The sequence below is a fragment of the Staurois parvus genome, unplaced genomic scaffold (assembly GCF_062004578.1).
Source record: "Staurois parvus isolate SC_StPar_1 unplaced genomic scaffold, SC_StPar_1.0 ptg000324l, whole genome shotgun sequence".
NCBI lineage: Eukaryota > Metazoa > Chordata > Amphibia > Anura > Ranidae > Staurois > Staurois parvus.
In genome coordinates, this window is record NW_028318120.1 from 2105667 (window position 1) to 2177755 (window position 72089).

The window sequence follows — 72089 nt, forward strand, 5'->3', positions numbered from 1 at the left end:
ATTCTTCTTTACCTCATGCAGCATTCTGCGCTGTGCTCTTGCAGTCATTTTTACAGGACGACCACGCCTAGGGAGAGTAGCAACAGTGCTAAACTTCCTCCATTTGTAGACAGTCTGTCTTACTGTGGACACATGAACATCAAGGCTTTTGGAGATACTTTTGTAACCCTTTCCAGCTTCATGCAAGTCAACAATTCTTGATCGTAGGTCTTCTGAGAGCTCTTTTCTGCGAGGCATGGTTCACATCAGACAGTGCTTCTTGAAACCAGTAAACCAAAAACAGATGTGTGTTTTTTAAGGGCAGTACAGCTGTCAGCAACACATCCAATATCATCACACTGATTGGAGTCAAGGTTGGCTCACTCCTGGCTCCAATTAGCTCATTAAGCTAAGTCATTAAGCTAGGGCCTCACATACTTTTTCCTCCCTGCACTGTGAATGTTTACATGTTATGTGCAATTAAACCATGGCAACATCTAATGTTTGTGTAGTATTATGTTCAGCAGGCTGTGTTCTTCTATTGTTGTGACTTAGATGACGTTCAGAGCACATTTTATGCCCAATTCATGCAAAACTCCACGTAATCCCAAGGGGTTCACATACTTTTTCTTGCAACTGTAGGTACAAGGCAGGCAAGGTTCAGAATAGTCAGGGTCAATCCATAGTCAAAAGGCAGGCAGGCTATCACAGGCATGAGACTGCAGGCTTGGCTGGCCACATCAATCACCTTGCAGGTGGACAGACAGAGAGAGAGAGAGAGTACATCATAGCCAAAATCAGGATGCTGGAATGAGACCAGCACCTATGATGGATCAGGAGCGCTAGACGCTCTTGACAAAAACTTGTTGAAAATGATTCATGCTGATAGCAGAATAACGAAGGCGCAAACAGAGATGACACCTAATGCTCTTAATTGAGACAAGTACACACTATAGAGGGATATGCTTTTTTCATATTTCATATCTAAGGTTTACAACCACATTAGTACTCTATAACACGCTTTGTTAGTTGTAGTTTTGTTATAAGTAGTAGTTGTTTGTTTCTTACTACTGTGCTTGTTTTCTGCAGATCACTTTCCAGGTCTACAAATATGGTAAATCTCTTAAATGCAGCCTTATGTGAACATGGTACACTATTACTTCTCTTCCACAATATTTTCTCCCTGAAAGGGTTATCGCACTGCAGAATTAAGTGCTGTGTCACTAGCTGACAGAATTAAGTGCTGTGTTGCATGCACCCCTGCACTCTCTTCCTGCCTTTTCAGCTTGAGAGAGTTTTCCCATCACTGCTCTACTCACAAAGGTCACACAGTTTCTTTCTTGGTTCATACTTGCTGTTGCCTACAGTGACTCAATAACTATTTTTGCCTGCTTTCAGCAGCTGGTTTATGAGTACCCGAGCTTCTCCAAGGTGTGTTTATTTATGTGCCCAAACACAAAGGGAGTGATCCTGTGGGCCTCTCTAGAGCAAGATCCTATAACAGCCCTGGGGCAGCCAGCAGTGTCCTTCCTCAAGAACCTGATGCACTCTTCAGAGTCTTCCTTGGCTCCCTCTGGAAGAGCTACATCCTCTGCATTTTGTAGGGAGGAACTTTCTACAGATATGCTAGGTTTATTGAACCATGTCACTGCCATGACAGTTGACTCAAAATGCAGGGCCCATAAGTGTACTTCTACAACTTCTCCTCCTTAGTCTGTATCAGACATTCATGCAGCTGTAGCAGCCTCTGAGTACTCATTTGATAATGTTTTGCTTGTTGAGGAGTCTCATACTCCTCCCTTGTGCCTCAGAAGCCTCAGTCTGCAGATACAGCTACCAAGCTTAGAGATACTACACTGCTCAAAAAAATTAAAGGAACACTTTGAAAATGCATCAGATCTAAATGGGGAAAAATATCATGCTGCCCATCTATATGCTGGATATGGATTGGGTAATGTGTTAGGAAGGTAAGGATGCCCCATCATTTGATGGAAATGAAAATTATCAACCTACAGAGGACTGAATTCAAAGACACCCCAAAATCAAAGTGAAAAAAATTATGCAACAGGCTAGTCCATTTTGCTGAAATTTCATTGCAGCAACTAAAAATGGTACTCAGTCGTTTGTATGGTCCCCCACGTGCTTGTATGCATGCCTAACAATGTTGGGGCATGCTCCTAATGAGATGATGGATGATGTCCTGGAGTATTTCCTCCCAGATCTGGACCAGGGCATCACTGAGCTCCTGGACATACTGAGGTTCAACCTGACATCGTCGGATGGACCAAATCATGATATCCCAGAAGTGTTTTTGTTGTATTTAGGTCAGGCGAGTGTAGGGGCCATTCAATAGTATCAATTCCTTTATCCTCCAGGAACTGCCTGTATACTCTCACCACATGAGGCCGGGTATTGTTGTGCACCAGGAGGAACCCAGGACCCACTGCACCAGCGCAGGGTCTGACAATGGGTCCAAGGATTTCATCCCGATACCTAATGGCAGTCAGGATGCCATTGTTTAGCTTGTACAGGTCTGTACGCTCCATGGATATGCCTCCCCAGATCATCACTGACTCACCACCAAAATGGTCATGCTGAACGATGTTACAGGTAGCATAACATTCTCCACAGCTTCTCCAGACCCTTTCACGTCTGTCACATGTGCTCAGGGGGAACCTGCTCTCGCCTGTGAAAAGCACAAGGCACAAGTGGTGGACCTGCCAATTCTGGTGTTCAATGGCAAATGCCAGTTGAGCTCTATGGTTCTGGGCAGTGACCACAGGGCCCACTAGAGGATGTCGGGCCCTCGGGCCACCCTCATGAAGTCTGTTTAGGATTGTTTGGTTAGAGACATTCACACTAGTGACCTGCTGGAGATCATTTTGTAGGGCTCTGGCAGTGCTCATCCTGTTCCTCCTTGCACAAAGGGACAGATACTGGTCCTGCTGATGGGTTAAGGACCTTCTACAGCCCTGTACAGCTCTCCTAGAGTAACTGCCTGTCTCCTGGAATCTCCTCCATGCTCTTGAGAATGTGCTGGGAGACACAGCAAACCTTCTGCCAATGGCATGTATTGATGTGCCATCCTGGAGGAGTTTGACTGCCTGTGCAACCTCTGTACGGTCCAGGTATCGCCTCATGCTACCAGTAGTGACACTGATTCTAGCCAAATGCAAAACTAGTGAAAAACTGTCAGAAAAGAGGAGTAGGGAAAAAAATGTCATTGGCCTCCACCTGTAAAACCATTCCTGTTTTGGGGTTTGTCTCATTATTGCCCATCTAGTGCACCTATGGTTAACTTCATTAACACCAAAGCAGCTGAAACTGATTAACAACCCCTTCTGCTACTTAACTGACTAGATCAATATCCCAGGAGTTTAATTGACTTGATGCTATACTCTGATTAAATAGTGTCTCTTTAATTTTTTTGAGCAGTGTATATTGGTCATTATTTATGCAGTATGCATATGTTTAACTACTTGCCCTCCGGAAGATACACCACTATTAATGACCAGGCTGTTTTTTGCTATTTGGTACTGCACTATTTCAACTTGCCATATAATACTGTACCCAAACATATTTTAGTCTTTTTCTCACACAAATAGAGTATAACACAGACACAAGTAAATCATAAATTTAGGCCAAAATGTATTCTGCTACATCTTTGGTAAAAAAATATATATATATATATATATATATATATATATATATATATATATATATTTACACAGCTTTTACTTTCTGACTGCCTATCACATTTCTTGAGGTGCTAAAATGCCAGGGCAGTACAAAAAAATCCCCAAATTACACCTTTTTTGGAAAGTAGATACCCCAAAGAAGGATTAAGTTTTCACTTGATAATACACATTCTGCTACTTCTCCCAAGTATGGGGATAGCACTTTTAGGCAACCGAGGTACATACAGGCCCCCAAAATCCAATGACCACCTCTAGGCTTTCAAAGGGCATATTCCCTCATGTCACTTCCTCACTACCTATCAGTTTTTTTGGAGGCCCTAAATGCCAGGATAGTACAAACACCCCCAAAAATGACCCCTTTTTGGAAAGTAGACACCCCAAGGAACTGGATAAGAGGCATGGTGAGTCTTTTGCAAATATAATTGTTGGCACATTATTTTGAAAGTGAATAAAAATTTTCATTCACTTTCTTCGTTTTCCAAAAACCTGTTCATTCAAGTGTTCATTTGGGGGTGGGGGGGTTGCTTCTACTATCCTGGCATTTCAGGGCCAACCTTACAAGCTTATGACACACTATACCTTCTCTTCTAGCCACTTGAAGACCAAGCCTTTTCTGACACTTTTTATTTACTTGAAAAAAACTGTTTTTTTGCTAGAAAATTTCTTTGAACCCCCAAAAAATTATATATTTTTTAAAGCAGAGGCCCTAGAAAATAAAACGGTGGGTGTTGCCATTTTCTTTGTCACACAGTATTTGCGCAGCGATTTTTCAAACATAAATTTTTTTGAAAAAATACATTTTTGAGAATTTTAATGCACAAAACACAATATATTGCCCAATTGTTTGATAACATAAACAATTATGTTACACCAAGTAAATTTATACCAAAAATGACATGGTTTAAAATTGTGCACTCTCGTGCAAAGGCGCCAAATTACGTACATTTTTAATCTCCATAGGCGACGCTTTAAAAGCCTTTATAGGTCACCACTTTAGCTTTACATTGGGGGTCTAATGCTAAAATTACTGCCCCTGATCTGACGTTCGCGGTGATAGCTCACTTGCCTTGTGCAATCTCTGTTTATAAACTGCCACGGGACTGCTGTGGGGATGAAGCACAGGGATGGGGGTGGGTGGGAATTTTTTTTTCTTTGAATGATTTATTTTGCTTTTTTTAATTGTTTTTACACTGTCCCTTTCATTTTTTTTTATGATCACTTTTATTGTTATCACAGGGAATGTAAATATCCCCTGCGATAGCAATAGGCAGTGTCAGGTACTCTTTCCTGAGAAATCTGGGGTCTTTTAGACTCTAAATCTCTCCTCTGCCCTTAAATTATCTGATTACACCAATACCGATGTGATCAGATGCTTTCCCAATTTTAAAATGACGCTGTTTATATCTGGCAAAACGGAAATGATGAAATGCTCATAGCTTCTGGTCTCTTAGACCATAGAGATGATTGGAGGCATTCCAGTCTCCAGTCTGCTCTATTGTCAGCCAGCGGAACAGCCAGACTTGAGGGGAAGGGTTGCGCCTCCGTGTTTGGTAAAACATCAGTTCGTATGGGTACGTCACTGGACCTGTAGCTGCCGCCCCTCTACAGTAAATTGCAGGTGGGTGGCCTGAAAGTAGTTAAAACTGGAGCAGCCTGTGTACGAAATTGCTCCTGTTACTAGTCTAGGCTTCTAAAACTCAAAAACTTTCCATTATACTCCTTACTCTTCATCTTTCATTTTAAATCTTGAAATTAAAATTAAATGGATGGATTAATGTTTAGTAGCATTCCTATATTGCGATATTGGATTATATTACAATAAATATACTGTAAATATTAATATAATATACATTTTTTTGTAGTGCAATATTTGACACTGTTTTAATAAACTAGTGCATCAATAGCTAGTTCTCGTGTCATCTCCTCCCATGCTCGCCTTCAGGACTTTTCCCGAGCTTCTCCCATCCTATGGAACTGCCTACCCCAATCTGCCACACTATCTCCTAATTTATCCACCTTTAGACTGTCCGTGAAAACCCTTCTCTTTAAAGAAGCCTATCCTGCTTCTAACTAGTAAACTGCCTTTTATTTCCTCCATCAGCTCATCCCCCACAGCTATTACCTTTTGTATCACTCAACTCTTCCTCTTAGATTGTAAGCTCTAACGAGCAGGAACGTCTGTTTCTTCTTGTACCAAATTGTATTGTAACTGTAATGTCTACCTTCATTTTGAAGAGCTGTGAAAACTGTTGGCGCTATATAAATCATGTACAATAATAATAAATGGATGTAGGAGCAATTCTCAATGAATCCTCAAGGTGCTCATCAGATATTTTTGGTTGTAATGTTGTCCTTTGTGTGCTTCATCCTTGAAAATAGTTGCTCACAAATATGGGTGCTGCCAAAAACTGATGACATGAATAAAGCATGATTGGGAAGAGTGGTATATTTTTCTTTGGGAAGATAAAACTTATAAAAGTCCAGTAAAGAGACACGGTCAATTTTTTCTTCGGCCGCATGTGTTCACACATTTTTATGAAAAAAATTAACATTTAAAAAAAATAAAAAAAATAAAAAAAAATCAACATTTTTAAGATAGTTTACGGTTTTGCATTGGGCCGCATTCATAGCTATCTTGGGCCGTAGGTTGGTCACCCTTGCTCTACAGGGCGTCACTGAGCTCACCTTACCCAATAGAAAGAACTATAAAGAGGGGTGGGAGGTAGGGGGGGCTGTATTATTTATGACTTTTCACCAGATTCTCTCTAAGCAAGATTTCTAAAAGCATTCATAATTTCATATGACTGTATTTTACAATCCAAAAACCACCATATTATTACATAGCTTGAAATCAGTATTTTCTCATAGACATAGGAAAAAAAAAAAAAATTAATAGATTTCATGTGTAAACTCTTCAGGAGATTTGATGGGGCTAACTCTTCTGCTGTGTATTATGGCATAGGCCTGAGTGGTATCAAACAGATTGTAATTCACTTATACATTTGTGTAAATGGCTGTTATTAAAGTAGCTTTATCAAAGCAGGAATGAATATTAAGATTTTGGCCCTTGGCAGTTCGACCTCAAGTTGAAAAAAAACAGACTAGGAATGTGTATTGTTTAAAGGCTAGGTTTACTTAAAAAAAATAAATGCACATTTTTTTTGCAGGTAAATAATGAGCATTTATTTTATTTTTTTTAGAAGACTGCAGAGCATTGTAGATCAGCAGATCAGCCCACATGGAAGAAAAATATATTTTAAATATATTTTTAAAATATTCTTCCCAAATATATTGACATTTTTGAAATACTACAATTTTGGCCGTATTCAATATATATTTCAATAAATAAATACATATATATATATATATTGTATGTTGAAATGTGTTTTTATTACAAAATATATGAAACATATTTTTAAAAATACATTTTCAAATATGCTGTATGTCTTTAAAAGTACATTTAATCTACATTTTTGGAATGCATTTACAAATATATGTAAAAATATATGTTGAAATGCCTTTTTATATGTAAAATAATCTGAAGAATATATTTTAAAAAAATATTTTTCATATATTTTGTAATATATAAAGAACGCATTTCAACATGCAGTATACCTATATATATTGAAATATATTTTGAAATATATTGAATACGGCTAAAATTGTAGTATTTCAAATATATGTCAATATATTTGGGAAGAATATTTTTAAAATATATTTCAAATATATTTTTCTTCCATGTGGGAGGCTACTTCAGACTGTCAGGATAGCGGTCTGCCCGTACTTTGTATGGGCAGGCAGTTACTTGGAAACGGGTAGGTCAATGAACTAAGAGTGCTCACCAGTGCCCATGTAGTTCATTGAGAACTACAAGGTGTCAGCTGCAATGGCTCACAGTAGTTGTAGTCTATGTATTCACAGGAAACTGTGAATGAGTGATGCAGCTGTTTGGGCAGAGCCCTGCACGGCTGCACTGTTTTCAAATTGTGACAACAGGTGTGGGGAGAACATTCCTCGCCCACTGTAGCCAGGAGGCAGGACTGGGGGAAGAAGGTGCAGAACTGGTTTTCTAGACTATTTATGGGAGTTAATAGTAGGCCCTAGCTTAATGGAGGTTTACGGTCTGCATTACAACCAGAAGTACTTAGAAGTCATCAAGGATTTTCAGACCTTACTAAATTGTATTTATTAGACCCGATCTGCCTAAGCAGTAGTTGAGGTCATATGAAATGTGTCAGTTATCCGCCCAGCCACTACAGACAAAAAGGTTTCAAATGGATTGTATGATTGTATTGTCGCTGACTTGCTCAGTTTGGAAAAAAGAGGGTGGCACTGGATTCAATACCTTACAATATTCTCTTCACTCAATATGGGGCGTATTAGACATCATTATCATCAACTCGTTCATCTTGACTAAATTCAAATGCTTATGTTATTACTTCCCATTATCTATTAAAATCTTCATAAACCATTTTTTTAGATAGCAATGCACAGCACGTTACCTTTATTTCTAAAGATTGATAAGGTACCTTATAGTAGGAAATAGAATGAGGACGGGAAATGACTTGATATCTGCATGAAAGCATTCCTTTATGAAGCTCAGTTTTACAGACAATGAGTTAAATCACGTCCTGCCCTATTCTCCCTGCTCCTCCTCTCAGCATCCTGCTCTCACAAATCTTCTGCCTTTACTAAATCTGACTTCCACTAAGAACAATGTAATTTTGGAGAACTTTACAATTTACTACCTGTCCTTTCTCAATACAAAGAAAACTTCAAAAGAGGTAAGTCGGTTCTAAACATTTCATTCTCTACATTTTTTTTCTAATGAACATATTGTGGATAGTAGTGACATTCCCTGAACAGCGGATAGACAGAGGCAGCATGTAACACTGATTCAGGAAGTTAGTACCAATGTAGCTGGAAAATATAACAAGTGTTCACATGCATTTATATAGAGGTCAGCACTGCCACTAAAAACATATACATGATTTATCCGTTTTTTTTTAAAATTTAAATAACATATCTATGTGTATGGATATCAAATGTAATATATTGAAATGTATATTTCTATATGCACATACATAGTAATGCCAATTAATTTCATATATACAATTTGTTATTGTAGTTACTGTACTGTTTAAAAAAAAACACAAGGGTTTACCATATAGATGGATATAAAATGCTTGCCATCTCAATGCCCTCCAATGTTTCAACACAGTATTGGGTTGAAAATACTTGTGCTGTCCAAAAGCTGTACACCTCTCTTAAGCATGAACTCAATGAAAATCTATAATATATAAAAGATTCAAATTTAATTATGCTGCTTAGTATTATTATTTAAAAATGCTTACTGATTGCTATGTTTGATGTCTAGTGGTGCAGTTTTATTTATAGTATATGTGAACCCTCACTATGTAAAACAACACATTCAGTTTAAAATAGAAATTAAATGCAAAACATTTGTGTATAGATATAAAAACATTATAAACACCTCTTTTCCCCTTTTTATAAGTGATCACATTTCCTCTGTTCTTAGCTGCATAAAGAGCTCAGGGAGGAGAAACAGCAGCACATTGATCTTCAAAGTAAAAGGCCATGCCAAGGGCAGGGGGGGGGGGTAGCAGAAATCTGAACATTGGAGGACAGCAGCACAGCTAGCAACCTGATCACATTGTGCTTTCATGCTTAGTGTGGTCAGTTTTCAATAGGAATGCAGAGGGAGTGACATGAACACCAGGGATTTACCACAAAGGAAGCAATACAAAGAGAACAGGATCATTTTTCATACAAGTACATTGTAGAGCAGGCACATATCAGGAAGATGGAATTTTCGGTTTACATACTCTTTAATTTCAGTTCAGTTTTCATATGACGAAACACCACTGTTTTCAATGGAAAGACTAACATATTTAGCTTTTTGCAATCACATAATGATGTTATGAGATCATACTGTGCAGTTGGTTCTTATGATCTCATTGACTACTGCCCAAAGCATATAAATAAACCAATATTATTTTGTGTATGAGCACCTTAAAGTAATATTAAATCTAAAAACAATTGAATATATTGCAGCTTACCAATCATTAAATGTGGAAATTGCATTAATTTTCTTTTTTAGACTTTTTTTCAGTGTTTTGACCTGGTGATTCAGCTAGCAGCACACTTCGTATCTTAGGGTGTCTCCATGCTGGATGGAGGAGCATTGGAAACATCTTTGGACAGTAGAATTGTCAGTCTGTCGAGAGGGTAATCTTGGATGTACTAGCAAATTTAGATGGATATAGCTACTGATTTATAGCCAAACGTCCGCTAACTTTTTAAGCAGCTAAAACAAGTTTTTTCTTTTTGGGTAAAGGTTTTACAAGTTAACAAAAAGTAACTATGGTAAACACCCCTGTAAGTGGTGATTTGTCACAACACTATAACAGCCACTTTTGGTGGACAGCTTTGTCTGTTAAAGTAAGTTGAAAAATAATAGACTTACTGTGATGAGAGTCACTTTGGCTGGGGGGCCCATGGAACCCAGCTCACTTTGGAGAGGTGGGGAGACCCGTCTCAGCTTCCCATATCCCTCTTATGTGTAAATCACCCTGTGCCTGTTAGGGGTACAGGGTGATCTGTCCTAATATTGGGTTAGGGGGTTGTTGATTGTTTTATGTTATGTGGATGCATCCCATTGTTCTATTGTGTGTCTGGCTTTGAAGCAAACTATTATGGGATGTATGTGTTTATGTGTATTGGCTTGGTGGGGGGGGGGGGGGGGTGTCTCCAGCAACCCTCCCTCCCGATGGGACTGTCTCTTGTTACTAAATGTAGATTGCCCCGCCCTGTGTCATTATGCAGAGAGGGGGGATTGTCCCCTTGAGTGTATATATCTTGTATCTGTGTTAAAATAAACTAGTCTACCTCCTGGTTTACTTCAAGACTGGTGTCGTCTATTCTTGTTTGGTCGGCTGTGGTGCCTGTTGTCGGTGTTCAGACGGGGAAGCGGTATTCTAACGGAAGTACCCAAGCGCAGTCTGGGGTCGGTGCCGTTACATTGGTGGCAGGTGGTGAGATTGTGTTTCCTGGCTGTGAACACGTCCAAACCACCACTGGGATTCAAGATCAGGAAAGTAGACATCGGTCACCCCAGTGAAGATATGGACCTGGCATCAGAGTTCCCGGGGCTGCTGTGGATTGTTCTTACAACATACCCCAGGACTGTGTCTGTGGATGAGTACCTAGAGCTCAGGCAGCAGATTCGGTGGTGCTTTGGAGTGGAGCCCTCCAGGTTAATGGTATGGACAAGGGCAAGTGCTATCCAACCCCAGGGGAACAGGCCCAGGACCAACGGAAGTTACGGATGCCATTCCTGGGAAAATGACCCTAGGGGCAATGGGTGACTGAGTTGGACAGGCTGGTCCAGCAGGAGATAGAGCTGGACAACCGATATCGGACTCTGCAATGGCACGCGGAGCAGAAATATTTAGGGGTGACAACAGAATGCTCTCTGGAGGGATATGACTTTTGTGGCCCTGGATTGCTGTGGGAGAGCCTTACAGATCATTTTGTGTTTGGCGATGAAGGAGAACCTACCCTTGAGGACCTGCAAGAAGACAGAGAGGCTATGTTCGGTCTCACAGGGGTCTCAGAGCTTGAACCAGACCTGGAATACCTGCTGATAAAAGAACAGCATCTGAAAAGGGCATACGGACAACTGCTAAAACATGTTCAGCAGCATGCCTAAGAATCGGCAGTGGACATTCCAGAGACTGATGTCCCCAAACCTGAAGTGCTGACAAAAAGGGCCGAGCTCTGCTAGCCTCTACCCAGCACTGGTAACATCTTCTGGGTTCCACGGTCAGGAGATGGTGAACCCCTATCCCCAGACGCCAGTTCCAGACACTGGGGATTTGATTGACTTTTCTGCTGAGGAGGAACCAGTCAGTGTGCCTCCAGCAGAAGAGCTGGCATCAGGGCATGGCATTGTTAACCTCTGCCCACAACAATCAGCACCACAGGAGCTACAGGAAGAGGATGCAATCAGCACTTCACAACTTCAGCTTGAGCTGATGTCCGTGGCTGAGACTTCGGTCTCCACTGAAACAACCCCAGAAAAGGGTCTGGCATTGGGACAGGAGGATGTCAACCTTGCTTTGAGAACACTGAGGGATGTCCATCAAGTCAAAGTGGATGAGACTACAGTCACCACCTGGATACCCCAGGGATGCTGGGCAGTCGGCCCAGATCCCCAACAGCATGTTGGAGTCAGCCCAGCCACCCTATCTTCTCTCCAGCGGATGACAGGACTTCAGGGAGAAAGACCAGTCCGTACCTCTCCCCAGTGGCAGGTATGTTCTACGAGAGAGGCAGAGGTTGGCTGGGTTAGTAATGCTCTGTGTGGGACCATTTGCTTGGGGTACTGTGTGGGTGCTGACATTGGGGGACTGGAAGTACAGATTAACTTCGGAGACAACCCATCTGGGGTCTCCTCCTGTGTTAGTCCCCTGCCGAAAGGGAAGATATGTGATGAGAGTCATATTGGGTTGGGAGCCCATGGAACCCTGCTCACTTTGGAGAGTTGGGGAGACCCATGTCTCAGCTCTCCGTATCCCTCTTATGTGTAAATCATCCTGTGCCTGTTAGGGTACAGGGTGATCTGTCCTAATAATGGGGTGGGGGGTTGTTGATTGTTTGATGTTATGTGGTTGCATCCCATTGTTCTATTGTGTGTCTGGCTTGGGAGCAAACTATTATGGGATGTATGTGTTTATGTGTATTGACTTGGAGGGGGGTGTCTCCAGCAGCCCCACCTCTCCATGGGACTGACTCTTGTTACTAAATGTAGATTGCCCCACCCTGTGTCATTATGCAGGGAGGGGGGATTGTTCCCTTGAGTGTATATATCTTGTATCTGTGTTAAAATAAACTAGTCTACCTCCTGGTTTACTTCAAGACTGGTGTTGTCTAGTCTTGTATGGTCGGCTGTGGTGCCTGTTGTCGGTAATCAGACAGGGAAGCGGTATTCTAAATGGAAGTACCCAAGTGCAGTCTGGGGTCGGTGCCATTATACTTACTAGCCGGATCACCAGTGTAAAATAAATGGAAAAAAAAACAAAAAAGAAAACTAATGCAGCCACCACATCTAAGAATTGGTAAGCTGCTATATAATAATTTTTGTTTTGGGGTATATTCTGCTTTAAGGCATATCTAAAGTCAAAGAATTAAAATGTAATATATTGCAGCTTACCAGTTTCTAGAGATAGGTAACCTAAATAAATTCCCTTTATTTTCACCTTGTGATTCTAATAATAACAGTACTTATTGTATTGTATCTATGGCAAAGCCAGGTTGTCACTCAAGGCTGCTCTCCCAGTATGGACTACAAAACACCTCCTCCTCATCTCCATTACATAGAGGGCTAGTGCTCTGTTGTTCACAGAATGTAGCTGAGGAAGCTGATAATATTGTTGAGATTTCAGTTCGGTACACAGGAAGTTATAAGTACATAATAGGGGCGGACTGACAACTCATGGGGCCCCCGGGCAATAGGGGATCATGGGGCCACTGTGTCCTTGCCCAAACTCAAAAAAGCCTATGAAAAAAAAGGTACCAGGGGCATCTCATGGGGCACCCTACTGACCCCAGGGGATCATGGGGTCCGTGTCTTTGCCCAAACTCAAAAAAGCCAATGAAAAAAAAAAGTACCAGGGGCATCTCATGGGGCCCCCAACTGCTGACTCCAGGCCCTCGGGCAGTGCCCGAGTTTCCAAATGGTCAGTCCGCCCCTGGTACATAAGGTTTCTGACAGGGTCAACATGTTTATTTTCTGTACTTGCAGAAAATGTACCTAGTCTTAATAAAAAGAGATAACGAATACAGCTGTCATATCTAAGGACCAGTAAACTGTGGTACATTAGATTTGTGTTTCTAAAGTGGTTGTAAAGGCTGAAGGTTTTTTACCTTCATGTATTCTATGCATGAAGGTAAAAGCCCTTCTGTGTGCAGCAGTGCCCCCAGCCCCCTCAATACTTACCTGAGCCTCATCGCGATCCAGCCATGCAAATGACAGCCTCGGCTGTTCCAGGTCTCCACCTCCTCATTGGCTGAGACAGCTACTGTCAATCACAGCCAGTCAGCCAATGAGGGGAGAGAGGGGGGTGGGGCCAAGCCATGGCTCCATGTGAATGTACACACAGAGCATCGGGTGCCCCCATAGCAAGCTACTTGCTGTGGGGGCACACGACAGGAGGGAGGGGCCAGGACAGCCTGCGGGGGACCCGAGAATAGGAGGATCCAGGCTGCTCTATGCAAAACCACTGTACACAGCAGGTAAGTATAGACATGTTTTTTATTGTTCAAAAATAAAAAAAATTAACGTTTAGAAACACTTTAACGGTCACTAAAATATAGCAGTGGCAGATGCTACTTTTAGGTGGTTGTAAACTTCTGACATAAAATATGAACAAAGTATATCCTACTATAGTGTGTACTGATCTCAATAAAGAGCACTAAGGGGTTGATTTACTAAAACTGGAGAGTGTAAAATCTGGTGCAGTTCTGCATATAAACCAATCAGTTCCAGGTTTTATTGTCAAAGCTTAATTGAAGAAGCTGAAGTTAGAAGCTGATTGGCTCCCATGCACAGCTGCACCAGATTTTGCACACTCCCGTTTTAGTAAATCAACCCCATAGTGCCATTTCTATCTGCTGCTTCGTTCCTCTGCTATCAGCATAAATTGCTTCTGACAAGTTTTCCTAACACTAAGAGAAAAAAGATTGACAGACTCAGATCTGTTCTTGTGTGCAGTGTGAAGGAGAGTATGTCTCTTCCTTCCAATCAGTTCTTAGAGCTCTTTTGACTTAGCTCTGCAGTGTGTAACTTCAGCTCCCCTGTTTTCTGACAGCTCAAACAAGCTGTATAAATTCAGGACTTTGAATGGATGTAAAGAAGAGAAGACGGCAGATAAACAGGTAAGATGATTTGTTTCATCTCGGTATATCTTAGATAGTAAGCTCCAAGGAGCAGGCCCCTCCTAACTTCCTTGTATAGAACTGTATTGTCTCCCGTTATATTGTGAAGCGCTCTGCAAACTGTTGGCGCTATATAATTCCTGTATAATAATAATATCACTTGGGGCCAGTCACTTCACTGGATATATATAAGGGCTTACGACCACTTTAATTCATTGAGGCTAATTTAAAAGAGCAGTATCCTGGTAATTATGGCTGTAATTTGTGTCTGAAATACAAAACGAATATAGATAACAAAGGGCTTGTTGTACTTATTTTAGTTATGATACGGTACTATGTGTTATGATACGGTACTATGTGTTATGATATGGTACTATGTGTTATGATATGGTACTTACAGTAGTGTCAAGATAACAATACAATAGCTGCTAATTTATTAAGATCCCTTATCAGCTTCACTAGTAAGCATTAAAAAGCCTTTAGCGTGATCTAACACTGACAGTATTCCTTGCGGCACAATTTGTTCAGTCAGTTTAGGTTAAGATGCTTGAAGGTTTGGCTGCCTCATTGCATTGTTCCAGGACATCTCTGGATAATGTCTCCTCCACAGAAGCAGGGAAACTGCTGCCAAGTTCAAAGCCTGATAGAGACATATAGGGTACCTAGTCACCCATTTTCCATTTGTTTATTCACCAAAGTATCTGCTAAGAATGAAGAGATGATATTAGTTCCAAGAGCAGAAAATATGCAGAAAAAAAAACAAAACACGAGTTAAAACAAAATTCATTTTTATAGAACAAGTGAATGCAATTCATTTGTGATCTGTCACAGCAAAAGTTGGATCCTGTGTAGGATTATTAAGCCCTTCACGCTGGATCGTCCCGGCATGAAGAGGAGTTCCTGTGCCGGGAGGTGGGTGGGACGGGGCGTGGCTTAGTGTCATGTGGCCGCCGTGATGTCACGGCTGGTCACATGATCAGGAAAGGTCCCGATCGAAAGAGCGGACCGGAACCTTTCTGTGAGTACCTCACATGTGTGATGGGAGCGTGCAGGGCGCACACTCTCAGCACTTATGTTTTTCGTTACATGAACGCAAATGTGCGGCCGCTTGGCATCTAGGCCCAGACGCTGGGAGGCTGCACATTTGCGTGCGGCCAGCATGAAGGGGTTAAGCCTAGGTTCACACTTGTGCGGTGCGGTATATCGCATGTGATTCGCACAGGAACCGCACCGCATTCCTGTGCAAATCACATGCAAATTGTGTGCGGTGCGATTGGAGCCATACATTTTGTATGACTCCAATTGCACCAAAAAGGTGCAGGACCCTTTTTTTGGTCCGCACTGGAATCGGATCACATGGTTATTCACACACATGCAATCCGATTCTGCACATCGCACCATGTTTTGCAGACCAATTTCGAAGAGTTGTTAACTTAGCATACACACCTGCAGCGGTTCGCATGAACGGGGTATGATTGTGATGTGGTACGGCATTCACACAGAAAACCCTGTGAAATCTGCACCGCATCAAGTGTGAACCCAGGCTCAAGGTTTCCCAGACACCAGCAGTGTAATATCACTATCCTTTGTTATGCCAAAAATCCTGGTTATAGATCTTAATAGTAGTGGTTAGAAATGTCAGTAGGTCAGATCTGTCTGTGAATGGCTTGGTTTGAGGAGATTACAACAGAAACATCTTAAAGCGTTATTAAAGTCCACAAAAAAAAAGTATGCCATAATGTGTTAGTGTGCACCGCATACTAGCCCCTAATGACAGACTTACCTGCCAAACAAAGCCCTCCAGCGCTGCACCTGTCATCAATCCTGCAGGTCCCGGTGCTTCCATCATTACCCGGTCTTCCTTTTGGGTTCTGTCTTTGTGGCCACTTGAATGGCCGGGCCATGATGACTTCACTTCTATGCATGCTCATGGAAGTCACATTAAAGTGTTTCAAAAGGCTTAAAAAAAAAAAAAAAAAAAAAAAAAAAAAAAAAACACACAACAAAATGTCTATACTTAGCTGTTGTGTGCACTGGTTTTGCACAAAGCAGCCTGGATGCTCCTCTTCTCCAGTCCCCTGCCGGCGCTCCTGGTCTCACCCTCCTATCAGGTGCCACCACAGCAAGCAGCTTGCTATGGGAGCACCCAAGCATGCGCACTCCGCAGCTGCTGCTCCGTGTGTCCATTTACACCCTCTCTCTTCTCATTGACTCACTGGCTGTGATTGATAGCAGCAGGAGCCAATCGCTCATGCTGCTTTCTCAGTCAATGTGGAGAGGGAGTCCCTGGATAGCCGAGACACCAGTGACCATTGCTGGATTGACAGGGGGCTTAGGTGAGTATTAGCGGGGCCTGGGGGGGATGCTGCAGAGAGAAGGTTTTTTATCTTCTTGCATAGAATGCAGGAAGGTAAAAATTCTTCAGCCTTACCAACCACTTTAATAACACAAATCTAATGTATGGACCAGGTGCCATAAACATGGTCTGAGCTGCACGTTTGTGGCTTAGATCACATTACTGCTGACAGCCAGCAGGAGACATATATGACAGAAGAGATCGCTAAGGTTATAAAAACCCTGCCTATCTGTTTTTTTTTTAAAAAATGGCTTAAATACCACTTTAAATCCTGCTAAACTTTATTAAATGCAGAAGTGACAACATATGAGTATAAAGAATGGCAACATAGGAGTTTGAGGGATATGATTCAAGGAAAATGTTGATATCAATTTAAAATTGGTGGAGGTGGTTTAATAATGATCAAAAAGGAAGAGGCAGGAAATCAAGGTGATAGCTCAGGTTTGTCCAAAGCTTGCCAAAATGACTTAAGCCTGCTATAGATGGATCGAAATTCAGATGGTTCCGCAGGGACCAGACAAATTTTAATCCATCTATGGGCAGGCTGGTTGTACAGAAGTCAATCTCTTGATCGACTTCTGTACAACCAGCTTGTTGGAAAATTTTAGCTCAATCAGTTCCATTGGATTTAGCCGAAGGTGCTGATGAGTGTATTCTAACAGCGGGGAAGTCTCCTTCAATAGCTCTGCGGGAGGGATTCCCCCAACCACCTCAAATGTGTGGATAAGGGAATTGATTAATTTTCCTTTGTTCGATCTGCTGGTTGAATGAATGAAAGAAAATGAATCATTTATGGCCTGCCATAGTATCAGTTGCCTCCTCTATATTTATCCCATTATCCAACTAATACAATTCAAAACATTAACAATAACATATAAAGCCATTTATAACTCTGCCCCGAATTACATCACCAATCCTGTCTCCACATATCACCCAAACCGTCCTCTCTGCTCCTCCCACAACCTCCTGCTCTCTAGCTCTCTTGTCTCCTCCTCCAATGCTCATCTTCAGGACTTCTCTAGAGCCTCCCCCATCCTCTGGAACTCTCTACCCCAACCTATTCGACTATCGCCTACTCTGCTCACTTTTAGGTGATCTCTGAAACTCTGTCTCTTCAGGGAAGCCTATCCTGCCTTCAGCTAATAACCAAATCTTCTATTCCTCCTCCTATCAGTTCATCCCCCACAGTTATTACCTTTTGTACCACCAGCCCCTCCCTCTTAGATTATTATTATTATTATTATACAGGATTTATATAGCGCCAACAGTTTGCGCAGCGCTTTACAAATAAAGGAAGACAATACAGCAACAATACAGTTCAATATAAGAGGGTTAGGAGGGCCCTGCTCCTTGGAGCTTACACTCTTAGATTGTAAGCTCCAAGGAGCAGGGCCCTCCTAACCCTCTTGTATTGAACTGTATTGTTGCTGTATTGTCTCCCATTATATTGTAAAGCGCTGAGCAAACTGTTGGCGCTATATAAATCCTGTATTATAATAATAATAATAATAATATTTACTCCTAGATTGTAAGCTCCAAGGAGCAGGGCCCTCCTAACCCTCTTATATTGAACTTTATTGTTAATGTATTGTCTCCCGTTATATTGTAAAGTGCTGAGCAAACTATTGGCGCTATATAAATCCTGTATAATAATTAAATAGACACAATCCACTTTAATAAGGTGTCAGTCTTCAATACCTTTTAATCCTGACCTGAAACAAACATACAGATAAGGGGTTCTAAATTTCCAGACCTGCATGTATGTTCCAAGTCAAAAGAGTTGAAAAGGAAATGACATTTTTTGCACATTACAAAGGAAATATCCCCAGAGCTTAGTGAATATAGTGAAATTTCACTTTGCAAAGAATACACAATCATGTGCAATAAAAAAAACAAAAAGGAAATGACATTTTTTTGCTTGCACATGATTGGATAATGGACATCAGCAGATCTTCATCTTATTCATTAAGCTTTGGGGAAATTTTTCTTACAAAGTGCAACTTCCATTGCAATGCAAACACCCTTTTTGCCTTTATTAAATCAATGCCTAAGAGCATTAAAACTAATGAGTCAGCATAACAGCCAATCAAATGACATTTTTAGAAAGAGATCAGAACGAACATCCCTTATATTTTTTTTGCATGGCAAGTTTCAGTTTAAAGCTTCTGCACATGCACAGACGATGATTTGCAAAGCAATTACAGCCAAATAAAATTGTATATGAAATATCTTTTGACTGTGTTTGGTCTAGACCAGTGGTCGGCAAGCCGCGGCTCGCGAGCCACATGCGGCTCTTTACACGCTTTAATGCGGCTCTTGTGTGCCGGGCGCCTGCTCCCCTTCCTCCTCTCGGGCGGCAGGGACTCTGCAGCGTGATCCAAAAAAAAAACAGCCAGGGCAGCGCGCTCAAATGCAATGATTGGCCAGTCTCACTGCCACTCACATCCTGATAGCCAGTGACTGGCTGTCAGGATGTGTGTAGGTGGGGCAGCGTGACGAACGTGAGAGGAGCTAGGCTCTTCTCACAGTCCGCCCTGAAGACCGGAACGGCGCGGGAACACGGCGAGAGGAACGCGCGGAGCAAAGGTAAGTGAATTGACACAGGGGGGACTTGGCTTACTACTTGCTATTTACTTACTACTACTATATGAGGGATGAATTAATATGGGGGATGAATTACTATAGGGGGGATGAATTACTATATGGGGGATGAATTACTATATGGGGGATGAATTACTATAAAAACTTATTGAAACTAAAAACAGTGTACCAGCCTATGTATTTTCAGTTTTAAAAATGTGGCTCTCAAAATAAATTTCAATCGTGGTTTTGGCAAGATTTGGCTCAGTTGAAAAAAAAGGTTGCCCACCACTGGTCTAGACTAATGAAAAGAAAGCTTATCCTGACAGCAAAACTGTAACAAAACTTGTTGCTGAACAGAACACGATAAGAACTGAGATTTGTCTTTCCTTTCCATGCTTACAAAGTTCTCGTTCAGGAAGGATATGATGTATTTATACAGGTTTTGGAGCTGACTCGCTAAAAAACAAAAGCGCCATAAATAATAAAGAGGAACTGGCACTTAGCAATACCACAAAGGTGCTTGTTCTTTGCCTTTCCCAAAACAATATCCCATGGCTTCTTAAAGGAAACAGAATCAACAAGACAAATGTATGGATAGTATAGCGATTTAAAATAGATAAAATCTTAAGCTAGTTCTTCAATTTTATTATTGGAAAAGTTCACACTGTTCAATATGATTTTGATGAAACTTTCAGTGCGATTTTGTTGTGCTACTTGGATGCAACTTCGATGCTGACTTGCATTGATGTGAACAGACACCATTGATATGGAATTTTGTGTAATTCAAATTGCATCTGAAATCGCACTAGTATGAACCAGGCCTTAATGAACTTTAGACATCTGCCCAACAGGACACTCTGGGCTCCATTCACAAAGCGGTGCCTACCACGTTAAGCAATACAGTAAAATACTGCTTAGCATTTTTCAAAAGCATTCACAAAAAAAACTTCTAAAATACGGCATGCGGTATTTTTCCAAAATATGCGGTATTTATTTCATGAAACCATGCAGTATTTTATCTTATGCAATATGCAGTGGGATGGATACAGTGGAGAAGAATTAGAACTGTCAGTTTATATTGCTAGTAAAGAGGTAAAATGGATAAAAATATGCCAACTCATGATGTCAGTCGATGTCAGTGCGGTCCCTGGGGCATATGTATTAACACAAAAGAAAAAAGGTGACTGGAATACCAGTTAAAGGGAAGCTGCTGTCACAGGACATGGTATATCCAAAACAACTAAATTAAACTAGGTGAATACAAAGTATCTTTCTAAATGTCAAATATTGAATGAAAATAGTATCAAAAATCACACACATATACATATCCTTCTACAACGTTGTCTTTTTTATTGGTGGAAGAAGGGTATTTATATATGTGTGTGATTTTTTTATATTATTTTCATTCAATATTTGACATTTAGAAAGATATTTCGTATTTACCTAACCACATGCCCTCTGGAAGATTTATACCCCTTCATGACCAGCCCATTTTTTGTGATATGGCACTGTGTTACTTTAACTGACAATTGTACGATCATGCAACGCTGTACATACTGTAAATGAAATGTATGCCATTTTTTCCCACAAATAGAACCTACTTTTGGTGGTATTTGACCACCTCTGCATTTTTTATTATTTGCGCTATAAACAAAAAAAAGTGACAATTTTGGAAAAAAAACAAAACTATATTTTTGCTATAAAACATTTCCATTAAAAAATTAAATTTCTTCATAAATTTAGGCCAAAATGTATTCTGCTACATGTCTTTGGTAAAAAAAAATCCCAATAAGTGTATATTAATTGGTTTACATGAAAGTTATAGCATCTACCAATGGCGGTATATATTCTGGAATTTGTAATTATTTTTTCTTATATACTAGTAGTAGTGGCGATCAGCGACTTATAGTGGGACTGTGGTGGGCATTCTGACACTAACTGACACTGAGTGGAAACTGACTAACTGTCACTGACATCTCCAGTGACACTAATACAGTGATCAGTGCTAATAAATAGCACTGACACTGTGTAATGACACTGAGCAGGAAGGAGTTAACATCTGGGGCAATCAAAGGTTTACAAAAGGCAATCAAGGGGCTAATATGTATCTTACTGTTGTGCAGGTGCAAATGTGCTGCTTTTACTCATGTATGTTGTGTCTTTCTTCTCCTCCCTGGAATTAAAAGGCTCCAGGGAGAGAAGATTCAGCTAGATCCTGTGTGTGTATTTACAAATACAGGCACAGCTCTGCTTCTCCATTCATTGAAGGAGATCACAAGAATCGTGGCCAAAAATCATTTGCCAGAACCTGCTGACAAATGTCCTGCAGAGAATGACAGCGGGCAGACAGTTTTTAAGTGGTTAAAGTATAACTAAAGGAAAAACATTTTTTTTAGCTTTGGATAGGGCAGGGGTGGGCAACTGTGGCCCTCCAGCTGTTGGTGAACTACAAGTCCCATCATGCCTCTGCCTTTGGGAGTCATGCTTGTAACTGTCAGTTTTGCAATGCCTCATGGGACTTGTAGTTCTACAGCAGCTGGAGGGACACAGTTGCCCACCCCTGGGATAGGGCGAAGAGGTATTAGAGCACCTATTAGGTGTCTGTCCCCTTTAGGGAGATTCACTCTCTCTCTATTTGTCCTGTTTACATTTGTTATTGAAAGTGAAATTAAAAGAAAATCCCAAATTTTAGGTTGTCCCCAGAAAAATATTAGAAGGAAATCTTCCAATGGGGACACTAGTTCTGGTGACCTTGCGGGGGATGGGCAAGGGATTCCCTTACTTTGCAGGGATTTCCTCTCACTTCCTGTTTTGGCTACGGGACAGGAAATTAAGGTAAATCTCCCCAATGGGACACAGATGGGAAAAAAAACCTATAGGGGTTATAACCCTCCCTAAGGGCCAGTTCACGCCACAAAAACACACTCTGGATGCATTTTTGCTTACAGTTCACACCACGCTCCGGTGCAGTTTTTATGCAGTTTTCTATGTTCCAGTTCAGTTCTGTGCAGAAAAAACGCAGTATATTCTACTTTTTTTCTGCACCAGAAACTGACTGGAGCTGACAGCACTGGTGTGAACTAGGGCCATTGGAATACATGGAAAACACTGTGCATGCATTTTTGATGCAGACAAAATATGCACTGGACTACATCTGGTGTGAACCAGCCCTTACTCTATACAAAATGAAAAAGAAAGTTTTGCCTTTGGTTACACTTTCATGTAGCCTCTCTCAACCTTTTCAACACAATATTTTTCAAGTGTCAAGAAACCCCTGCTGAAAATGACTATATCTACAAGTCTTGATACATTAGTGTGATGGTAAGTGGAAAGAATGATCATTACATTTGTGGTCACTGGGCAGAATTGCCCCCTTATAGATAGCTAAAAAGATCAATGGTGTCAACGGGAACTTGTCAGTGGGAAGATATCTCTAAAAATAATTGTGAAAAAGTAAAGTATCCCCACTACATATGACATATATTTTCTAACAAGGGGTCAGACCATTATGATATACATGTACGTCGTATTATGTTTGGAGTGATTGGGAGTTTTTTTGCAACAAATGATGTATATGTTTGTATAATACACAAAAAAGGTCTATAAAAATCTGGCAAATATACAGGAGAAAATAGATTTTACTACATGTAATGCAGTGGATTTACTAAAAGTAATGGAGGTGATTCACTAAAGACACAGACTGAGCATTGTGCAAGAGAAGTTGCTCCAGAGCTTAGTAAATGAGGGAGAGCTCTGCTGACTTCCATCATCCAATCATGTGCAAGCAAAAATGCGTTTTTTTCTTCCTTGCATGTGATTGGGTATTCTTTGTAATGTAAAGCTTTAACTCATTTGCTAAGCTCTTTTAAACTAGGTTTTATTGTATTTATTTATCATTATTTTTTTGCCATATGTGTCCCGGGGAGATTTACCTTCATTTCCTGTCCCATGGCCAAAACAGGAATTGAAAGGAAATCTCTACAAATTAAAGGAATCACTTGGGGACCCCCAGGTCACCAGAACTAATGTCCACATTGGAAAATGTCCCCTCTATTACTGTTCTGGGGACAACCCAAAATTTGGGATTTTCTTTTACTTTCAATGATAATGGAAAACAGGACAAATAGAAAGGATGTATCTCCCCAACGAGGGCACAGAAAACAATAAAGACCTTATATGTTTTCTATCCCACCTCCACTGTCTCCAAAACAAAAAAAGAAAGCTATTCCTTTAGTTATACGTTAAGCAAATCAATCCCAATGATTTCCATATGTAGGTTTCTATGCATTAATGTTGAGAGAACTAATACAAACAAGGCAGAGACTACTCAAAACTGGCTATTATATTTTTACATTTCTTAAATACAGCATGCCTGGACCACTACTTAATTACTGCATGTACCGTATTTAATTATTTATTTCCATCTGTGAATTGACTTTAACACCTTTTTATGCAGTATTTACAGAGTGCTCTGCTTAGTGATCACAGTGGTGTTTTGGGAACTCTGGCTGATCTTAAGTGCTGCCTGCTAGCCTGATCTGGAGTCAGTGGAAGATTTCACAAAGAGTGTTGTAGACATCCTTTACAATTCCATCCAGCCTCCACACTGAAATCATCAGTGCCAATGTCAAATTGATGTACCTGTCAGAAAAAGTTACATAAATCTGTTGGAGGCCAGCACCAAAGACCCCCAGGGCTCTCCCCCCCAGACACTAAGCTCTTCACACTGATATGTGCATTGGCTGAGAAATTTTTGTGCGCGGTTTGGGCAGGGCTTGATGGGTGACTGAGATGTTGGTCCACCTTGCGTTTGATTGATAGCGCATGACAATGGGCGGATTCCATTGCCATGTCTACTATTATTGATACTTCCTTAATCATTATCTAGCTGGACAGCGCCACTGAGCCATGTACAGAAGCAGACAAAGGCAGACAGAAGGCCCCTATGCAGAAATAATATTCTGCCCAATTGTTACGATCATAATGGCAAGTAAAATGTACAATATAGCTCATTAACTTATGAGATAAAATAATGATGAGAAATTGCTCATATTGTGCAAACATTCCACAAAAAAATTAATTTCTGTTTCTGATTTGAACATTTTTAGGAGAAAATTTTTATAAGATAAAATGGCAAATGGAGTTAAAGTAACTCGTCCTTCTTAGTGCCCTTCCGCAACTCAAAGCACACCTTTTCAACCATGAAGGAGCATTGTGGCACACACTGCATTTGGCAGCCCATTCAAAATGAATAAGCTGAATTACATGAAAAAAATATTGTAAGCCTCGCAATGCACCAATGCACATACAGTGATGTGAATAGACCCTTGGTAAACCTTGACCCTAATATGTCACTGTCACATAGCCATTCCACACTGAACAGTATAATGGATCATGCTATTACAGAAAATGATGTACATTTGCCCTGTAATAGCAAAGTCTATAAATCAGCAACTGCACCTTATATCATACTGCAATAATATAGACTACCATAGCACATTATTTCACTCTGCAATAACAGAGTGCAATAATACATTATATTGTACAAAAAATCAAATTATGCTGCAAAATTGATTTAAATTAACCAGCCCCTGGCTTTAATAATATTCATCCATCATCACCAGCCCCTGAAATGTAAGGCTCCCTCATATTCAGTCACCATCAGACCCTTTTCCCCCATGGGAAGCTCCCCACAAATGTATCTAGAAAATGTAAGCCCCTTAGCACAATAAAGGCATCTGGCACACTGATGTCAGCTTAGACTCCTTAATAACAGGGGGTATTTATGCAGACCACCAATCTAAAAGGGCATTTAGATCAACCACCAATGTAACAGGGACATTTACACTGTCTACCAAAACCCTCAGCAGGGGCGTATTTGCCGCAAGGCAAACAAGGCAATTGCCTAGGGCGGTACTTTTCAGGGGGGCGGCATGGTGGCAGCGCCACGCCCCCCCCCCCCTCTTTCCCACAGAAGGGACAGGGGCTGCTGTGTCTTACCTGTGTCCGCTACTCCGTGTCCCACGTCGATCCGGTCCACAAGCCGCTGCTGAAGGAGGGGTGCAGAGGGTGTCCGTCCGGTGTCTTCATCTTCCTGGATCTTGATGTGGGCGGGATGACAAGCCGCCCCTCGAATCTGACCACACCCCTGGGTTCACTGGGCAGCCTATCCCTCCCTCTGCAAGCTCTGCCTTCTCGCCAGTGATTGGCTGCCAGATCTGTAGCTCAGAAAAAGCACACAGGCGGCCAATCACAGGCGAGGAGGCAGAGCTTTCAGCTAAGCGGCAGCGCGAAGATTGAAGATCGAGTAAGGGAGCAGCTGGAGCCGGTGAAGAGGAGAGCGGCTGGAGAAGGAAGACAGCTGATGGGTAAGTGTCTGTGCCTGAAAGAGGGAGCCCGGGCTGCAGCAGGGGTCAGCACAGCGAAGTATGTATAATTGGTGTCAGTGGGAGTAATAGTGCCCCCTCATTGGTGTCACTGACACCAATGATGGGGCACTCTTCCTCCCACTGACACCAATGATGGGGCACTTCCTCCCACTGACACCAATGATGGGGCACCATTCCTCCCCCTGACACCAATGATGGGGCACCATCATTGGTATCAGTGGGAGGAATAGTGCCCCATCATTGGTGTCAGTGGGAGGAATAGTGCCCCATCATTAGTGGGAAAGAGGAAGGGGTGGAGTTTGCAGATGAAAGGATGGGACAAATTTAGATGCGTGGGGTGCCCGATTTTAGTCTTGCCTAGGGAAGCACAAAACCAAAATACACCACTGACCCTCAGTGTAATGATGGTAAGGGTAAATACCTCTATTACATTGGTAGTCAGTGAAAATGCATCTATTGTATTGGAGGTAAGTGTAAATGCCCCTAAAATATTGGTGGTCAATGTAATTCCTCCCTTTACATTGGCAACCAGTGTAAATTCCACTATTACATTTGTGGTCAGTGTAAATCCCCCCTTTACTTTGGTGCTCAGCGTAAATTCCCTTATTATATTGGTGGTCAGTATAAATTGACCAGTTACACTTGAGGTCAGCATTAATTCCCCTGTCTCATTGGTGGTTGGCATAAATTACTTACATTTTTTACAATTTCTTACATTAATTACATTTATGTTTAGAGGTAAAAGGGTGCTGGTACATTGGTGTTGAGTGAAAAACCCCCAGTCATTGGTGTTCAGTGGGGAAAAAAGGGGTCCTTACTCATTGGTGGTCAGAAGGTATTTGTTCTAAAACAGGGGCTCCTTTGGACATGTGACTTTCCGCTCCTTTTTCACCAGAACTATGAGATACCATCAAGTACCACCCACAGACCTAGAACCCGGGCAGGATACTTTTATACATGTGTCGCAGATCTGTAAAGCTGATCTGTTACCTTATAGTTCTACATATATTTGGGCTGCTACAATCTTGCTATGGCTGTGTCATGGTCTGGGTCAGGTTCAGAGACCAGTTGCTACAGCAGTGTAAGGCTTACCTGAAACCAGCAGGATAGGTACACCAGCGGGTCCCCCTGGGAATGACACAGGCTCACCTGAGGTGCAGGGTCTAATATTAACCGTTTTTCACCAGAGCTCCTAATGGTGGAGATGGATTTGGCTGCGTGTTACTACCAGGTTGCAGACCTCAGGATCACCCCACCAGGGAATGAGCAAGCTGGACACCAATAGCGGATCAAACAGTTTAGGGATCAAACGGAAGCAGAGTCAGTCACAAGCCAAGGGTCGGTCACAAATGGTAGTAGATTAGGATGAGGCAAAATTATAGTCAGACAGCAGCAGGAACGATAAGCGGGATATTGGCTGGGAAGGCACAATAATCTGGCAAGGAGGAAGTGCATGGACATGGCTTTTATAGGAAGTTCATGGGAGGAGCGAGGAGTTCAAGGTTCAAGACAAACAGGGACAAGGCAGGATCATCCAAAGAATTGTCAAGGGAGCTGTTCAGCATTCCAGGTGGCTCAGTGAGAAGAAACATTGCCTCTTACTGCAGAAGGCCCAGGTTCAATCCCTGGCCCTGACAGGCTTTGAAGATGCTACCTGTGGTCCCATTGACTGATGGTCTGTTCTCACCTGATTCTTGTAGTCTTCTGGCAGACTTAGACAAGCCTTAGATGAATCAATTTGTTGATGGGGTAATTCCACCCTTGATGGAAGGCAAGTAAATCACTTGATTCTCCTATCAACACAGTAAGTGTAGGGAGCAGGGACCAGGAGAATACAATGGCTATAGCTGCGAACAGTAGTCTCATCCTAAAAATTCAACAGGCTGGTTGCACACAAGTTGATCAATGAATTGACTTGGGCACAGTCAGACTGCCCGTTGATGGAACGAATCTCAGCTGGTCCCTTCTGAACCAGCAGATTGGATCCATCTATGCCCAACTTTTGGCATTGCCCTATTCCACCTGCTATCTGATAAAGAACCAGTCTCCACCCAGTCTGGCAATCAGTGACGCTATTTAAGCTGTGCCAAGATCAGCCATCCTTGCCTAAGCAATGTTTGTCCACATTTGCCAAGCTCTGATTCCTTGTCTCTGGAAGTTCCACAGTTCAATATGGTTACCTGTCCCTTGTAAACCTACATGTTAAATAGTACCCTGTCCCAGGAAGGTCCACTTTGCACTCTGCTCTACTGTTCCTAGAAATATTTCATGCTGAGTGGTACCCTGGCCTTGGAAGGTCAGCTGTGCACTCTGCACACCTGCCCCTAGAAATCATGCATACTGAGCAGTACCCTGTCCTTGAAAGTTCTGCTATGCACTCTGCTTACCTGTCTCTGGAAATTGTGTACATTGAGCCATAACATGTTCCTGCAAATCCTGCATGCTGTACAGTCCCCTGGGACCCCTGTATGGTGTGCTGTACTCAGTCCCTCGTAGACTGTGTGTGGTACTGATCCACCACTCATCATTCCAGTGGCTGCCACCCTGCTGAAGTCTTTGGCTCACCTTTCCTTGGCTAATAGTAACTGGGGTAGAGACCTGGAAGTGAGAAGCATCCAACCCATCTCCACCATCAGAAGCCCTGGAGTAGACCACCAGTTTCTTGGAACCTGCTCCTTGACAAACCCTGCCACAGTTAAGATAGGCTATCTTCAGCTGAAGCTAGCATGTCCATGACATACTTTAGTTCCTTGGCCATCATCTGGCTACTAAGATTCTAAAGCTGGTCATACATTGATCGAAATTTGGCTGGTTCAGCAGGGACTAACAAATTTTTGATCTGTGTGTGGCTGCCCCTGGTTATCAGAGGTCGAGAATATGATCAACTTCTGTTGAAGTGAAATGCTGGAAGATGATTGTTGATCAGCGGCTGCAGGCAATTGGTGTCACAATTGCTGTCAGAATACAATGCCCTGGTGGAAGGAATTACTCCATCCACCTGGTTTGTTTGCATTTTTCATTCAGCCCACTGGCTGAGCAAAGAAAAAAGCTAACTGTCTATGGCCAGCTTAAGGCCAGTTATAAGCAGGGGCAGCCCATAGTGGTAATCGGCCCCAAAATCTCAGAGGCCCCTGTGCATCTGCTGCACAGCTGATATGTCCACCACTGGCCCCATAGCAGTTTTATGCTTTGCTTTAGTTACACCCTACTGTGTGAGTAGCTGTATGTATGAGTCACTTTCAGGCCTTACAGGAGTCAGACCTTACTGGCAATGAACAGTCAGCTGGTAGAACAAAAAGGTTGCTCAGTTTAGTGCTGGAAGAGAATGCTGTTTCTTAACAGCAGGAAATGCTTTTTGACTTTATCATGCAACCTTCGAGGAATATCCTTACAAAAGTGTAAAATATTGTAGTACAGTACATCAAAATGCAACAGTAGTTTCAACCAAGAGAATAGGTATAAAAGATCACCCATAAATCATAGGCAGTATGTTTAGTGAAGTTTAGTGTAAAGTAATTATGGAATAAATGGAGGGTGAAATGTATTTAACCACATATCCTAGACAGAGTGATATAGTTTCAGTTGAGCTCCATGGGGGATAAAGAATTAATAATATTGATCCAGATGTATTTAGTTAAGGGATTAGGATTATTGTTGATTCTACTCTTATAACTTTCTAACTCTATTATTCTAAGCACTGGAGAGCTTACTGTGCAGTATGCTTGATGTAAAAAGCACAATGGAACAGGCCCATGTTTTTCTGGCTGTTAAATGAGTATGGATTGTGGGTTTTCAGTAGCAGGAAAAATATGAGAATTCTGTGCTTTGCAGCCATGATAGGAATTACACCCTCTGTCTCATTCAATGGGCACTGCTGGCCACCGTACACAACCCATTCAAGTGGATGGGGCCATGTTGCTGCAACCACGCTATGGAATTTGGGGGGGGGGGGGATAAAACAGGCTATGAAATATATTCCCTTTGAAAAGCAATCCGAGCATGCTGCTGGTGTAAACAAGCCCTTAAAAAAGTCACACACAGATACAGAATCATGCTAATGCTATACAAATATAACTGCATAACAATGTAAACGGCATTTGTAAATGAATATATTGAGTATACTAATAACATTTTATTTGCGTTTGCAGACATTGTAATTAACATGGGGGACTGGAGCTTTCTTGAGAAGTTACTAGACCAAGTACAGGAGCATTCTACAACAGTTGGCAAAATCTGGCTTGTGGTGCTGTTTATATTTCGCCTTCTGATCTTAAGCCTTGCTGGGGAATCAGTTTGGGGAGACGAGCAATCAGACTTCATTTGCAACACTAAACAACCTGGTTGTCCAAATGTTTGTTACGATAAAGCTTTTCCCATTTCCCATGTTCGGTTTTGGGTGCTACAATTCCTTTTCGTGAGCACACCCACTCTGTTCTATTTAGGTCATGTTGCCTACCTGTCTAGGAAACAAGAAAAACTAAGTCAGAAAGAAAACCAATACAGGATTGTGGAGGACAAACTTCAACAAGAGGATGCTGCCTTACCATTCAATGAAAAGAAACACAAGAAATTATTAATTCAAGAGGATGGAAGAGTAAAGATCAGGGGAGCACTGATGTGTACATACATAACAAGCATTATCTTTAAGAGTTTATTTGAGACTGGATTTATATTTGGTCAGTGGTATCTCTATGGCTTTGTGATGCCTGCAAACTATGTGTGTGAAAGATCTCCATGCCGTCATAAGGTGGACTGCTTTGTGTCAAGACCCATGGAGAAAACTATATTCATCCTTTTCATGCTTGCTGTTTCTCTCATCTCTTTATTCCTCAACTTACTAGAACTGGTTCTTCTAACTGCTCACAGCATATGTCGGAAAATAAAAAAGTATGCAAGAGTCACATATAAAAGTGATGCCGGTATGTTCCAAGACAAGACTTATAACTTACCTAGTGCACCGGAGCCTGACAAAACATGTCTGTATTTTCCAATAATTGGGGATAAATGCCCTTCCTATAAAATGTCTGACAAGGAAAATTGGGTCAATTATAATACGGAGAAGGAGATGGCGCTGAATGGCATTCACTCAAGTCTGGACAATAATGTTTACAGCCATAACTCTAACCAACCTTCTAACCGCTCTTGTAGTTCCATTTCAAAAAAGCAGTATGTCTAATTTATATATTAAAAATAGACACATAATGACTTAAAACGTTTTATAATTTAAATATATTTTTTATCAAGAAAGAAATTTTGCACTGTACAGATGTTAAAAGAAAAAAAAAAGTCATCAAAGCTGGATTTTGACACTTCAACAACTTAAATTTTTCCACTATAGGTATGCACAACCATGAAATTGTAAACATTGTTTAAAATCGTTTAATCTTCTAATATCCATGTATATTCTCAAGAAATGTGTGGTAAAATCATTTTGCGTAATTGGAATTGTTTTGCAAGGTCTACTTTTTCACCTCCCTCATGTAAAACAGACACATTACACACATTACATGGTAAAAATAAACACACCAGAAAAGAAAAATAGAAAATATATACTTAGCTTACACCCAGTGTCTATCCACAGTGGCTAGGCAATGGTGAAATAACAATGCTTCTGATGAGATAAGTGGGAATGCTGAAGATCCTGAATCTTGAAAGATGACTGCGGTTCCGATGGAGCGCCTTCTCGTAAGATTTGGGGGGCAGGTAGTGTACAAACAAATAAACAGACCAAGCTTATTGTGTGGGGCCCTTCTGTACTCTGCACTTTTCTTCAAGCAGCAAAAGTCTTTAAAGCCTTCAGTTTAAATTAGCTGAAAACATTCCGAATACATCAAAACAAAAAGTGTCCAAAGCCTTACAGTTCCTTTTCAAATAAATAGCCTGCCCCCTACCAGCATGCTGTAAAGAAGCAGTGGTCTATCTGCAGAAGACCGACACACCTTTTGTTTTAATGTATCTGAAGTGTATTTAGCTGATTTAAATTAAAGTTCAGATGTGCTTCAGTCTTTTTTTTTTATTATTTTAGGCCTGATGATTACTTAAAACTCTAAGATATTCTATATTTTCTGAAAGTAGAGAACTTGCAGCATAAAAGAGTGGAGGTTCTAATTTTTTTTATGTTACATGTCGCGCAAGTTTATCAAGGCAAATTTTCAATAAAAAATATTCTAAAGTTTATTTTAGGGCATGCAAACCCAATATATTACCCATTTTTTGGTAAAATGTAAAAGATAAGGTTCTACCGAGTAAATAGATACCCTACATGTCAAGCTATAGAGTTGCATGTGCCCAATAAACAACAACAAACTTCAGTAATATATATTTTCCATAAGCAACACTTTAAAAGCCCGTATAGGTCATCACCATAGAGTTAACTGTAAATAATTGCCCCAGAATTATTACTCCAAAGTGCATGGCAATATTTAACATGTAGTGCAAACAATGTTTTTGTACCTAGGCTGCCCCAGCGGGTGTGTTTAATTCGTACGAGGCTTCTTCAAAAAGTTTCTGCACTTTTTTTAACTCTATTTAGTAAGAAAAAGTGCATAAACTTTTTGAAGACCCCCTCATATATGCGTTTGCCACAGAAACCAGGGAAAGTGAAGCCTCAACCTTGGAATGCTTTCTGTTGCTGCTAGTGGAGATCAGCTAACAGATGTTTGCTGGTAACCCTCCACTCCAACCGGCGACACCTGCCAGGGTCCCAGGGCTGCAGGTGGGATAGAGCACCCTGGGAAGCATGGCAGGGTAGGGGGGATCGCACTTCCAGGGGTCAGTAAAAGCTGATGGTCACCTTGTGAAACATACACAAACTCCCTGCTGCTGTGTCTAAAACTCTCTGCTACCACTGGGGTATTATATACATCAGTTGCAGTAAAAGAGTTAAAGGCCTTCACTGCATAAAGAAAAATGCAGTGGAATGCTCCGATTGCTGAGCTCTGCATTCAGTGTGGTTGTTTGATTCACTTGCCAACTGGAAGAACTATTTTTTAAAAAGAACATGACTATGAGAACATTATGCCCACTGTTCACTAAACATGGGAGCATTATGCCTGAAGTTTATTAGAGCTGCTTTGGACCAATGTAAGCAGGCATAGAGTGAGAGAAATAAGTATTTGATCCCCTGCTGACTTTGAATGTTTGCCCACTCACAAAGAAATTGGATTAAGGTCTGGAGACTGGCTAGGTCACTCCAGGACCTTAATGTACTTCTTCCTGAGCCACTCCTTTGTTGCCTTGGCTGTGTGTTTTGGGTCATTGTCATGCTGGAACACCCATCCATTACCCATTTTCAATGCCCTGGCTGAGGGAAGAAGGTTCTCACCTAAGATTTGACGGTACATTGCCCCGTCCATTGTCCCTTTGATGCAGTGCAGTTGTCCTGTCCCCATAGCAGAAAAACATGTTTCCACCACCATGTTTGACAGTTGGGATGGTGTTCTTGGGGTCATAGGCAGCATTCCTCCTCCTCCTCCAAACACGGCGAGTTGAGTTGATGCCAAAAAGCTCGATTTTGGTCTCATCTGACCACAACACTTTCAACCAGTCCTCCTCTGCATCATTCAGATGTTCAGTGGCAAATTTCAGACCGGCCTGGACAGGTGCTTTCTTGAGCAGAGGGACCTTGCGGGCACTGCAGGATTTCAATCCTTGTCGGTGTAGTGTGTTACCAATTGTTTCCTTGTTGACTGGAGATCATTGACAAGATCCTCACGTGTAGTTCTGGGATGATTCCTCACTGTTCTCATGATCATTGACACTCCACGAGGTGAGATCTTGCATGTTGCACCAGACCTAGGGAGACTGACAGTTGTTTTATTTTTCTTCCATTTGCGAATGATTGCACCAACTGTTGTTACCTTCTCAGCAAGCTGCTTGGTGATAGTTTTGTAGCCCAGTCCAGCTTTGTGTAGGTCTACAATCTTGTCCCTGATATCCTTGGACTACTCTTTGGTTCTTGCCATGGTGAAGAGTTTGGAATCTGATTGTTTGATTGCTCCTGTGGACAGGTGTCTTTTATACAGGTGACAAAATGAGATTAGCAGCACTCCCTTTAAGAGACTGCTTATAATCTCAGCTTGTTATCTGTATGAAAGACACCTGGTAGCCAGAAAGCCTGCAGAATGATAGAGGATTAAATACTTATTTCCCTCATGAACATGCAAATCAATGCATAATTTGTTAGACATTCATTTCTTTAGAATTTTTTGTGGCTATCCTGTCTCTCATTGTTACAATACACCTACCATTCGATTTGTAGACTGATCATTTCTTTGTGAGTGTGCAAACATTCAAAATCAGCAGGGGATCAAATACTTATTTACTTCACTGTATGCCATACCTGTGTGACTGCTGTGGAAGCAGAGAATCACTGTGCCTGCATGTACAGTGATCGCTGTTGTCTTTGGCATCCTGTGCTGAGTAGTTGCCCTGCTGCATAGTAGCCACAGGATGTCAATTTCTCTGCACGGTACCATTCATAGAAAAGCTTACATTTTTCTCAGTGAATGCAAGGTGTTCTCTGATTGGATGATGTACAGGCTATCAAGCCACTGCCATGCCGGTTTGCCTCGTGCAATCATAAAATGCTTTGCATGCATTGAGAAAAATGCACATGTTCTGTTGAATGGCGGCCATGCCAAGCAAGTGGCTGTCAGGTTGCATAGTAACCACAGGGGATTTGCTTGCTTGGCACAATTGCCATTCACAGCATGCCTTTAATTTTTTCAATGAATGCAAGGCAAAGGACCCCGAAGACAGAGGCAATCAATTGTAATAGTGGTGACTACTTTGGTGATTTTCCACTTCCACAGTGGACATTCAGGTATGGAATATGGAATCCAAGCTGGATCATTGTAACTATGCAATATAATCCATACCTTAGATTGTAAGCTACTTGAGGGCAGGGACCAGGGGCGGACTGACAACTCATGGGGCCCTGGGGCAATAGGGGATCATGGGGCCCCTGTGTTCTTGCTCAAACTCAAAAAAGCCTATGAAAAAGTTACCAGGGGCATCTCATGGGGCCCCCTACTGACTGCCCTCGGGCAGTGCCCAAGTTTCCAAATGGTCAGTCTGCCCCTGGCAGGGACTGATGGGAATGAATAATATGTAAAGTGCTATGTAAATGTACAGTACTATATAAATACCTATGATAATAATCTAATACGATATAAGTAATAACAATAATAATAATACCCTAAGTTCAGATTTAAATATAATAAATGTTACTACTTTTTTCTCCGGGCTACACCTAACATTCTTGTCTCCGCTAACTTGCTTAGCTGTGCTCTGTGAATGTTAATAAAAATTGAATTGAGAGAACAATTATAACAATTAGGTTTATTCTTTGTTTTCATAAAATATCTGATCTGATAAGGAACCTTCTCACAGTAGTTCCCTAACTGTAAGCCATTGTTTTTAATAAAACAAAAAGCTACAATTCATAAAGGTTGCTGGAAGTTAAAAAAGATAAGAAAACTGTAGAAGAGATTAATAGCTGCCATTTTAGCAAGTAACATGTTAAACTATTCTTCCAACCCACAAAAAAAAAAAAAATGTGAGTACAACCCTAATATCCTGCACCTCCTCTGGTCCATCCCATGGTTTCCTCTCCCCTCTGGGATTTTTTGACGAGAGGGCATCCTCTGTTTAGCTCTCTTATCACACAGTCCCTCTTACTGCAGACTTCATATGGCTCTAGCTAGAAAGAATGGCCTTGTTGCTGGGTGTACCAACTTCTCTGGCATGCAGAAAGTAAACTTCTTTAAGTCCCACAGGTAGATGTTCCTCTCTGAACATTTAAGGTACGTTTATCTGTTACAATTTGAATCATCTCTAAATCTCTCCTATATTTTTTAGTTGCAGATTATTGAATTGTAAAAATGAAAGAAAAAAAAGAATGAAAAAATTTAATAAAGGCTGCTCTGATATCATTATTTTTACAGTGTATTGTCTATGTTAAAATTGTCTTATTGTTACTGTTACATAAAAGTTAGATAAATGAATCTTGGATAAGGTTGATATTAGACACCTATGAAGCAAAAATAAATTGTAATAAATTAAAATGGTAAAACTTTTTTGACCTTCCATCAAATAAACACTTAAAACTAAAAGATGCAAAGACTTTTGGTTTTCAGATGTCTTAGTGAATCGTGTTTCATATTTCATAATGTTTCATAATCCATCATCTATAAAGCCATAATGTAATATTATATTTTCCTACAAGCAAGTAGCCACGTACGCTTACCACATCACAGACAGAGACAAATCAATAGCTCAGGTAGAGTGATAATAATTCTATTGGTTATTACAAGGGAAGATAGACATGGATAATCCTGGGTGTTTTGTGTCAATTAATTAGGCCAGTTCAGAATAATACATACAGTAAATACATATACTATCAGACTGTATCTCTTTGGAGACTGCCTTTACTAACTGTTCCTTCTGAAGATGCTAGTTGTCAGGCTGTCATGCTGATCAAATGTCTTCGATACATGGTCAGGAACAAATATGCAGATCAGGAGTTCTGACTTCACTGTGTCTGTGGTTGCTGCATAATTGATCCAAGTCAGTGGGGGTTATTTACTAAAACTGGAAAGTGCAAAATCTGTCCATAGAAACCAATCAGCTTCCAGGTTTTACTGCCAAAGATTAACAGAACAAGCTGACGTTAGAAGCTGATTGGCTACCATGCACAGCTGCACCAGATTCTGAGTGCTCCAGTTTTAGTAAATCTCCCCCAGTGTCTCGAATGATTGAAGTCAGAGGCATCCAGTCAAATAACATCTATAGAAAGAGCTCAGTAATGGCTGAGTTCAGTAAAGTTAAATACTGAATTACAGTGAGATATTAGTTATTGAAATAATATAAATCTTTGACATAAATGATTTTAAAATTATTTTAAATCTTTATGCTTCTTAATTTTTCTATTTATTGCATAATTGGAGATGTATATTAACCAAAGGAGATAGCTCTGTATTTGACTAAAGCCAGCCATAAATTGATCAAAAATCAGTTGGTTCAGCAGGAACTGGCCAAGATTTGATCCATGTATGGGCAGGCTGGTTGTACTGAGTTCAGGCCATTGAATTTTTATGCTATAGCTGCCGGCAGTGATCAGTGTGTTCTTCCAGTAGGGAAGGCTCCCCGCTGGCAGAACACAATAGCACTGTGGGAGGGATTCCCCCATCAACACTGACTGTGTTGTTGGGGGGAATCAAGCAATTTTCTTTCCTTCCACCCATGGTAACCATAGCCAATTTAGTAACCATAGCCAATTTCACATTTCAGAAATATGGACTCATTTTACAAAGATTCAAAACTGTTTTGAAATTATAATTGGATAACAAGCACACCATTGCTTTAACAAGCAGACATCATTTTTTTGTTTCTTGTCTTTAGTTTATCAATTTTTTTATGAAAATGAAATACTGTTGATTTAATTAGACAATACAAATATAAGAGAAATACCACAGTTTGTATTCATAATATCTACATATTTTTATGCTGAATTTACTAATTTGTTCCCAGTTCCCTGGATTCAACCAGTTCACAGAATGCATAAAACAGCATTCATGTATTGCAATACTAGCTAAATATATCAGTCATATTTCTAGGCTAAAGATAGTGTGGGACCCAGGTTTTCCATCTGCATGTCATTAAGTGTACCATTGCCCATTTGTGATTGGTAAACTTTAAAACTGGTCTTTATATTGTCAAAAATTTAAAGATTTAATGCTACATACAGGTATTAGGCAGAAGGAATGGAAAAAGGGATTGAAACATAAAAAGCAGCACTTAACGAAACATTGTGAATTTAGGGGTTTTCCCACTGCCATTGGAAGAGTAAAACTCCTTTAAACAGGCAGTAATGCCCAGTGGCAGGTTTCCCCAAAGTTTTATCAAATATAACATTGAAAAGTGATTTCTTTTGCTGAAAGGTTTCCAGGTGTGGTGACGATGAGTGGTTTAATTAAAAATTTTCAAAGGCTGTAAGTGCCAATCATTGACTGGCAAGGGCCATCGTCACTGAATATTGCAAATTATATGCTATTCTAAAAATTACTGCCATAGAAAGCCATACTTAAAATTTTCTTTGTATTTTTTAGGGAAAGACCCTTGCACTATGGGAGATTGGGAGTTTCTGGAGAAGTTGTTGGATCAGGTACAGGAGCACTCCACAAGTATTGGGAAGGTCTGGCTAATGGTGCTTTTCGTGTTTCGCATCCTAATTCTTGGATTGGCAGGAGAATCTGTTTGGGGCGATGAACAATCAGATTTTGTATGCAATACAGATCAGCCTGGATGTCCAAATGTCTGTTATGACAAAGCCTTTCCCATCTCCCACGTGCGCTTCTGGGTACTTCAGTTTCTCTTTGTTAGCACACCCACCTTATTTTACTTGGCACATGTCATTTATCTGTCCAGAAAAGAAGAAAAGCTGAAGCAAAAAGAGGAAGAGCTAAGGGCTATGAATGAGAAGGACCAACAAGTAGACCTTGCCATAGCTGTCATTGAGAAGAAACGTCTTAAAATCTGCATTCAAGAGGATGGCAGGGTTAAAATCCGAGGAGCACTGATGTTGACATATACAATCAGTGTTATTTTCAAGAGTATTTTTGAAGCTGGCTTCCTGCTTGGCCAGTGGTACTTGTATGGCTTTGTAATGCCTGCAATATATGTGTGTGAGAGAACACCATGTCCTCATAAAGTAGATTGCTTTGTTTCCAGACCAATGGAGAAAACCATCTTCATCCTTTTCATGCTAGTAGTGTCACTGATTTCTCTACTACTGAACATCTTAGAACTGATTCATCTAATGTGTAGGAGCATGATTCATGCCTTAAAGAAATACTCTCCCTATGTGCCTAGCACAAAATACACAAAGGAAGAGGATATATACCCAGGGAAATGCTCTGAGACAGCCAGTGCTCCTTTTCAGGACAAGTCTTACCTATATCTCCCCATGACTGAAAACATTTCCTACCCAGCATACAAAGTACAAAATGTGGACAACTGGACAAACTTTAATACTGAGAAAAATCTATGTCTTAATGGAGGAAATCAGACACTAGAGCATTACAACAACAGTCGTTTTAAACCTGTTCCTCCCAACCCCCATGCCGTTGTCGAGAAGCAACCAAGCAGAGCCAGCAGTTCAGCCTCTAAGAAACAGTATGTCTGAGAAAACGGCCTTTACAATTTTTTTATTCATTCGGTGTTTATGCTATAAGCATTTGGTCAGATTGCCAGTAACTTAAGTTAACTTGAAATGTCTGCAGTATGAACTGCAAATTTTAGCGGCACAGTTGAACCAGTGCCTTAATCTAGATCTCCCTTGTGTTTTCTTACTGTGAATTCCAGCTTCTGTGAATCATATAAAAGCTGATGAGAGACAAAATCCATTCAAATTTTCACGATTGATCTGTGTGATTCCATGAATTACTTAATCAAAGACTCAAAAGACTTATTACGATTCCCTCATTTCTATGTACATCTTCATCTGGCTTTTGTAGAGTTAGGCCATGATTGCACCTATTTACAGAGCAGATTTTATTTCATGTATAAATATGTTCTAGATGCAATATAGAATGCTGGTGTTTAGATTATAGTTTTTCCATTTTAAACTTTGCAGAATAAGGATCCATTGCAGTCTGCTATTACACAGGACAACAACATTACAACATGTTAGGAGTTCATCTTTGACCTGATCAAGCATCAGCAGTGAAGACTGGGCGAGCATTAGGCCATGTAGGTCTTCCCAAATCAGGAACAGCAAGCACTTTCAAAAGTTGGGCACACTTCTTATGTGGATTGTGTAACAAGTGTTCCCTTTTCAATTTAAAATATGAACAGTTTTAATCATGCTTGCACCAATTAAAAAGAGAACTGTGGCAGTTTTAAAGACAAACAGATGTCTCACCACCAATCATTCTTGATAACACATCTGCATGTCTTTGCACAGCCTTAGTATGTTTCAGTAATTGTATATAATACAGTATGTTGGCGAGACGTAGTAGAGAACATTTATGAAAACTTTCAACAAGAAACGTAGATGATTTTGTATACAATACAACTATCTGAACACATTTTACACAAATGTTTTAGTTTTGCTATATTGGGCCTTAGGGTCTGTTTTGCTACATTGGACCTTATCAAGCTGTCATAGCACTTAAAGCATAACTTCAGTCCACTAATGAGAATCCCCTTTTGGTAGTTCCTCTCATATATAGTAAGGCTATAATGCTCATTTTGTTTCAGGAGAGCCTGACCTTATTTCTCACTCCCCAGAAAGTTGGTGCTCTCCTCCGTTCTGCCCCCCCCCCCATCCCTAAAATGTGGACAGGCTCACATACAATGCAGGACTGCTCTTGTATGTAATGAAGTGGTTGTGCTATTGGCAAGGAGGAGCTCTTTGCTAGAGTGGTCTTCCATTTGGGGGAGTCATGTAGGAGTGAGCAAAGAGGTCAGTATAACCTTTCAGAAAAAATGAAAGGAGAACTAACACCCTAACCCCCCCGTCCTCTCTGTACTTACCTCCGTGGGTGATAAGCTGTCAGTTCCCATGCAGCTGGTGTATTGGTCCAGGAATCTGAAATCCCCACTTTGCTTCCCCTTCTCTCTGTAGGGATTACAGGAGAAATCATAGCAATTCTTATTGGTCAGAGCCAGCACATGACCACTTTGATCAATTGGAATCACTGTGATCCATCCTGGAAGCTCTAGAGCAAGAAGGGGAAGAATAGCAGTGATTTCCAATCACTGGATGGATACAAAGGCTGCATAGGCACTAACAGCTCATAACCCACAGATATAAGTACAGAGGGGACTGGGGGAAAGTGTACAGTGTTAATTTACCTTTCGTTTTTTTTCTGAAAAGATGAACTTACACTTTTGCATACTTCCTAGAATAAACAAGCATTAAAACTTTATTGTACAGGGTGTGCACCTACCAAAAGGGTTTTTTTTCCCATTTACTGGACTTTAGCTTTAAAATATATGCAAACCCTAACAATGACATTCTCTTATTAGCTTCCATGTGGTCTGTTAAATATACAATTGAAAGCATTTTGCTACTATATATCTATCTTAAAAGCACAAAAGAAACCTATTGATCCTGCCAAAAATCCAATGCTTTCCTGTGTCCAATGAAGGGTGACTGCTTCTCTATGGATAGTATGAGTGAACCTTGCCACACTAGGCAGATTGTTACTGGCAGAATCACTATGTGATAAAAGAAACAGCTGGCGAAGATGAAAGCTCCAGTAATTAAGCCACCACATCTAAGGACTGGTAACCTGCAATATGCTGCATTTTCATTCTTGGGTTTGGCAACTTTTTTATGGTATCCTTAAGTGACCTTTCAACTGGTATTAGCATGCTTTATTGTTCTGTGTTATGATGAATTTGGGCCATTGTAGCTAATCAGTAACTTATATACTTGCATTTGATAATTTCATTACTTAAATACTTTTTGAAAGGAAAAAGACATCCAGACTTCCACCATAACACACTTTGGTATTATGCATTATAAGGAAGGGGCAGGTTTATTTCTAGTGATAGGCAGAACACCCCCCTGGTCAGTTTGTGGTCAAACATTTGAACGAAGGTTCGACCACAAACTTAATGCAAGTATATGGGGACTCGGGTACTCCTCTGAGGGACATGAATCAGAGAGAAAAAAAAATTCAAAAAGTACAGTTTTTAAAGGGGCAGTCATTTTTCATTGCTTAAAATTCTTTATCAAATATCATGCCCCGGGGGTTCCCTTAAACTACCTGCATATCTGTACAATGTATAAGTTGCACATCTGTACAAGGTATAGAACCTGCTGCAGCAGGACTGCCATTTAAAAAAAAAACAAAAACATTTCTATACAAAAAAAAAACACAGTGTGGGATCCCCCCCAAATCCATACTAGACACTTTAGGCCTGTTAGGAAGGTTAGGAAGGACACCACAGTAAATAGTTTTTTTTTTTAAAGTGTGTGGGGTTCCCCCTAAAAGCCATACCAGGCCCTTTAGGCCTAGTAGGACTTTTAAGGGGAACCCCGCCTCCCAAAAATGAGGGGGAAGTGGATGGGGTTCCCCCTAAAAGCCATTCCAGGCCTTTTAGGCCTGGTAGGTCTTTTAAGGGGAACCCCACCCCCAGAGAATGAGGGAAAAAAAAGTGTGGGGTCCTCTCTAAATTCCTACCAGACCCTTGATCTGAGCACAGACAAGCAAGCACCCCCCTTCCTGAACCATACCAGGCCACATGCCCTCAACATGAGAGATGCTTAGGGGTAGGGGTGCTCCCCCCTAAAGCACCATGCCCCCATGTTATCTTCCACACAACCCTGGGCTGTGGTTGTAGGGGTCTGCAGGGGGTGACTTATTGGAATCTGGAAGCCCCCTTGGAAGCCAGATACCAGCCCCCCCCCCCCCCCCTTGTGAATGAGTATGGGGTACATAGTACCCCTACCCATTCACAAAAAAGTGTAAAATGTGAATAAAAGTATTTTATTGAAAATAAAAAGCCACAAAAATGGTTCCATCATTGTAATCCATCTTCATTCACGGCGTCCAGCATTGTCATGACAACACCAACTCGCCGAAATAAAAAAAATCCGACTCCCACTGAGCACTTGCTGCTATCTGACACTTTCCGGTCAAATGTAAACTATTGGGTAGAGCTCCACCCAACTGTGATGTGATTGGCAAAACCCAATGTGGTCAGATGCATTGCTTTGGCCAATCACAATGCACTGTCTGAGCACAGGGCATTGTGGGACGCAGAGGGCGAATAGCCCACCAAACGCTTTTACCGTTTGTGTGTTCACCGCTCTTACCGTTTGTGTGTTCGGCCGATGTTCGCGTTGAACATATGTTCGACTAGAACATCAGGGACATCACTACTGCCCACGACCAGGGGCAGACTGACCATTTGGAAACTTGGGCACTGCCCGAGGGCCCGGGGTCAGTAGGGGGCCCCATGAGATGCCCCTGATACCTTTTTCATAGGCTTTTTTGAGTTTGGGCAAGGACACACGGGCCTCATGATCCCCTATTGCCCGGGGGCCCCATGAGTTGTCAGTCCGCTCCTGCCCACGACCCTTGAACAGTATAGGATTTTATGTTTGTCAGTCCAGAATAAAATCAAGTAGATCAACTGAAATCTAACCAGTCAGCAGTGAGGACAACCTAGCCACCAGTGCTGGCCATCAGAATACAATAGAATAAGAGGGCGATTTGTCAGTCTGCACGGAATAAATTGTATAACCTTATTGATATGGATCCTACACTGAAATGGGACACAGCCATACATTCCAATTTAACTGGTGTGTGGGTGAGCAGCCCTGCACACATAGGGGTTTATTTACTAAAGCTGGAGAGTCCAAAATCAGACTCCCTTCTGCATAGAAACCAATCAGCTTCCAGGATTCATTGCCAAAGCTTCATTGAACAAGCTGAGGTTAGAAGCTGATTGGTTTCTATGCAGAAGGGAGTCTGATTTTGGACTCTCCAGCTTTAGTAAATAAACCCCATACTGTCTGCATTCAGGGCCGCTAACTCACACCCGCACACCTGTCAAATTAGAATGAGTCTGTGAAGTCACTGTGTACCCATGGACTTACAAGTACTGCCTGCATGCAGAACCTGATGGCTCAAATTGCATAAACAAAATACCATTCACTGTATACTGGCCTTAGCGCCCGTGTGAATTTAATTTCCTTTTATGACGCAAATAAAATGTTGGGTTCAGAATAAAATTCTGAAACCAACAGATTCAATTATTTATTCCACCTAACAAATATTGTATTTACACATTCATATAAAATGCACATTGCCCATACACTGCTTTTGTCCAATCAATATGCACAGAACACTTTTTGCACTATGTCCCTGCACTTTTTGCACTTTCAGAATGATGCCATTAAGCATGCCAACAAAAGGAAACCGACATTGTGATGCAGTATTTGTTGCTATAGATCAGAGCATGACAGAAAAAAAACTTTGGGTAACACCAGCACTTCTTTGTTTACCTGATTTACATAAATTCCTAACATTTGCTTCTTCTTTCTCTTTAAATGATTTTCACAAATGGGGGATCAAAACCTGGCAGTTAAAACAATTGATATTTGACCTTGCTATGTCCTTTTATGATATGTACTGTTATTTATTGAGGGGCACATTACTTGAAATCTATACATTAAATAGGATCAAGGCCAGATTTACAAGAACTTTGGTGGTAAACACGGTGATGATTGCTGTACATTTTTTGTACATAATAAATAAAGAAATAAAAATCTTTTTTAATTGATGAATGGCAGTGTGATCTTTTCTTTTAATGTTGCTGTAAAGGCTGAAAGTTTTTTTACCTTCATGCATTCTATGCATGAAGGTAAAAAACCTTCTCTGTGCAACAGCTCCCCCAGCCTCCCCCCCCCATACTCATCTAAGCCCCCTATTGATCCAGCGATGTGCACTGGAGTCTCGGCTATCCCGGGACTCTCTCTTCTCATTGGCTGAGACAGAAGTGGGAGCCATTGGCTCCCACTGCTATCAGTCACAGCAAGGGGCCATGAGAGCCTGTGGGGGACCCAAGAAGAGGAGGATCCAGGCTGCTCTGTGCAAATCCACTGCGCACAGCAGGTAAGTATAGGTATGTTTGTTATTTTTCTTTTAAAAAAATATGCATTTAGAATCACTTTAATAAATGGTACACCTCTTAGTAATTAGACTCTTGGCAGGGATATAGAAGTACAACCTGTATTAAATCTTACACTTGATCTCTGGAAGGTTTTATCTCCTTCATGATTAGGGCATTTTTTGTTATTCTGAATCACAATAGTAATGAATTTCAATGAATCCAAAATGAATTATAACAAAACTATTTATCTGAATTCTAAATGAATTCAAATTAAAAAAATGAATACGAAAAAGATAATCATTCCTGCTGCTTTAGAGAATAGAATAGAACAGAATAGAAAATAGTTGAAAAGAATATAAAACAGTAGACTAGAAAAGAGTAGAATAGAATAAAATAAAATAGAAAATAAAAATATATAATAGAATAAAATAAAACAGCATAGAATAGGAAATAAAGCAATAGAACAGAGTAGAAAAGAATAAAAAAATAAACTAGAAAATAAGAGAAAATAAAAGAATAGAATAGAAAAGAATAAACTAGAACAAAGACATCAGTCTCCTGCAATTCAAATCAATTTTAAAATAACACATATATGAAAAGAATGCAAATACACAAAAAGAATTCTGAAAATGAATCATTCTAACATAACTAATATGACTAAATAAAATTATTAACTTAAAGTGTTACTAAACCCACAACAGGAAAATCAGTCTGTGCGTGTAGTAAAGCATGCTCGTTATACTCACTGAGGAACCTAAGGGGTTAATCCTCTGCATTGTGTAAAAAGGCTGTTTGATCCTTTCTTCTCTGTTCCTCCCCTTTTTCAAGCGACCACCATTTATCTCCAGACTGAACTGTAGGCATGCACATTCTCAGTTTGGTGTGTATTGCCAGAGAGGTTTTTTCTTTCTTGGGAGAGTGCATGTGATCAGCACTGTCCAGACAGAGGTCAAGAGATTTCCACCCTCCTAGAGCAGAAAGAAAACTCCTCCCACAAGCTTTAGCTAGTGCTGGGCTGAACACAGATAGAAGCCACAATACTGCTCTAACTGCTGATGAGAAAAGATATTTAGCAGTTTATATTTACTAAAAAATTGGACTTCCATGTTCTGTGTACTGTGGAAGACCAGATATAGTGGATGCAGGGTCCTGGGTTTAGTAACACTTTAACAAATGTTTCCATTGTGTACATTTCTAATAATAACACTGCCTGGGAAGGGGTTAACATCAAGAGGAAATCAAAGGGGTAATCGTAATATTGTAATTGTTACTCACAGATCTGGCTGCTTTTTCTTCCTGCTTGTCAGGGAGAAGAAACAACCAGATTGCTGTTTTGTGTACAGAGTTATGTGTGTTTGTAGGCACAGAATTCTGTGTTGTGTTTGGCCAGTGGTGTATTTCGTTTTTGTGCTGCCCTAGGCAAGACAAAAATCATACGCACAGCAATAACGAGAGCGAGAGAGATCTAGGAACGCCAATCGGACACCCTCCAGCAGACCCCAACCTGTTGTGGATGACTCATCTGCTCTACAGCATCCTTCTCCATTCCAGCACTCACTGGCACAGCTCACACAAGACATCCACCAGGTACTGCTGAAGCCATAATGAGGCCCAGAAAGAAGAGTCTGACACTATCCAGCCGTCTCTCGTGGATCCCAGCTCCTGCTGTTCTTCTGCCTCCACTGCTCTCCAGTTGTCGGCTGCCACTGTGTCACTTCTGCAGGGGGGTGGCACCTCCACCCTCTGAAAAATGCAGCCTAAGGCAAATGCCTTGTTTGCCCTGCTGCAAATATGCCCTTGTGTTTGGCCACCGCTGATCAGCAGGTCTCAGCCATAAATCACTGATTGAAACTTGCTGACAAACTCGAGCTGTGTCCATTCACATCACGGATTAGTAGGGGGCGTGCACATAAGCTCCTTAAATCCAGAAAGAAGGCTGCGATGTATAGGCTGCGCGTCCTGCTCACAGTAGATGTAATGTAGGAAGGAGGCAATTGGTGAAAGCCCAACTCCAAGCCAGGGGCGGACTGACAACTCAAGGGGCCCCCGGGCAATAGGGAATCATGGAGCCCCTGTGTCCTTGCCCAAACGCAAGAAAGCCTATGAAAAAGGTACCGGGGGCATCTCATGGGGCCTCCTACTGACCCCGAGCCCTCAGGCAGTGCCCTAATTTCCAAATGGTCATCCACCCCTGCTCCAAGCATAACAGAAAATAACCTTGCAGTTTGGCCTGCACAGTGGAAGGGTTACAGTAAATTCTCATTTTGTCTACGTATGCCGAAATCAGGAGAAATTCTTGCCTCATTCCTCTATCCAGCAAAGTCCCTGCAGTGGTGCATCCAGTCCTCCACAGCCTCCTCTCTATGCCATTCTTGGCCACGGTTGCACTCCTGCCTCCTCGTACAGTGCAGGATTAGTAGCCCAAAAAGTCTTGGGAAGGAGGGCATGTGGCCTTTTGGTCAGGTTCCCCCCTTCCCAAGGGGCATCCCACCTAGTGCTGGGGTAGATCTCGTACTCGATGTGGTGGCTGCATTCGTTTTCCTTTTTCAAGATAAAAACATTTTCAGCAAGCACATGAAATATCTGTTGATCTTGCCAGAAATGTGTCCTTGTTACTTTCTGTGAGCTGAACTTAGAGCACGAACAAGCTTATCTTTAGTCTGCAAATTAGCCCTAACGTAATGAAGATGAAGAAAGGCAGACATGTTTGAAGTCTAGGGTGGCAACAATGGCTTCCTCCATAGATACAGTAAAAAAATTAAAGTGTGTTGTTCATGGGATTGCCAGACAAAAAGAAAAAAGCCTCAAATATGAATGCAGTCACCTAATCTAGATTCTGATAAACTGCAACATATGTTGTATAACGTTTTTTGGGGGTTGGATATACTACCGGTATGAGCAAGAAAAGTAGGAGTGAAAAGTATACCTTATGCGCCAAGCTATGGATGGAAGCAGGACTGTGGATAAGGGGGTACCACCAGTCCTCCTGTATGGTGCCCAGACCAGCAGGGGGGCCCAGGCAGCTGGGCGAATCAGATATGGGCAAGGAGGGTGATCGGCATTGGGATGCAATTACTGGAACCGATCCCCTGTATGGCTCTCTCTGCAGCAGCTGAAAGCTGGCCTCTTCTTCTCTCCCTCTTGCTGGCTTTCAGTTGCTGCAGCGATAGCCATACAGGGGATTAGTTCCAGTAATTGTCCCCCTGGTGCAACTATCACCCTCCCTGTGCACCATCCATTTCCCCCTGTTGCCCAGGCCCCCCAGTGTCATTGCCAGCTTCCCTCCTGTCTTTCCCACCAGCAGCTGCAAGCACACAATAGGATCCTTCAGAATGAAGAGCGGGGAAAGGTCCGGTATATATGTCACATTTACCAGCCCTTCCTTTCTGAATGAACACAATGATTGCTTGGTACCAATCATTCACTGTGTTCATTCATAACTAAAGCCTAGTAAACTGTGTTTTTTTTTGTTTGTTTTTGTTTTTTTGAGGGGGGCCCTGTCAGGTTGGCTGTATGGGGCCCCGTGGTTTCTAACAGCAGCCCTGGATGGAAGGAAAAGGAGAGAGGGGAGTGAGAAGTGAGAAGAGGGGAGTATGAGTCCAAGCGATTCCAGTGTCAGCTAATACAAGTGAAGGCATGGACGTTGCTCAACCGACCCCAGGAGTCCAATACTGAGGAATGGCCTCAGGTGCCGTTCTGGCCAAGCCCTGAGATGGTTGAGGCCATTCCTCAACATTGGACTCCTGGGGTTGGTTGAGCAGCGTCCATCCCTTCACAAGAAAAGCAGGAGTGTGTGCTTGTGGAGAGGTGTGAAGTTGTTTACATATGCTGGATACAAATGTACGCACATGTGTGTTTTTTGAGATGTATTTTTTTCAAACTTCATGATGCAATGACGTACATTGCCATGACTATCCAAAGACCATTTAGGTATGAAAACAGACATGACATTTTTCTGGCCGTATATAATTGTGAACTAGGATTATTAAAAACAATGGCAAGCCTCTGCTTTGAAAAGCATGTGTCTAATTTCATAGGTGTTGTGCGGGAAGATTGGATGTGTGGGTGCTGGGAGTTGGCCATATAAGATACATAAAGAAAAGCAGGAGCCCTGGAATGCAATAACAGGATGCTTGTGGTTGAAAATGATAACAGATATATAGTACTTGTTAATGCACTTACAGTACACGATTGCTGATTCATAGGATTACAAATAAAGTAAAGATCTGGTTCTAACACAGCTAGGTACTTTTATAATGTATATCTGAATTGGTTTACCTACCAAATTTCTGTACCTGTCTTTTGATTCAAACACCATTGCCATGTTGCACAGCAAAGATGATGCCACCACTATTAAGGTTTCACGCATACAGACATATTGAGGCATCAACAATATTATTATTATTATTATACAGTATTTATATAGCGCTAAAAGGTTTGCTCAGCGCTGTACATTATAGTCGGGGACAGTACATGAGACAATATAGTAACAAAACTGAACACGAGGGGTTCGAGGGCCCTGCTCTTTCGAGCTTACAATCTAGGAGGGAGGGGATAGTGGTACAGGAGGAAGTGGCTGTGGGGGATGGAGTGGTGAGAGGAGTGGAGGAGATCGGCTGTTAGGTGAGGGCGGGGTAGGCTTCCCTGAAGAGATGGGTTTTCAGGGTGCGCCTAAAGGTGAGGAGGGTAGGTGACAGTCTGATGGATTGGGGTAGTGAGTTCCAGAGGATGGGGGAAGCCCTGGAGAAGTCCTGCAGTCCGGCGTGGGAGGTGGAGACCAGGGAGCTAGAAAGTAGGAGGTCTTGTGAGGAGCGAAGATTACGGGTTGGGTGGTATTTGGGTATCAGGTCGGTGAGGTAGTTTGGGGCAGCATTATGAATGGCTTTGTACGTCAAATATGTAGTTTAAACACCCAGCATTTTTCCGTGTCCACTGGTGCGTACATTTGGCTCTAGAAATGAATGGCCGTATATTACTATATTCAGGTATACACCAGTCCATCAGCATAAACATACATGTGTGTGTATGACATATTCCCCTAATTGCAGAGATTCTACACGGGGAGTTTTGCAGGTCTGTGCAACCCTTAGGACTGGATGGACAGAATTACAAATCCTTTGGCAGGCAAAACAGCTCCCATATACTGTGTGTACAGTGTGCCAACTGTTTGTTGTTTGCCTAGAATGCAGCTTTAAATATGCTGTGCAAATCCTAGTATTCTTCTTACAATGGGAATGTTTATAATAGCACAGTGGCTAAATGGTTAGCACTTCTTCCTGGCAGTACTAAGGTCTTTTGGATCCAAACCACGGCACCACCTACCTGGAGTTTGCATGTTCTCCCTGTGCCTGCGTGGGTTTCCTCCCACACTCCAAAGACATGCTGGTAGGCTAATTGGCTCCTGTCTAAATTGGCCCTAATATGTGCATGTATGAATGTGAGTTAGGGACCTTAGATTGTACACCCCTTGAGGGTTAGGGACTGATGTGAATGCACAATATATATGTGAAGCGCTGCGTAAATTGACAGAACTATATAAGTACCTGAAATAAATAAAATAATAGTGTTCATTATTGTGCATTTACTAACAGAGATTGAGCCAGGCAAAATGTTATGCACAGAATAAACAATCAAAAAAACCTCAACCATTTTCCTAATGGACTAAAGCCATTACCTGACCCTTTACCTAGAATGGAAAAGTTTTCCCTTCCCATGTATGGGAGCTAACTCTACAGACGACAAAACTTGTTTTTCCACCTGACTAAATATTATTTAACTTGGCCAGTGTCTCCTAACTTTCACTAATATCTATTTCCTTCTGCTTCCTGACACTCAGTACCTTCAATAGACTGGCAGACACATCTCCGTCCAAAACCTTGTATGTGGCAAAATATTTGCAAATAAATTTCTAAATTTTCTCATGAGAGCAATCCTAGTAACTTTCCTATATTGCTGATACTTTTATTTTTTTCCAAAAGGCAAATAAGACCTTAACACAATAACATACCAAAAGTAGTAAACAAGTTAAATTTTATTAACCACTTAAGTTTTACTGCTACAGGGTGGTCCTCCTGTGCAAAATCACGTATATGTAAGTGATTTTGTACTTCTGCCATAGAGGGGTGCGCATGCATCGCTATCGCTTTGAACACTCACAGCAAAAGTCAATCTGCGAGTTCTGGTGAACGGATGTTCGTCGAGTGCCGATTGAGGTGAATGGCACCCATCGATTGTCAGGCAGGAAACAGAACAGAGCTCTGCCTGTAAACAAGGCAGGGCTCTGTTCTGACAGGTGGAGGAGAGAAGAATCCTGTGTCTCTGCAAAGCTGGGAACAGTATCCTTCACTTCCCGTAGTAAAAGCACCACCTAGTGTACACAAATCATATAGCTAGGCACAGAGTTAACCCTTTGATCACCCTAGATGTTTAACCCCTTCCCAGGCAGTGTCAAAACCCATATGGAAGAAAAATATATTTGAGATGGAAAAGGACATAAAAAGATGGAATGCAGCCAGGAATGCAGCCAGAGAGAAGAAGAAATGATTGCTTTTACAGCCTTTATGAGTATAAAAGCAATCAGTGTAAAAAAAAGAAAAAACAATCTTCATCACCCCCCCACAAGTAGTATGGTGACACTGTACTGCTTGGGTGACAGTAAGTAAAAATAACAACCCAAAAATAATATAAAAAAATAAATAAAATGTAAAAAAAATTTTAAAATAAAATAATAATTTTTGGTTATAAACTAATTTGTTTTTGCTTTTTTACTAGAAAGAAAGATGAATATATTTTGGGAAAGATTTATGAAGAAAGATTATTTATTTGCAAATTTTTATATGAAAAAACACGTTTTTTTCAAAATTTTTGGACTTTTTCATTTATACAGCAAAAAAATAAAAATCCCAGTGGTGAAGAAATACCACCAAAGTAAAGTTTTTTTTGTCTCAAAAAAATGCTAAAAAAATTCATATGGGTACAGTGTTGCATGACCGCGCAATTGTCATTTAAAGTGTGACAGCACTGAAAGCTGAAAATTGGCCTAGACTGGAAGGGGGTGAAAGTGTCCAGACTTGAAGTGGTTAAAGACTAAAATTGATTATGCATGGCCAGGCATGGTCTACTGTTGTTACCATCAGGAAGTCAGTCCTAAGCAATGATGTGCATGTAGACAGGAAATGGCTGAGAAAGGCAGGAGTTATCAACAGCACTAAAATGAAGAAAATGCTTTTAAAAAGGTTAAAAATATTCAATTTTTAAAAATGGCAAATACACAGCTTCAAGGATTGGTACTGTTTTTACTAAATTAAGCAATGAATGTAACAATCAGATGAGCAAGCATACCAGGTAATATCCTGGCAAGGTAGTTTAGTAACTGCATTATGAAGACACTGATAAAACAAAAATTACACAAAAATTGAAAATGAAGTGCCACACCACTGCTTAGATTAGCCTTTCTCAACAAGGGTGCCTTGGGATTTGTTCAGGGGTGCCATGGCAAAATGCCTAAAAATTGCCTAAACCTTGTATACAAGCCAGTAGGTGGCACAAGCCTGCCCTTTACACAAAGCCACAAGTTTTTATTGTGCACCATTACAACCTTCTAGCCACCGGCATCCTGACAACCAATGACATCATCAGTTGATAAGGGGGATATCAACTGCCTACAAAGCATCCTACTTTGACCCTCCGCTGCCCCTCTCCATTAGTGCTGGGGTCACATTAGCTCCGTGATTAAGAAAAACTGAAGGAGAAGAGAAACACTGGTATACTAGTCAGTACCAATCTGAAAAAGTGTATTTGCTTTGGAAGAATAAATCACTTCAAAACAATTGGGTGTCCTACATGATTGCTGCATTATATAAACTATTAGAATAGTTTTTCACATTTTACAATGGGGTGCCTCAAGACTTTCCATAATTTTAAAGGGTGCCTCTGGACTGTTCATAATTTTAAAGAGTGCCTTGACTAAAAAAAGGTTGAGAAACACTGGCTTAGATGTCCAGATTAAACTTTATTCCAATAAAATTCAGGTGGACAATTCAAAGTGCAACCAAAGTGCAACCAAAGCATGGCTGCCAAAAGCTGCTGTCAAGGCCTGTGCTTGTAATCACACTGGAAGAAATAACACTAAAGCTCCAGTTTTCTTCTAGTTCATTCACATTGTTTTCAATCAGGCCCTGATGAATGGGGGTGTTTTTTGTCCCCCAAAATGCATTGGATACTTCCTTCTATCCGTACCTCTTAGCAGTGGTGTGGCACTTCAATTTCCATTTATGTTACATTGTACTTCAAGCCAAGGAGACTCAGGAGATCCTCAGTGGTGTAGAAGCCACCTGCCTGGGAACCAGATTATTTGCATTGACATCAATACTTTAAAGTGGAGCTCCACCCAAAAGGGGACGTTCCGCTTTAAGGACTGCTCCCCTGCTCCCCATTAAGGATTGGCACCTTTGGGGGGTGGGGGGGAGTGGGTACCCAAATTCGACAGTTACTCGCTGTAGCAAACTTGCTCATCAGAGATGGACGCAGAGTCCCCCTTTTTATTAAAAGTATTAATTTATCCTTTATTTTCCTCCCCCTCCCTTCCTGAGAGGCACAGTGACAGATGTGTGTGTGTTAAAAGTCACTGGCAGGTAGAGCAGCAGGGGGCCCAGAGCCACATAGCCCCCCCATAGAGACAGAGCCTCTCAGAGACAGGTTGTCCACAAACGTGTGTAAACTCTCACCTCGTAACCGAGATAATGTAGTTTTTCCCAGGACTTGAAAGAGATTGTAACCTCATAAAACCTAACAGCAGAAGTGACATAATTAAATGAACATTCCTCAGTCAGTTTGTCCCCTATGTTTCATATCATGGATTATGAAGCTGTTGGTTTTAATTCAGAGTCCGCCTGACGATCCCGCCCTAAACAGAGTATTGGCCAGTTACTCAGAGCCACCCCTCTGCTGGAGAACTTTAAAACACAGGCTAGTAGGCCCAGAAAGTAAAGTTGAAGACATCTCCTATCTTTCCATCGTAACATAGGGAGATCAAAGACCCTTTCACTCTGCAACTTGGACCTGCTTACCTCAAAGGCTTAAATGGCAAGTAACTTAACCCTTTAACTTCTCCCTGTTATCTCCTTGCTGTGCTATGATTCTTTGTGTGTATATATATATATATCTTAGTTACATCTTTTTTTCTGTAAATATTTTATTGCACCTGTTTGACTCTTTTAGTAATAAATCTTTCTTTCTGAAAGTGTTAAACTGTTTCTAAAGCGCTTAATTGCAATTTACGAATCCCTGCCTTTTGAAGAGACGCTACTCTGTTTGTTTAATCCTCTGCCCAATCGGCCTGCGGTGACCGTATTGGACAGGTGACTTTTCAACCATTACAGTGTATATTTTGATGTGAAGGGTTAGTTGCGTAATTAACCCGACCCAGTAAAAATGGCATTCAGGCTGCCGGTGTGTCGATTGCGTTCCATTAGCTGGTGTCAGGGCAGGGCTGTGGAACGGACAGGTAGGCCTAGTGGCAGGGTAATGCACTGGCTGACAACAACCACCACCAACAGACCGAAGTCCCTCAGGGCGCGGAGTCTAAGTCCCAGGCTGCCCTTCACCAGGGCCCCTTATGGTGGGGATGGACTTGACGCAGCCAGGAACCAGGTCGCGGCCCCCGAGACACCCCGGCTGCGGTAATGGCCGCCGCCAATGGTGTGTAGCTGGTGAGAATGACAATAGCGTAGTCAGACAAGCCGGGTCAACAACAACGGGACAAAACAGTACAGAACAGTAGACAGAGAATCACAGGTCACGGGCCGGGTTCAGCAACGGAAGGTCAGATCAAAGGGAAACAAAGAGAATGGTCTTAGTCACAAGCCGAGTCAGAATACCAGAAGAGTCACGAGCGTATACACAGAGCTGTAGCAAGACAAAGACACAAGACACAAGTGCAAAGAGCATGTGCAGATCCCAGGCTTATTTGTACTCAGCCACACCCCTCTGGGGGATGGACCTCAGAGACCTGAAGGCATAAAAGATTCCCATCATGCTCAGCAGAAATCCAAGATGGATGCCAGCACATGGAGTAACATAACCTCTGGGAAAAGGTAGGACCTTGACAGCTGGACAATCGTTGTGCAGGGCGCATCTGAGTGTGGCATTGTTACGCACGTCACATCGCGGTCTGGATCGTCTGGTCCTTCGGTCACGATTATAGTGAGAAAGTCTGGGGTATGACGCCGCGATCGTGACGTATTGGTGTTCGCATGTTGGTGGCGCCGATCATGCGATCGTGACACTCGCTCCCACTACCGTTCCGATCGCCTAGGCGATCAGAAGCGCAAGATGTCCTCCCTCCTTCCCTCCCTCCTTCCCTGTAGTCTTTTGGGACTACAGGACCATTCATGAAGCGCAGCACTACTTTCGCATGCGGCTTCACAGGTGGGTGCCCACATTGAAGATGCGGGCCTCCTGGAATACAGGACGGCCAGTGAAACGGGCTGCAGGGGACACACCGCGGGACTGAGGGAGAGGTAAGTGGCTGTTTTTTAAAAGTCAGCAGCTACAGTTTTTGTAGCTGCTGACTTTTATTTTTTGACAGCATGAGTGGAACTCCGCTTTAAGATAGCAATAACTATAAGATAGCCTTACAGGTCCGCCACTACTTTTCCAATTTTCTCAGCTAAAAAAAATGATGGCATCGTCTCCAACTGATTATGTCCAGAGGCCCCATAATTATTATCTTTAGCAAGGTAGAGAGTGCAAGTATCCCAAGAAACAAATCTATGGTCACAGTTGTAACCTCTGGTACTTAATAACACTGACTAGATGATAGATCCACCAGGCACACTACTGGAAGTGATAACATATCTGATATCCAATATTCATATGCAAATAACAATTAAAAACAAATCAAATAAATATATATATTACTGCTGATGGTCTATTTATTTTTACATATCACTAGCTCCCTGGTGGGCATGGGCCTCTAAGTGCCCAGCCCTTGAGGAATCAATCTCACAGTGCAGGAGAGTCTTCCTATAGTGTAATATCTTATTCTACATATTGTTATTATGGCTGTTATGAATAAAACAGGAATGTACAAAGGACACCTACCATCAGAAATGGCAATCTCAACATTTCCCTCAGTACAGGTTTCTTTTCATGGTTGGTCTGTTAAATATACTATTTCTGTTCTATCTGTTTGATAAGTTAAAAAAAATCTTATCAACTATAATGTTCTTAGCTGTCTCTGAGGAATACAGAATCCCTCCCCCCTATGTTATGGAGAAAAGGAGATGGGTAGATGTTCTTACTCTTGTCCTAGGGTGACATTAAATTACGGAGATTGATGCTGATAGGTCCAACAGGTGAAAATTAGGAAAAATAAGCCTGAAAAAAAGAAAACTAATGCAGGCACCACATATAAGGACTAGTAAGCTAAAATACATTAGCGTTTTGTTGTTGAGTTTAGATACGTTGGTCCTGAACATGTAGCACCCTCCTAGTTAGGTGCTAGGATATGCAGATTTAGTTGTAGCCAATGGGGTTAATTTGCTCTGTTGGGCAAATTTAGTTCAGGCTCACTGTATCCAGTGGAGCTACGCTTGATTGTTTCTGGGGGTTCTGGGTGAATGCATAAATACCCTGGAGGGGAGAGCAGACCTGTCTCCGTCCAGAGGGAAAGATCACAGCCTAGGAGGCTATCTGCCCTCCCTGGACACTACTGCTTGCCAAGTGGAGGCCCCAGCTGGGAGGCTGAAGAGCCTGGAGCCACTAAAGGTTACTGAAGGCTGACTGAGGGGCTGTTGTCTGAGGATCTGGTCTGGTACTACTGGGAGAACCTGCCTGAAGGATACTGGTAGCAGGCCACCATTTATGCAGAGACATCAGTAAGTACAGACAAGGGTGAGAGATCCTGGAGATTGAGTGCTGCTACCACCCCTCTTGTGTTAGAAGGTCAGGCAAGAGTTTGCAAAGAAGTTTGTCTGGACGACAATAGTCTATCTATTTATTGTGTAGGGGCTGTTCCTTGGACTGTTCATCGAGAAAGGCTCAACCTCCTCAATACTGTTACTGCAGAGCCTGTCCACCACCTGCTCATACAGGGACTGTGCTTAGTGTTTCAAGAAGCAATATTAGTGTCCTCAAGTTTGTTACAGAGAGGTTTGGAGTATCCTACTACTACCCTCCCCATCCAAGTTCAATCAGTTATTATATTGTCAAAAACACCAACTCCTAGACTGTTTCTTGTGCCGAAGGAGTGAAGGTGTATATCTGCCTAACATCAGGGCAGACTCAGGGACCTATAGAACTGCTGGCTCCCACGGGTGTCCCACTAGAAACATACAAATTAAAGATTTCTTATCTTATAGAAGGATCTAAAAATGTTAATTGAGCTTAAGTAATGGCCTGGCATTTACCTTTATTCCTTATGAAAAGCTTACTACCCATATCTAGGCACTCCTGTGCCATGAGCCTTATAGCTGTATACAGTCAGGTCCATAAATATTGGGACATCAACACAATTCTAACATTTTTGGCTCTATACACCACCACAATGGATTTGAAATGAAATGAACAAGATGTGCTTTAACTGCAGACTGTCAGCTTTAATTTGAGGGTATTTACATCCAAATCAGGTGAAAGGTGTAGGACGTACAACAGTTTGCATATGTGCCTCCCATTTGTTAAGGGACCAAAAGTAATGGGACAATTGGCTTCTCAGCTGTTCCATGGCCAGGTGTGTGTTATTCCCTAATTATCCCAATTACAATGAGCAGATAAAAGGTCCAGAGTTCATTTCAAGTGTGCTATTTGCATTTGGAATCTGTTGTTGTCAACTCTCAAGATGAGATCCAAAGAGCTGTCACTATCAGTGAAGGAAGCCATCATTAGGCTGCAAAAACAAACCCATCAAAGAGATAGCAAAAACATTAGGCGTGGCCAAAACAACTTTTGGAACATTCTTAAAAAGAAGGAACGCACCGGTGAGCTCAGCAACACCAAAAGACCCGGAAGACCACGGAAAACAACTGTGGTGGATGACCGAAGAATTCTTTCCCTGGAGAAGAAAACACTTGGCCAGATCAAGAACACTCTCCAGGAGGTAGGTGTATGTGTGTCAAAGTCAACAATCAAGAGAAGACTTCACCAGAGTGAATACAGAGGGTTCACCACAAGATGTAAACCATTGGTGAGCCTCAACAGGAAGGCCAGATTAGAGTTTGCCAAACGACATCTAAAAAAGCCTTCACAGTTCTGGAACAACATCCTATGGACAGATGAGACCAAGATCAACTTGTACCAGAGTGATGGGAAGAGAAGAGTATGGAGAAGGAAAGGAACTGCTCATGATCCTAAGCATACCACCTCATCAGTGAAGCATGGTGGTGGTAGTGTCATGGCGTGGGCATGTATGGCTGCCAATGGAACTGGTTCTCTTGTATTTATTGATGATGTGACTGCTGACAAAAGCAGCAGGATGAATTCTGAAGTGTTTCGGGCAATATTATCTGCTCATATTCAGCCAAATGCTTCAGAACTCATTGGACGCCGCTTCACAGTGCAGATGGACAATGACCCAAAGCATACTGCAAAAGCAACCAAAGAGTTTTTTAAGGGAAAGAAGTGGAATGTTATGCAATGGCCAAGTCAATCACCTGACCTGAATCCGATTGAGCATGCATTTCACTTGCTGAAGACAAAACTGAAGGGAAAATGCCCCAAGAACAAGCAGGAACTAAAGACAGTTGCAGTAGAGGCCTGGCAGAGCATCACCAGGGATGAAACCCAGCGTCTGGTGATGTCTATGTGTTCCAGACTTCAGGCTGTAATTGACTGCAAAGGATTTGCAACCAAGTATTAAAAAGTGAAAGTTTGATTTACAATTATTATTCTGTCCCATTACTTTTGGTCCCTTAACAAGTGGGAGGTACATATGCAAACTGTTGTAATTCCTACAACGTTCACCTGATTTGTATGTAAATACCCTCAAATTAAAACTGACAGTCTGCAGTTAAAGCTCATCTTTTTCGTTTCATTTCAAATCCATTGTGGTGGTGTATAGAGCCAAAAATGTTAGAATTGTGTCAATTAGAGATGAGCGAATCGAACATGGCGAAGTGGAATTCGTTTTGAAGATCAGGAAAAATTCGATTCGCGCCGAATCCGAAAATTAGCAAACTTCGGATGCACGAATCGAATTTTCCCAAAAATGGCGGCGACATGTGTGGCGACGGAGCGGGGATCTCTGGGAAGGCGCGCTGACCCATAATGCATTCATTCAAGACATGTGATCGCATTAGCCAATCAGCAGCCAGCCAGCCAGCACTGTGTAATGGTGGAGCTATAAATTGCGGCCATCTTACAATTCTCCATTAGCCTCCGGTCATTCAAGAGAGACAGACCTGTCTGTATTAGGGACAGAGTTAGGGCCAGAGAGACTTTAGGGCCACAGAATCGTTACTTAGGGACACAGAATCGTTACTTAGGGACACAGAATTGTTACTTAGGGACACAGAATTGTTACTCAGGGACAGACACAGAATTGTTACTCAGGGACACAGAATTTTTACTCAGGGACACAGAATTGTTACTGAGGGACACAGAATCGTTACTGAGGGACACAGAATTGTTACTCAGGGACACAGAATTGTTACTCAGGGACAGACACAGAATTGTTACTCAGGGACAGACACAGAATTGTTACTCAGGGACACAGAATTGTTACTCAGGGACACAGAATTGTTACTGAGGGACACAGAATCGTTACTCAGGGACACAGAATTGTTACTCAGGGACACAGAATTGTTACTCAGGGACACAGAATTGTTACTGAGGGACACAGAATTGTTACTGAGGGACACAGAATCGTTACTGAGGGACACAGAATCGTTACTGAGGGACACAGAATTGTTACTCAGGGACACAGAATTGTTACTCAGGGACACAGAATTGTTACTCAGGGACACAGAATCGTTACTGAGGGACACAGAATCGTTACTCAGGGACACAGAATCGTTACTCAGAGACACAGAATTGTTACTCAGGGACACAGAATTGTTACTCAGGGACACAGAATTGTTACTCAGGGACACAGAATCGTTACTCAGGGACACAGAATCGTTACTCAGGGACACAGAATTGTTACTCAGGGACACAGAATCGTTACTCAGGGACACAGAATCGTTACTCAGGGACACAGAATTGTTACTCAGGGACACAGAATCGTTACTCAGGGACACAGAATCGTTACTCAGGGACACAGAATCGTTACTGAGGGACACAGAATTGTTACTGAGGGACACAGAATCGTTACTGAGGGACACAGAATTGTTACTCAGGGACACAGAATCGTTACTGAGGGACACAGAATCGTTACTCAGGGACACAGAATCGTTACTCAGGGACACAGAATTGTTACTCAGGGACACAGAATCGTTACTGAGGGACACAGAATCGTTACTCAGGGACACAGAATCGTTACTCAGGGACACAGAATTGTTACTCAGGGACACAGAATCGTTACTCAGGGACACAGAATCGTTACTGAGGGACACAGAATTGTTACTCAGGGACACAGAATCGTTACTCAGGGACACAGAATCGTTACTCAGGGACACAGAATTGTTACTGAGGGACACAGAATCGTTACTGAGGGACACAGAATTGTTACTCAGGGACACAGAATTGTTACTCAGGGACAGACACAGAATTGTTAGTCAGGGACACAGAATTGTTACTCAGGGACACAGAATTGTTACTGAGGGACACAGAATTGTTACTCAGGGACACAGAATTGTTACTCAGGGACAGACACAGAATTGTTACTCAGGGACACAGAATTGTTACTCAGGGACACAGAATTGTTACTCAGGGACACAGAATTGTTACTGAGGGACACAGAATCGTTACTCAGGGACACAGAATCGTTACTCAGGGACACAGAATCGTTACTCAGGGACACAGAATCGTTACTGAGGGACACAGAATCGTTACTCAGGGACACAGAATCGTTACTCAGGGACACAGAATTGTTACTCAGGGACACAGAATCGTTACTCAGGGACACAGAATCGTTACTCAGGGACACAGAATCGTTACTGAGGGACACAGAATCGTTACTGAGGGACACAGAATCGTTACTCAGGGACAGAGAATCGTTACTCAGGGACACAGAATCGTTACTCAGGGACACAGAATCGTTACTGAGGGACACAGAATCGTTACTCAGGGACACAGAATCGTTACTCAGGGACACAGAATTGTTACTCAGGGACACAGAATCATTACTCAGGGACACAGAATCGTTGAATTAAAGAGTATGTCAGACAACACGCAGAGGAGTGGCAGAGGAGGCAATGTTTCAGGAGCGAGCAGACGTGGCAGCAGAGGAAGGGGTCGAGGCAGCACTAGTCACAGCCAGAGGCCAGTGCTCCCGGTGTCATCCAGCGGTCGTGTCTCCACCGACAACCCTGCCGTCATCGATTGGTTGGCTCGGTCGTCTTCCTCTTCCCAGGTCACCTCTGACACCTACAGCCAACGGTCGGTGGGTATGTCAGACACAACCGTTAGTTGGCATGGCCCGGGAGCAAGCCCACTGAAATCACGTGTCCTCTACCTGCCCCTGTCCTTTGGTGTTCCCTCACCAAGCGAAGTATCGCATGCTGTGGGCTCAGCCCCACTGTACAGTGAGGAAGAGCTAACAGAGGGCGGTCAGGAACGGGGGGAGACATCCGCCTCTTCAGCAGCCAGGCGAAGAAGTACTGGCGAGGAGAGTGGCTCGGTAGCCGGTCTAGAGACAGGTCTGTCTCCTGACCCACACGCAGCCGAGGGGGCTAGTAGTGAGGCGGAGACCCTAATTGATGATGATGAGGCTGATCGCACTTGGCAGCCTCGTCGTCATCTGCCAGGCCCGTAATCTGCCATGGGCCCCCGTACCGACTCCTCATGCTGCTGCCAGGCCCGTAATCTGTCATGGGCCCCTGTACCGCCTCCTCATGCTGCTGCCAGGTCCAGAGTGTGTCATGGGTCCCTGTACGGCCTCCCATTGCTGCTGTCTCCATCGCCACACTCTGCCATGTGCCACTTTCAGGTCTCCTTACACTGCTGGTGGGTTCCATTTTTTCATAGGGTGCTGTATGGCCTCCCATTGCTGCTGCCAGGCCCGTAATCTGCCATGGGCCCCCGTACCGACTCCTCATGCTGCTGCCAGGCCCGTAATCTGTCATGGGCCCCTGTACGGCCTCCTCATGCTGCTGCCAGGTCCAGAGTGTGTCATGGGTCCCTGTACGGCCTCCCATTGCTGCTGTCTCCATCGCCACACTCTGCCATGTGCCACTTTCAGGTCTCCTCACACTGCTGGTGGGTTCCATTTTTTCATAGGGTGCTGTATGGCCTCCCATTGCTGCTGCCTCCACCGCCACACTGTGGCTCCACACTCTGGTTTTGGCCCCGTGACTGCCCAAATGAGTGAAGTGTGCGGTGATTCTAAGATCGACGGCACTCATCTGCATGTCATACTGACTGACAGTATTATTTCTCTTCCCCAGCAGACTCCAAGGGCATTTAAATTAAAGGTACAGTGTTCTGCACTAATATAAAGGCTCTCTGAAGCCTAGAAACACCCTTTTTATAAGTTAAATTCGCAGCGAATATATTCGACTCGAATCAAATTTATTCCGCGAATTCGCCGAATCAGCCGAATCGAATTTTTGAATAATTCGCTCATCTCTAGTGTCAATGTCCCAATATTTATGGACCTGACTGTATATGGGGTGTGAAATCATCTAAGGCACTGTGTATCCTGTGACTGTGAGTTTCACAAGATTTGGAGAGAAAATTGGTGATATTTCTACTATGCTGCTCACTGTTCTCCCTGAAGAGGAAGCTTTACCTGAGAACCTGCAATTTATTCACTCTTTTGATCTGTTTTCTTTCAGATTGGATCTGTTTTTTAATCAGTTTAGCTCTCCTACCGCTTCTTAAATATCATCTCACCAGTCACCAGGGTTGCAGCTTTGATATGAGGAAGCAAAGCCCTGCCCCTACTAAGATGGCTTCCTTCAGACACAGTGCAGTACAAGTCATGGTAATTGAGTGAAGGAGAAAAAATCAACTACAAGGAGCCTGAATACAATAACAGTGACTGTTTCTTTTCCCTCAGCTTGATTTTGTTTGTTTGGGTTTTTTTTTGGTGGGGGGAGCACAGCTTCCACAGTTCAGGTCCTCTTTAACCGCCTCCACGCCGCCGTATAGCAGAAATACTGCTACAGGGCGGCACGGTTGCACAAAATCATGTATATATGTGATTTTGCATCTCTTGGTAGGGGGCACGCGCGAGCCGCACACGCGCCCTACCCGTGCCACCATTCGCCTCTACTGCTGTCAATCACCGGGTCCCGGCCAGTGATTACTCGCCAGCGCCAGGTGATTTCCAACGATTTTCAACAGGGAGGATACCTGTTTTGTTTACTAACTTTTTTCCTCCCTGTCAGCTTGGGCACATTGCTCTGGTTGGCTGTGCACTGGGTATATCATTGACACCAATTCAGTTCCCCCCAGTGTCAGAATGTCCGCCGCAGTCCCTTAATAAGTAGCTGATTGCCGCCATTACTAGTGAAAATTAAAAAAACCATTTAAAAAATTCCAATATCTATACCGCCATTTGTAAACGTTAAAACTTTCACGTAAACCAATTCATTACACGTATTGGGTTTTGTTTAGCAAATACGTAGCAGAATACATTTTGGCCTAAATTTATGACAAAATTTGATTTTTAAAAAATTTTTTACTGGACATGTTTAATAGCAAAAAGGCAAAAATATTTTTTTCTCAAAATTGTCAGTCTATTTTTTTTTACAGCGCAAAAAATTAAAATCATACAGGTCATAAAATACCACTGAAAGAAAGCTCAATTTGTGGGAAAAAAGGACATAAATTTCATTTGAGTGCAGCATTGCATGACCGCGTAATTATCAGTTAAAGTAATGCAGCGCCATAACGCAAAAAAATAGCCTGGTCAGGAAGCGGGGTAAATCCTCAGGAGGGCAAGTGGTTAAATTGTATACAGTATGTATCAAGGATGCTGTGTTTTTAAAAGTATTAGCCTAGGTTTACACTATGGATCGCATGTGAATTACACAGGAATAGAGCTATTTACATGCGATTCTGTGCGGTGTGATTTGAGCCCATTCATTTTGAATGGCTCAAATCGCACCGCATCTGCACCAAAAAAGTGTGTTTTTTTAGCCGCGCTGGAACCGGGTCACATGGTTGTTTATACTCATATAAATTCTGTTCAGGCAAACTCCCTGTCCTTGTGACCTGCTTTTGGGGTGCTGTTAACGTTCATTTGCTATCCGCAGCAGATCGCAGAAGACAGTGTGATTGTGGTTCAGTGTGGGAAACGCACAGGGATTACTGCATTTCCCACACCGCATATGTGTGAGCCAGGGCTAATAAAAGAGCATTTTACAAGTTTATTCAGATAAATAAGTACCCTTGACCTCAAGTCTACACAGCCTCATCAAATACCTAAGCTTTTGTGCAACAGGATGAGGGTGAACTTTTTCAACCTTGATGTGAAACAGGAGACAAGGGGGTAAAGTGGCTCTAGAGACTAGCCACACTCTTTACTTGAGTTGTTGTGTCAAAATGGATGGGATGCAATCTATCACAAAATGGCTTCTGAAGTCAACAGCAGGATTTCTGGCAGTGTTTCCTGAGGGCCTGTATCCTGAGAATGGGGTGTATTAGCACTATCACAGGAGCATGCTGCATCTTGACAGCGCTGATCATATGTATTTTAAGGCATGTATTTGAGATGTATTTTCAGCATAAACATTTTAATGCACATTTGTGCATTTTCATTTACAATTCTATGTCTGGTACTGCATTTGGGTACTAATAGGTGTGTTAGAACCAAAAAAACATATAAATGTTCTTGTTTTATCATTTATTTCTCTAAATAATAAACTACATCTGTTTATATGTTTCAGAAAAGACACTAAGCTGGCCGGTGTCACTAGAGAGTTGAAATCACAGTGACGATGTACAGAACCAGTCAGAGTGCCTCTGAACCTTGTGATTGATGTGACCAATCACAGTCATTTCAGGTGGTCTAGTAGTCTTTACAGGCATGCCGCTCATTTTAATGAAGGACGCCTCTAGGAGACAGCTGGAAATTTTCAATTGGTATCTCCCTGAGATTACGGAGATGAGGACTGGTTAGCCCCTGAAATGCACCTCAACATTTTGTTACCAGCATATATTTGTTGGCTGGCCATAAACGGCTCGAATGTTGGCCAATTTCTGCTGAATTGGCTGAAATTCAAGCCGTGGGTGGCTCTGTCAGCATAACCTGGATCAACAAACTTCTTTTTAAAATTGTCAGTCACTGCAAGGGTATTCAGGCAGTCACGGGTGCCAGCTGTCTGGATACAATACATAGCAAGGGAGATTCTTCTGTATTAGCGTGAATGGATAGAGGAATCTATTAGATTTCTCTCATTATTAATTTTTGTAAAAAAGGACCAGCAAACAGACAATAGACAAATAATTACAAAACTCCACCCATCATGTCCCAACTTAGTGTAAGTATTTCCCATATAAATAAATTGCTTATTGTAGGTAGTAAGTCTATATATGGATAATCAGCTAGCAGTGTTGTTTGGATAAGTAATTGAGTAATATACTGAACCATCCAATGTGAATATTAGAGGCGTGATCCAAAGGAAGAATGTGGGTCGATTACTGTAACTGTCATAGCCCATCGTCATTTGAAAAGGCTCGTATCATCCCCCGTTTAGATTTCCTCACACTTCCTCATCCCTTATGAATAATCATGAATCACATTTAGGATAGTCCAATGAGGCATCATTGGATGGTTCAATATACTAGAATACTCAATTACTTATCCGAAAGACACTGATACTTGATTCTCCATATATGGACTTACTACCTACAATAGGCGACTAATTTATAGGAGAAATACCTACTCTAAATCCTGGTTCACAGCACTGCGACTTCAGGCAAAACTTGATTTACACATCACACTGGAAGTCGCATATAACTAGCCCCTCCCTCTTAGATTGTAAGCTCCCCGGATCAGGCCCTCCTAACCCTCTTGTATTGAACTGTATTGTTGCTGTATTGTCTCCCTTTATATTGTAAAGCGCTGAGCAAACTGTTGGTGCTATATAAATCCTGTATAATAGTAATCATAATAATGTATTTCTATAGCACTGCCCTAATAGGTGCGAATTCAAGTAGATTTGAAACATAGTTCCTGCATTACTTTTTCACCACTTCAGTGCAAGTTAACTCTCAAAGACTATAAGATAAATGGCAATGAAATTGCACCTGTGTCTATATCAGAGCTACTTTGAAGTTGCGCTTTAAATATGACCAAATTGCACCATTTTGAAATCGCATTTGGTGTGAACCAAGTGGGGACATAATGGGTGGAGTTTTGTTTATTGTCTGTTTGTTTGTCCTTTTTTAATCTGATTAATAAAAAAATTTGTAACAGCACCAATCCAATTATTAGCTTAAGCCCAGAGAAAGCGTCATTTGCATTAATACTTGTATAAGTATAGAGGAGGGTTTTAGCTAAAATCCAATTTTATTTTTTCAATAATCTTTTTTGCTTATTATGTAGAGAGGAATATATTTTTACATAGTTACATGTACAGCATTCGCTGATGAGGACGAGGTAGAGAATGTGACATCACTGACTTCCTCTCCACTTTGTCCAATCAGAGAACGCTTTGCATTCATTCAGAAGATGGAAAGCATCTTCTGAATGTTAGGTATGAACAATCTAAAAAGAACACGTGTACTACTAGCAAAACAGCCATAAATAAAGTTGCAAATAATGTCCATGAAGTGAGGACTTAAAAGTCTTTAAAAGGCAAAAGTTTGTTGCTGTTCCTTTTGATAGATCCCGGGATTGATCCAACAGACATGCAAAAACAAGATAAATATGGGCGCAGAGATCTCCACGTGAGCTGAATGCATTTGTAGACGCTGCCGGGTTTGAAAGCTGTAGAGCGGGTCTGACAGTACTGGTATTGATGCTTGTTCACCATCATCTCGCCACATTTTGTACCAGTTCACCCATCCATGCATGCAGGACACAGGCAACTTCTATGTAAGTGGATATTATGCTTTTATGGAATAAATGATAAAGTATTTAACTACATACCTGTGCCTTTGTTTATCTTTTTTATTACTTTTTTTATTAAAGGTTTTAACACTTTACAATTAACAAAACTGAACAAATAAAACAAATAGAGAATAAACACATAAAAAAGTCATACAGTCTGGCAACTGACTCCTCAGAAGAGACAATAATACTATTACACATACATTAGCATTAGAGATGAGCGAATCGAACTTGGCGAAGTGGAATTCGTTTCGAATATTAGGAAAAATTTGATTCGCACCGAATCCGAAAATTAGCAAACTTCGGATGCACGAATCAAATTTTTCCCGATCGGCCGATTTTCATCCCTTCTACAGCCGGCAAAAAGTGTCCCTGCAGAGAGCTCCGCTATTTCTGACAGTTCTCTGACAGTTCCTTCACATTTACAGCGGTTGAAACATTGTATCTATTTGTTTCCATTTAGGATACAGATGTGTTTATTCGGAAACAAATAGATACAATGTTTCAACCGCTGTAAATGTGAAGGAACTGTCAGAGAACTGTCAGAAATAGCGGAGCTCTCTGCAGATACACTTTTTGCTGTACTGGAATTCTTCTTATTTTCATTCTTCTTCTTCTTCTTATTTTCATTCTTCTTCTTCTTCTCCTTCTTCTTTTCATTCTTTTTCTCCTTCTTCTTTTCATTCTTCTTCTCCTTCTTCTTTTCATTCTTCTTCTCCTTCTTCTTCTCCTTCTTCTTCTTCTTCTTCTTCTCCTTCTTCTTTTCATTCTTCTTCTTCTTCTTCTTTTCATTCTTCTTCTTCTTCTTCTTATTTTCATTCTTCTTCTTCTTCTTCTTATTTTCATTCTTCTTCTTCTTATTTTCATTCTTCTTCTTCTTCTTCTTATTTTCATTCTTCTTCTCCTTCTTCTTCTCCTTCTTCTTTTCATTCTTCTTCTCCTTCTTCTTTTCATTCTTCTTTTCATTCTTCTTCTCCTTCTTCTTCTCCTTCTTCTTCTCCTTCTTCTTTTCATTCTTCTTCTCCTTCTTCTTTTCATTCTTCTTCTTCTTCTTTTCATTCTTCTTCTTCTTCTTCTTCTTCTTATTTTCCTTCTTCTTCTTATTTTCATTCTTCTTCTTCTTCTTCTTATTTTCATTCCTCTTCTTCTTATTTTCATTCTTCTTCTTCTTCTTCTCCTTCTTCTTTTCATTCTTCTCCTTCTTCTTTTCATTCTTCTTTTCATTCTTCTTCTCATTCTTCTTTTCATTCTTCTCCTTCTTCTTCTTCTCCTTCTTCTTCTCCTTCTTCTTCTCCTTCTTCTTTTCATTCTTCTTCTTCTTCTTCTTCTTTTCATTCTTCTTCTTCTTCTTATTTTCATTCTTCTTCTTCTTATTTTCCTTCTTCTTCTTCTTCTTCTTATTTTCCTTTTTCTTCTTCTTCTCCTTCTTCTTCTTCTTCTTCTTATTTTCCTTCTTCTTCTTCTTCTTCTTCTTCTTCTTATTTTCCTTCTTCTTCTTCTTCTTTTCCTTCTTCTTCTTCTTCTTATTTTCCTTCTTCTTCTTCTTCTTCTTATTTTCCTTCTTCTTCTTCTTCTTCTTCTTCTTCTTATTTTCCTTCTTCTTCTTCTTCTTCTTATTATTATTATTATTTTCCTTCTTCTTCTTCTTCTTATTATTATTATTATTTTCCTTCTTCTTCTTATTATTATTATTATTATTATTTTCCTTCTCCTTCTTCTTCTTCTTCTTTTCCTTCTTCTTCTTCTTCTTATTATTATTATTATTTTCCTTCTTCTTCTTCTTCTTCTTCTTCTTCTTCTTCTTATTTTCCTTCTTCTTCTTCTTCTTCTTCTTATTTTCCTTCTTCTTCTTCTTCTTCTTCTTATTTTCCTTCTTCTTCTGCTTCTTCTTCTTATTTTCCTTCTTCTTCTTCTTCTTCTTATTATTATTATTATTTTCCTTCTTCTTCTTCTTCTTCTTCTTATTTTCCTTCTTCTTCTTCTTCTTCTTCTTCTTATTGTTCTACTTCTTCTTCTTCTTATTGTTCTTCTTCTTCTTCTTCTTCTTCTTCTTATTTTCCTTCTTCTTCTTCTTCTTATTTTCCTTCTTCTTATTTTCCTTCTTCTTCTTCTTCTTCTTATTTTCCTTCTTCTTCTTCTTCTTTTTCTTCTTCTTATTTTCCTTCTTCTTCTTCTTCTTCTTCTTCTTCTTCATCCTCATCTTCTTCTTCATCCTCATCTTCTTCTTCTTCTTCTTCTTCATCCTCATCTTCTTCTTCTTCTTCTTCTTCTTCTTCATCCTCATCCTCTTCTTCTTCTTCCTCATCCTCATCTTCTTCTTCTTCTTCATCTTCTTCTTCGTCTTCTTCTTCTTCATCTTCTTCTTCTTCATCTTCTTTTTCTTCTTCTTCATCTTCTTCTTCTTCATCTTCTTCTTCTTCATCATCTTCTTCTTCATCATCTTCTTCATCATCATCTTCTTCATCATCATCTTCTTCATCTTCTTCTTCTTCATCCTCATCTTCTTCTTCTTCTTCTTCTTCTTCATCCTCATCTTCTTCTTCTTCTTCTTCATCATCTTCTTCATCCTCATCTTCTTCTTCTTCCTCTTCTTCTTCTTCTTCTTCTTCTTCTTCTTCATCTTCTTCTTCATCTTCTTCTTCTTCTTCTTCATCTTCTTCTTCTTCATCTTCTTCTTCTTCTTCTTCTTCATCTTCTTCTTCTTCATCATCTTCTTCATCATCATCTTCTTCATCATCTTCTTCTTCATCTTCTTCTTCTTCATCTTCTTCTTCATCTTCTTCATCTTCTTCTTCTTCTTCATCTTCTTCTTCTTCTTCATCTTCTTCTTCTTCTTCATCTTCTTCGTCGTGCCCCGTGACTGCCCAAATGAGTGAAGTGTGCGGTGATTCTAAGATCGACGGCACTCATCTGCATGTCATACTGACTGACAGTATTATTTCTCTTCCCCAGCAGACTCCAAGGGCATTTAAATTAAAGGTACAGTGTTCTGCACTAATATGAAGGCTCTCTGAAGCCTAGAAACCCTTTTAATAAGTTAAATTCGCAGCGAATAAATTCGCATCGAATCGAATTTATTCCGCAAATTCGGCAAATCAGCCGAATCGAATTTTTGAATAATTCGCTCATCTCTAATTAGCATAGTAACGTCACAGCAAGAAATGGTACCAATACTGCACACTAAGGCAACAAGGCTGTTGTAGAGCCATTAAATAGGACTCATCAGTAGGTACAAGACTTAATTAAAATGCTCAGACTTACAGTTAGGGATATAATATAAATATAACAGTTATGCAAACTATAGAACTATAGATGAGAAACCAACATCATGCAGAGCCCATCAGCTAACTCAAAGAATATCCACAGCATTCTTCTCTTCCTACTAATTGACATTATCATAGAGTTCCGTTACTCTAATAACAGAATTCCTTTGAATAGGGAACATAATTATGGAGCATCTAGCATTGTAAAATGCACAGGGACACAAGGGCTAAGGGGGGTAAGCCCAGAGTCTGAAGCCATGGATCCCATATCTTATTAAATTGAAAGGGAGTACCTTGCTGCTTTAATAAATGTTTCTCTTTCAACAAATTAGAATTAACATTCACCCGCCATTCCTCGAATGTAGGCAGCAAGCCACTTTAATAATATACATTTATGTGCCAAGAACAAAAGTCTAGTTATAGTGGTTCTGACCTGGGGTGTATATAATTCTTCATTGAGAAACCCTAGTATACATGTCAAAGGATCATTAGTCAAAGCCGCCTGAAATGCTCGATTAATAGTATTAGGACAGTACTCCAGTAGCGCACTAGTTTGGAGCAATTTGAAAATATATGCAGATGGTCGGCAGGGGCTCCCCCACATCTAGGGCAATTTGTGGTGTCTCTGCGGTGCCACTTATACAACTTGTGGTGTCACTTATACAGGTGTTCTGTAAGCCCTGTATATAAGAAAAAGTTGTGACAATCTTTCTGTAGGAGAAATGGATACCAGGGGAACCTGTTCTAAAACTGAGTGCCATAGCTCTCCATCCAAACTGGGAACATCTGTGGACCATCCATGTCTACCCTGCAGTCTATGTCTAGCTGCATGCTACTCTGAGAGCTGTCCAAGAGAGATTTATATAAAGAAGATATAAGTCCCTTCTTATCATTGGTAGTTGCTAGTTGATCAATAAGTGAAGTCTGGATCAGTGTAAGGACTGTCTTGGCTTGAACAGCAAGGTCGTGACATAACTGGAGGTGCTGAAAAAATCTTCATAAGGGGGTGTTAAATTCCACCTGTAAAAGGACCTCAAATGGTTATTATTGTAAAGCTGGTATAAAAAGAGGACCCCTCTAGAGAACCATCCTGCAAAGCCCTGCAATTTGCCTAGCTCTTCTAATTGCCCCCACCAAAATCGGTTGGTATCTTGAGATTCCAGCGTATCGCATGAGTAGCTTCATCTCATCCCTTACCTTAGCCATAAGTATTAGTGTAGGGTATTTTGAGCAGCTCCAAAACTCACTTCGATCTGGATACCAGTGTAGTCTGAATGGGATCTGCCTCATTAATAGTCCCCCACCCAGACAAATGTTGTAAGCAAAATCTAGGCTGTTTGCCCTTCCAAGTTAAAGTTTGATAAAGTGAGTACATTTTTTTAACCATTTTTGTGTTACCCATATAAGTGAATTGTGTAAAATATACATCAGCTTGGGAGACCAAATCATTTTAATAAGGTTTGTGCAACCCACAACAGACAGGGGGAGTTTACACCACATCTTGCTCTCAGTTTTGAATTTTTCTAATAGTGGTTGCAGATCATACTGCAAATAATCTTGTACCCTCAGGTAGACCCATACATAGATATTTAAATGCCGGAACAATTTTTATCTGCTGAGCACCTGGAAGGAACGTCATCTGCTGAGCATCTAGGAGGAGAAGTAGTGACTTGTACCAATTAATTATGAATCCCAAAAAGGATCCGAATGTAAAAATGGCAGACATAAGAGAAAAAAGGCACCCATCAGTATCTCCCAGAAAGAGTAGTGCATCATCAGCATAGAGAGCTAATTTATCTCCCCCCCCCCCCAAAGCCAACTATGTTGTACGACTGCTCGATAGCAGCTGCCAATGGCTCTAACACCAAAACGAATAGAAGGGAAAAGGGGGCATTCTTGGCGAGTTCCCCTGTAAAGGGGAAAAGAATCTGAATGTGATCCGTTAATCAGCATGGTGGCTTTCGGGGCAGAATACAATAGCTGCACCAATCTAATAAAGCAATCTCCCAAGCCAAAGAGCCTTAATATCTCCACTCTTGGGCCACTCCACACTATTGAATGCTTTGGCTGTAT

At 41.4% G+C, this 72089-nt stretch overlaps 2 protein-coding genes across 2 annotated transcripts; both read left to right on the forward strand.

The window, feature by feature from the left end:
- The first annotated feature begins 8351 nt into the window (after positions 1–8351).
- Positions 8352–31409, forward strand: LOC149457363 (gap junction alpha-4 protein-like). Its single transcript, XM_089683849.1, has 3 exons — positions 8352–8461; positions 14570–14636; positions 30113–31409. The coding sequence occupies exon 3, from the start codon at positions 30127–30129 to the stop codon at positions 31138–31140; it is 1014 nt and encodes a 337-aa protein (XP_089539975.1). The 5' UTR covers positions 8352–8461; positions 14570–14636; positions 30113–30126; the 3' UTR covers positions 31141–31409.
- A 951-nt stretch (positions 31410–32360) lies between these two features.
- Positions 32361–44267, forward strand: LOC149457364 (gap junction alpha-4 protein-like). The gene is made up of 2 exons (XM_089683848.1): positions 32361–35770; positions 38075–44267. The coding sequence occupies exon 2, from the start codon at positions 38092–38094 to the stop codon at positions 39148–39150; it is 1059 nt and encodes a 352-aa protein (XP_089539974.1). The 5' UTR covers positions 32361–35770; positions 38075–38091; the 3' UTR covers positions 39151–44267.
- The last annotated feature ends 27822 nt before the right edge of the window (positions 44268–72089 follow it).

Excerpts from the sequence above, each read along its gene's own strand:
- LOC149457364 (XM_089683848.1), top strand. The coding sequence starts at position 38,092 with ATGGGAGATTGGGAGTTTCTGGAGAAGTTGTTGGATCAGGTACAGGAG.
- LOC149457363 (XM_089683849.1), top strand. The coding sequence starts at position 30,127 with ATGGGGGACTGGAGCTTTCTTGAGAAGTTACTAGACCAAGTACAGGAG.